This window comes from Glycine max, chromosome 5 (genome assembly GCF_000004515.6).
Source record: "Glycine max cultivar Williams 82 chromosome 5, Glycine_max_v4.0, whole genome shotgun sequence".
Classification (NCBI taxonomy): domain Eukaryota; kingdom Viridiplantae; phylum Streptophyta; class Magnoliopsida; order Fabales; family Fabaceae; genus Glycine; species Glycine max.
This window is the reverse complement of record NC_038241.2, coordinates 13687419-13759507: the sequence shown is the minus strand read 5'-3', so window position 1 is coordinate 13759507 and position 72089 is coordinate 13687419. Positions and strand designations below refer to the sequence as shown.

The following is a 72089-nucleotide window of genomic DNA, read 5'->3' as shown; positions in this document are numbered from 1 at the left end:
TTTATGGTCATCTGACACTAGGGCTCAGGATTCATTTTCCCTATTTAAGTCAACCCAGTGTTTCCAAAATATGTTCTTTTATCAATTTGTGCATTCATTCAAGTCCATTTTGGGCGTCCGGGAAAATTTTCACAGCATTCACCCTTCAGGTGTATACACATTCTTTCAAAAACTAGTTATGATCAGCAAATTTTTTCAAAGAAAAGTTGGAAGTCATCTCTTTTCAAAAGCATGTTGTTTTTTAGCTAGACAACTTTTTATTATTATTTTCTCTTTTTTTTTTATCATTTGTTTATTTCTTTTTCTTGTTTGTTTTCCATGAGGTATTTGCTACCTAAACATATGTATATTTTTGTGAGACATTTTGCTATATACATGCGTGTCCAAGGTATCTTGCTACCTAAACATACATATATATGTTTCGTGAGATATTTTTGCTATATACATGCATATCCAAGGTATCTTGCTACCTAAACATACATATATATACTTTGTGAGATATCTTTTTACTACATACATGCATATCTAAACATACATATATATATTTTGTGAAGTATTTTTGTTTACATATATGCATATCTTAGGTATTTTCACTACCTAATCATACATATATATATTTTGTGAGGTATGACTACCTTCCGAGCTTGTGCTTGTTTTATTTAAATTCCTAGGATCATGAGCAACTAGGTGTGTCCTACTATGACTTGAGAAACAAAAGTGATCAAATAACAAGCAGAGATTTAAAAGGTACTAGGTTGCCTCCTAGTAGCGCTTCTTTAACGTCTTGAGCTGGACGCCTGATGGCTTGTCGATCACGAACCTAGTACTTTGCTTACTTTTTGGCTTTGGACTTGGTCGCCTATTGGTCGGCCATGGGTCGTAAGCAACACTCTAAACTTTTTGTGGATGAGCTGAGGTGAACTCTAGAGGTGATGGCGGTGCGTCTGTTGCCCGCTGCCGACCATCCCCAGGCTGCTGTGGTATTTCGCCCTGTGCCTGCCTGGGGACGCAATACTTCTTGATGAAAGCTCGATTAGTAGGGGGCCTGATGCCCTTGCTGGAGGTGACAGGCACTCCGTAGAACTAACAGAGACCCGTAATTAGAGCTTGACAACTCCAAGACCCTGTTGGACTTCTTCGGGTCCACTGGGTGTCTTGTAGGCGCGATCCCTGCAAACAATAGATGAAATCAGAAATCAGTTGAGCGATGTGCATACTTACCTATGATGACGTGACCTTGCCGGGGGGAACGGGCACCCTGTAGGACTACAGAGGCCCGTAACCAGAGCTGGAAACCCCAGGGCCCTGTTGGACTTCTCCGGGTCCACTGGGTGTCTTTGTGGGTGCCATTCTTGCAAACAATAGATGGTATCAGAAATCAGTTGAACCATATGTATACTTACCTATGTCACGATGGCATGACCTTGCTGGGGGAACGGGCACCCGGTAGGACTGACAGAGGCCCGTAACCAGAGTTGGAAACCCCAGGGCCCTGTTGGACTTCTTCGGGTCCACTGGGTGTCTTGTGGGCGCGATCCCAACTGATACATCTGCAGGGGGAGATTGACATTGTGGTCGCTGGGCAGAATGTTGGTAAATAGCAACGTCATCCATGTAAGGGTGGTCATGTTGGTGCGCATGGTCCGCACTCGTCTTTTTGCAGCGGCACGGGGGAAATCTTGCCCCGGTATGCATAGTAGATGCGTGATAGCCTCCCTCTCTGGATGTGCTCGCACAGTTGGTCGCCGTCCAATATTAGGGGGGTAGCCCAGGAACCATTGAAAGGAAACCGTGGCCCCCGTAACTGGGAGCGCAAGTCTTGGTTAAGCATCTAAGGGCAAAGGACCTTATATTCTTCTAAGGTGTGGATATGGAGCACACTGAAAATGAGGACGCGTAGCCCTCTAAAGGCGAGGGCGTGCAGCCCTCTACAGGCGAGGATGTGCAGTCCTCTGATGGCGAGGACATATGGTCCTCTAAAGGTGATAGGTACTAGTACCCAAGGGTCCACCTTTATGAGAAAACAAGAGATCGGCCCATCGAGAAGGCCGGTCATCCAACAAGATTGGACACGAGATGTAGGAAATCTATGCACTTAACATGATTTTTAGGGATGCAGACGCATGCAACCTTTGTTGTGAAATTTGGTAATGCTGACCGCACATGAAACAATGCAATGCAATGGAAAGTTGTACAATGTTCAGGACATTCTTTCCCTATTTTGTGATTTTGATTTTGATTTAATTTTTTTGGAAAACACAGATTGACTGTCCTTTTGAAAAAGGTGATAATTCATGCAACCTTATCCTATCTTTTGCAAATCTCTCCGGGAACTCCCTCAGAGTGTATGTTCTGTTTGATTTAGTCACTTGACCATTTTGGAGTGACGGCAATGGAGCCGTTTGACGTTTAATCAATCTATTGAAATTCCAGGGTTTGTCTCCCCCCCTTTTTTTTCTTGTTTAAAAACATCGACGGGTGAGGACTTTTGATCTGCCCCTATGTTCACTTGAGGCTCATGCACGATGCCCCTTATTGCCCTAGTGTAAGGCTTTGAGGTACCAATTGTTATCTTTCATCATGACCTTGTAGCTGGGAACCTATTGGGTGAGAACTTCTAATCTGCCCCTAGGTTCGCTTGAGGTTTTTTGCATGGTGCCTTTCATTGCCCCAGTGTAAGGCTTTGAGGTACAATCGTTGTCTTTCGTCATGACCTTGTAGCAAGGAACCTATTGGGTGAGAACTTCTAATCTGCTCCTAGGTTCGTTTGAGGTTTATGCATGGTGCCTTTCATTGCCCCAGTGTAGGGCTTAGAGGTACCAATTGTTGTCTTGTTTTCACAACCTTGTCGTGAGGAAGAATGAAAGAAGCAGTTGATTCTTGCAAAAAGAATTTTCCAAGGACGAGAAATAGTTGAAGGATTTTTCAGTTGATGGATTTAAGTCAAATGACTCCTATGTAGAAGCAAGATGTTTTGATGTCTTGATGATGCTAAAGGATCAAGTGCTTCTAAGTTTTATTCAAGACAAGAATCCAAGAAAATCAAGATATATGATCAAGTTGATTTCTAGAATCTTTAGGAAGAAGTTTCCAAATTGAAAAAACAAAAGGTTTGACCAAAGAATTCTATCATTTCAAATTGAGATTTGCTCTCTGGTAATCGATTACCAGCAGCTGACAAATGTTTATAACAGTCACTAGAAATTTGAATTCAAAATTTATAACGTGTAATTGATTACACATGGACGGTAATTGATTACCAGCAGTTTATTGAACGTTTTAATTCAAATTTTTAAAACCAGTAATCAATTACACAAGTCTTGTAATTGATTACCAGAGGGGATTTTCAGAATATAATTTCCAAGAGTCACATCTGTTCAAATGGTTTATGAATGGCCATCAAAGGTCTATTTATATGTGACTTGGAAACACGAATTTAAAGAGAGCTTTTATTGCCCAAAAAGTTTCATCCTCTCAAAAGATTAAGAGAGTTTTTCTGAACTGAAATGTCTTATCCCCTCAAAAAGATTCCTTGGTCAACCACTTGCATATTTAATAAGGAACTTTGATTGATCTTCATTTTACAATCCATCTCTTTTAAGAGAGATTTCTTCTTCTCTTCTTCTTATTTCTGAAAAGGGATTAAGAGACCGTGGGTCTCTTGTTGTAGGGGATTCTTGAACACAAGGGAAGGGTTGTCCCTGTGTGCGTTGTTAATCCGTAAAGAGAGAGTGAAAGTTTAATTGGGGAATAATCTTCGTATCTTAATTCAACCCCCTTTTTTTTCTTAAGGTAACTGAGGCCATTTGTCCAACATCCTATTCTTGATAACTCACTTCTCTCTAAAAAGACAAACTTTCTGGAATGATAAAATGAGGTCACATGAACGTCTTGAAAACACAGTCAATCAAATGCTTTTTTTTCTTTTTCTTTTTGAACCCTCTTTTTTTATTTTGGAACTTATTTGTTTTGAACTTTACTCATTGTTTTACGGCACCCCCACCAATGTGCAAGACGAGTAATCTATGATTGAACGGTCTTGGAAGTCCAAACTCAGGAGCACAGGTCGCTTGAGCAAACTGACCAATGGCTTGCACTTGAAAATCCTGATGAGTCATTAGAGACATCTAACAACAGCTTTCAAAATTGCCCCATGTGTGGCATCTCTTGTCAATGTCAGGATTTACACGCGATTCTCCTCAAATTTCAGCCAGCCCGCATCAATTAGACCTTGCACCTTACGCTTTAGGGCCCTACAATGCTCAATGGAACGCCCCGAGGCTTCTTCATGACGAGCACACGTTGCGTTTGAGTCGTATCCTCGAAAAAATGGAGATTGAGGAAACCTAGCAGGGTTTATGGCTACCACTGCATTATCGAGTGGACATGGGAGCAAGTCAACATAGGACACCGGAATTTGGGTGAATTCTACAGGTTTTTTTTTGGCTGCAAAACTCATTTCTTGGCGGGTGTTTTTGGATTGTGCTAAAGGTGATGTTCGTCATTGGAAGTGCGGTAGACATACTTTGTGGTTTATTTAAGGATGGCCTTTGTCGATAATTGGGCGGTGGGTAAGGAGAAGGTTTGTTTATTGGCTGAGTAATGACATTGTTGGGTTGGTGGGAAACTTGGCTGTATAGGAATGGCAGTCACAGCATGGGCTTCTCTCTCATTCTCACCCTCTTCATTTGCCCTAGTTTTTTTTTTTTGCATTTATCAAAGCATGATGATCAAATTTGCCTCTTTTTAGACCCACTTTGATCCTTTCTTCGGTGAAGACCATATCATCAAAGCTTGAAGGTGTGTAGCCCACCATCTTTTCATAGTAGAATACTGGTAATGTGTATACTATCATTGTCATCATTTTTTTCTCCGTCATTGAGGTGCCACTTGAGCTGCCAGGTCTTTCCACCTTTGGGCGCATTCTTTTGAAAGATCCGTGCCCCCTTTTTGCACATGTTCTGTAGTTGCATCCTATCCGAAGACATTATACTGACACTGCCTAATGAAGGCAACCACTAGGTCCTTCCAAGAATGGACTCGGGAAGGTTCCAAGTTAGTGTACCAGGTAACAGCTACCCCAGTAAGACTTTCTTGGAAGGAATGTATCAGCAATTCCTCATCTTTTGCGTATGCCCCCATCTTCCGATAATACATCTTTAGATGGTTCTTGGGGCAAGTAGTCCCCTTGTACTTGTCAAAGTCCAGCACCTTGAACTTGGGAGGGGTGATGATATTGGGTACTAGGAACAACTCTCCTAGGTTAGCAAAGGCATAATCTTCACCTCCTTCAATGGCCCTGAGCCTTTCCTCTAGATGATCCAACTTTCCCATTTATGCCATAGCATGAGGGTTTTTCCTTGTTGTGGAATGCAAGAGGTGTAGCTGGGGGTGATACTGAGGGCTTTCCGAAGTGTTTTCAAGGGGTATACCACCAACTGCTTGCCCTTCAGTGGCATATTCAAGCCAAGGGTCGAAGTCGGCTAGATTGTGATGGGGAATTTCATGTGTCTCCCCCACGGTTTAAGAGACATGTGCATGATCAGTTCGGGGTTGTTGGCTCTCAATGGGTATAGGAGTGGAGTTATTGACATTCTTATTGGGAGTGTACACCACATTGGGTGGCGTATAGTTGAGAGGCAAGCCATATGGCGGGAAGGCGTGCTCGTTTTGAATTTGCACATCATGGGGGCCGCCCGTACTTCCCAAATCTTTGTCTACCATATCTAAGGTTGGATGATTCATTTGGTTGATGTCGAATGGGGACATCAGGTTCACCTTAGCAACAACGCTGGTAGCGGCAATTGCAACCGCATTGGCTTCCATTATCTTCTTCACGCTCATCATGGCCTCCATCATTGCGGCCATTTGCTCTTTCATGGCCTCCATGTCAGCCTCCATCTACTCTTGTACCTCCTCCGCTTTACCCATTACTCTAGCTCTAGCACGGGTTCGGTAAGGGCACCGTAAAGCATGTTTTTTTTTATAACAATGATTAAGTTCTTTTTTTTATTTTATTTTTCAAGGAAAGAATGTAATGAGCAATGCAACCAATGAAAAGTATGGATGTACACGAATGATGCATAGTTGAAGTATTGCGAATTTTTACGCAGGACATGGGGTTGAATCAATTTAGATTTTCAACATGGTCCATGACATCTTTGTCAAGGTGAAGCTGGAAGTAACAAGGATATCAACAATCCTAAACGTGTTTGGCAGTAGACGAAGCAATGATGTAAAACGATCCATCTTTTGCCCCAATTTTTGCAAGATGGTTACTTCCATGCTTCAACTTGACTCGATGAACCTTTTCGTAAAAGCGCGAGCTTGGTTCAACCCCATAACCCAGGGAATGGTAATTTTGATCACCAATACTTCAACAACATTTCATAGGGATGAAAGACTCGAGAATACGCATGCTATGCATGGAAAATGTAATTATGAGATTGAGATGCCCGAAGAGACATCCTTTCTTAATTAACCATGCATTAGGTACCATTCTCAATCATTTTGTTTTGTTGTTTGCGTTTTTTTTTAATTTTAGAAATGGGTTTATGATCCCAACATGGTTGGCTCATGGTACCTAACACATGCAACTAAGAATGCATCATGAATTTTCATGCTTCCCTTTTTTTTGTTTTTGTTTTGTAGAGGAAAATACAAGGATCATGTATGAGCAAACATGTAGAACAAAAAGTATGTTGAACGCATATGCATGATGATGCAATGACTCATGCAAAATGGGAATGTGATAACGGACAAATTCAGGAACGATATGTTCATTATGATGCCGAAGAGATGTTTATGCGGTGCATGATATGAATGCATTTACGGACACGAGGGCCCGGAAAATCATCTCTCCTTACTGCGCATTTGGGGGCGCAATGCCCCATGTGTGCAGTTAAGAAGACAATATGGATCTTTCGACTTCCCACGACAAAAGACGAGACCCACATACAACGCATGATTGACGGCATGATGCAGATGCGCAAAAGCGCAACAAGGGGATGCACAGAGTACGACAATATCCATAAATAATTACAAGCAAAGGCGTATATGACATTTAGGACTACATGCATGGCAGTGTTTAAAACGGCACGCAGTGTGTTTGCTCCGTGCCCCTATTTTAGGGACCTACAGGATAGTATCTAGGGGTCTCTAATAACTACTCCCAAAGATTCATAACTCACACGGTTGTTTTCTAGAGGTATCATCACTCAAGATAATAATATTGTGGCGGTATGGAATACCAGCGACAGCATATTATAAAGAGAGAAAGCTCTAGACGAGGTTTCACTATTATCAAGCAAGTCGAAGACCTAGCATGATCATAGATTCACCTCCACTCCTTAAATTCCCATGAACCCGGGTATAGGGCCCCCTTTTTTACTCAAACCCATGGGTGCTTAGTGTAAAAATGTGAAAAAAGACAGCAGTTATTTACACTTTACACAGTTCAATAAATGCACACACAAGGTTTCACAATTCCACAATTCCTTAGAATAGGCCTAACTCACAAAAAGGTTCCCAGTGGAGTCGCCAACTGTCGCAACATGCCCTTTTGCGGGCGAGCGAAGGCGAGGCTCACGGGGGCGCTTTCCAAAGGAGGAAAGATGCGCGGAGTCGCCACCAACGTTTATTTGTGGAAAACGTCGGAAAAACCGAAGGAAACCGGTCGAAACGAAAAATTCTAAGTTCGGGAGTTGTATTTACGTTTGAGGAAGGTATTAGCACCTCTCACGTTTGTCTCAAAGGACAACAACCTATTTTCTAGAATTGTGGAAATTGTGTTACCTTAACTTTTATTTCTTTTTATTTTTTGAGGTCGACAAAAGCGGGGCTCTTGCTCCTACGTACCCTCCATCAAAGAGGAAATCAGACCTACGTAGTTCTTCTTATGTGTGAATCAAGTGATTCTTTTTACTTGAAAGGTGATCATTTTAAGGCGTTGGACCTTAAAAAATGATCCATTTACTTGATAAGGAAAACTGAGATGATAAACTTTCAAACCCTTTTTTAGTGACTTTTTTGTGGACGAGCTTGACTAGGCGAGTTGATTTTAGCCTTAGTTTCACTTTAGTTATTAGTCAATTCGATTAAGAATGAAAAATCCCAAAGAGAAAACGTCCGATTGATTTTTTCGCTTCATTTTACTAAAAGGTATTTTTTGGATTATTATATTATTATTTTACCTCTTTTTTGATTTCCAACGTGGTTACGGCACGACCGAACGGTCGAAATTCATTTTAACCGAAATTAACGGATGATACAATTCAAATGATCGGTGGAAATTTATTTTATTTTTAGATTAGGCGAGAAAACGACTTAAATAAACGGTTAAAGCACGTTAAAAACGGAAGAAAAGAAAACTGAAAGTAAACGAAATTAAAGTGAAAGTACACAAAAAAAGAAATGAATTGAAAGTCTCGGATTCGAAAACTTACCCGTTGAAGAACGAAGAACGGATGAAGAACGGTGAAGAACGACGAAGAACGATGAAGAATTTCCATAGAATCGCTTACGGAAGCGTTACAGAAGCACTTCGACTCGATTTTTCTTCACGAAAACATGTTTTTTGCCCAAAATAGTCGAAATGCATAGCCAAAGGGGTCTTGAACCTTTTGAAACAGCTCCCCCCTCCCCTATTTATAGAAAAAAAGGGAGGTGCTTGCCGCCCAGAGACTTAATGAAGAAGATTTCTAAGCGCACCCGAATTACTAAGTTTACCCCCCCTTTTCGTAATTTACGGAAAAGTTACGGAAGCCTTACGAAAGTGTTTTTGAATTTGATTTTCATCTTTTTTCTCTTCCCTTTCACCAATGTTAAGGGGAATATGCTTACCCAAGGTTTTCGGAAATTTTACGGAAGTATTACGGAAGCCGCGGAAGCCCCGGAAACCATTTTTCAAAAACGTGGAGGAGATTGCCGCCCAATTGCTTCCTCCTTAAGCAACCCAACTTCCATAATGTTCCAGAAGGGCCTAGACTCGAATTGCTATTTACACCCTTATCTTGATAAGTTCACCCCACCTTCTTTCGTAATTTACGGAAAAGTTACAGAAGCCTTACGGAAGCATATATGACTTAACTTTCATCTTTTTTCTCTTCCCTTTCACCAATGTTAAGTGGAATATGCTTACCCAAGGTTTTCGAAAATTTTACGGAAGTATTACGGAAGCTGCGGAAGCCCCGGAAACCATTTTTCAAAAACGTGGAGGAGCTTGCCGCCCAATTGCTTCCTCCTTAAGCAACCCAACTTTCAAAATGTTCCGGAAGAGCCTAGATTTGAATTGCTATTTACACCCCTATCTTGATAAGTTCACCCCCTTTACCTCTTTTGGTGATTCTTTTTCCGTAACGTTACAAAACTTTACGAATTTCGTAACGATACTTATTTTCTTTCCGTAAGGTTACGGATCCTTATGGATCATGTATTTACTATTTTTTAGCTTTTGAAGAAGTTACGGAAACTCACGGATTGCGTAACAACACCTCCTTTTGTTTTCCGCCACATTACAGAATTTCACGGATCGCGTAAGCCTGCTTCCTTTTGATTTCTGGCATGTCTCGGGACTTCACATATTGTGAAACAAAGGATGCCAAGTATCTCAAAGCGGCCGATCAAAGGTTGCATATTATCAAGTAATAATCCCCGGACGAAATTAGGGTATGACAAAATGAAAAGAGAAAAATATGCCTCCTATAGTAGTCATGACTCTTGCAAGAGTTTAAGTGAAGAACTTAGTGACTATTATAGAGGGCGACATAGGTCACATACTAAACATCACTCCCAAAGAAGAGAAAAGGATAGAAGGCCTCAAGAGGTTAACATTAGCCTCCCATATTTCCATGGAAAAGATCATGTTGAGGCCTACTGATGTGTCATTATTTTCTCCTATTTCTTAACCTTTTTTGTCACCATTTTAATTAATGATTAGCCTTAATTGTCAAATTAATTATGCAGTTTTATCATTTGAGCCTACTTGACTAATTTTGTGTTTTTAATTTAATTTCAAGAGAATTATAAGAAATTGGGCTTGAATCTGGAATTGGGCTTGGACTTGAAGAGAGCAGACAATTTTATTTTATCAAACCTTATCTTATCTAGATTTTATTTCATCTAGATTTTGTTTCATCCAGATTTTATTCCATCCAATCGTATCTTATCTTGTCTAGATTTTATTCCATCCAATCTTATCTTATCTTGTCCATATTTATTTTATTTATGGGCTTGGACTTAAAACAGATTTGTAAGCTTTGGGGCTGAGGACCTATATAACAACACCAGGGTTTTAGTTTAGGGAGTTTTGGAGAGAGGAGAATAATTCTAGGATTTTAGAATTCCAGTTTTTACTGTTCATGCGCACTGTTCACGTAGAATAAAATTCGTTTTCTGAAATTTCGTTTCTGCTTCAATCTACAATTTTGTTTTCTGCTGATTAATGGAAGGCTAAGTCTCCAGCGTTGTTTTCTCTTGAGGATCAAGCATAGCTGTCTTTGAGGTTTTGTTATTACTATTGAATACTCATAAGTTTTTCCTCTTCACCAATTACTCTGTATTTGTTGCTATTAATCCATTCATTCTTAGTGCTTGATTAATTGTCTCTGCGCTTAATTTACGTTCATGCTTGATTAATTGTCTCTGCTAAAGGTTCATAATAGTATTTAGTTGTTTTGAGTCTAGCTCTATTGTTTAGTGTGTGTGTGTGTGTTGTTTTGTTTTGTGTAGTGTTTTGTTTCACATTTCAGTCGCGTCCCCTGTTTAGCGCTTCCCTGTTTTAGTTGCTCACAAAATTGTGACTGATTTTGTGTAATGCTGATTTTTTTATGTAATGCTGTGAACAGTGTTTTGCGACTGAACTAGCGACTGATTTTGCAATTTAATTGGCGATTTTTGTTTTGATAGTTAGATTTGTTATTTTTGGCTGATTTTTTTGTGTGGTAATTTCTTTTGGTCCATATTTTGTGTGAAAAATACCAGAAGCACTTGGTGTGGCTGAATTTGAGAGAGGAAAAAATTTTGGGGACTTGTTTTTAGCAAAACTTAAAACGGCCATAACTTTTGTTCCGGTTATCAAAATGACTATTATTATATATGCATTTGGAAAACTTGAAAAACGGCCATAACTTTTGCTCCGGTTATCAGAATAACTTTTGCTCCGTTGCCGTTTTAAACTTGAAAAATCAGTCGTTTACTAAGTTTTTTTTTTAGTATTATTGTCTTATTTTTCTAAACTTTCCTTAGGCAGTTTTCATAGTTAGACTTTTAATTTTTGTCTAGAAATTTTTGTGCTATCTTTTCATGATTTTAGGATGTTGCTCACAAAATTTCAGCTCATCTAGATATCGTTTGACTATAGTTGTAGTTTTAACCCTCCCCTGGTGTTTGTTTAAGAAACACATGATTAGCCGCATATAGTGCATGACTAGGGGCAATCTAGGTGATTTACAACCCTTTGATCCTGAAATAGATAGAACCTTTCATAGATTAGTTAGGCATAGTGTACATCCTGGTCATTCTGAGTATTCTGTTGCTGGTGATTTTGAATATTTTGATTTTGAGCATTCGACTACTAATTTTCATACTGAGAACATGGCTCAACCTCCACCTCATGAGAGGACTCTTAGGGAGATGGCTGCACCTGATTTCACTTATGAAAGCTTGTGCATTCAATATCCTGATGGGGGTATTCCGTATGTTCTCAAGACTGGACTAATACATTTGCTGCCCAAGTTTCATGGTCTTGCAGGTGAAGATCCTCATAAGCATCTTAAGGAGTTCCATATTGTTTGTTCCACCATGAAGCCCCCTGATGTCCAAGAAGATCATATCTTTCTAAAGGCTTTTCCTCATTCTCTGGAGGGAGTGGCAAAAGATTGGCTATACTACCTTGCTGCCAGATCCATTTTCAGCTGGGATGACCTTAAGAGGGTGTTCTTGGAGAAATTCTTCCCTGCATCTAGGACCACTACCATCAGAAAAGACATTTCAGGCATCAGGCAACTTAGTGGAGAGAGCTTGTATGAGTACTAGGAAAGATTCAAGAAATTGTGTGCAAGCTATCCTCACCACCAGATTTTTGAGCAACCCCTTCTTCAATATTTCTATAAGGGACTTAGCAACATGGAGAAGAGTATGATTGATGCTGCCAGTGGTGGAGCTCTTGGTGATATGACCCCTATTGAGGCTAGGAATTTGATTAAGAAGATGGCTTCCAACTCCCAACAATTCTGTGCAAGAAATGATGCTATTGTCCTTAAAGGAGTCCATGAGGTGGCCACAGATTCATCTTCATCTACTGAAAATAAAAAGCTTGAGGGAAAACTTGATGCCTTGGTCAACCTAGTAACTCAGCTTGCCATGAATCAGAAATCTACACCTGTTGCAAGAGTCCATGGTCTATGTTCTTCTGCAGATCACCATACAGATCTTTGTCTTTCTTTGCAACAATCTGGAATCAATGAGCAACCTGAAGCTTATGCTGCAAACATTTATAATAGACCCCCTAAGCAGCAAAACCAACGACAGTAGAATAATTATGATCTTTCAAGCAATAGATACAATCCAGGTTGGAGGAATCATCCAAATCTGAGATGGGCAAGTCCTCCACAACAACAATAGCCTTCCCTTCTTTCCAGAATGTTGCTGGTCCAAGCAAGCAATATGTTCCTCCTCCAATACAGTAGCAGTCACAACAAAGACAACAAGCAACTGAGGCTTCTCCTCAACCATCCTTAGAAGAGTTAGTGAGGCAAATGACCATCCAGAATATGCAATTTCAGCAAGAGACAAGAGCCTCCATTCAGAGTCTGACAAATCAGATGGGGCAGATGGCTACTCAGTTGAACCAAGCTCAGTCCCAAAATTTTTGACAAATTGCCTTCACAAATTGTGCAGAATCCGAAAAATGTGAGTGCTATCACCTAGAGGTTTGGCAACCAAATTCAAGTGCCTCCACCAGTAGCAGCACCTGCACCTGAACCTGTCAAGCTTCATTCTACGCCTGAAAAAGAGGATGAGATAGTTGCACAAAAGAGAAAGCTTGCTAACAAAAATTTTCATTCAGGTGGACCTTCCTCTAGTAATTCTGACTTACCACAGCCTCTTATCCCTCTTCCATTCCCACCTAGAGCAATTCCAAACAAAAAAATGGAAGAAGCGGAAAAGGAGATCTTGGAGACCTTTAGGAAAGTAAAGGTGAGCATACCTCTACTAGATGCCATCAAGCAAATTCCAAGATATGCCAAGTTTCTAAAGGAGTTGTGCACCCACAAAAGGAAGCTCAAAGGCAATGAAAGGATTAGCATGGGCAGAAATGTATTAGCATTGATAGGTAAATCTGTTCCTCACATTCCTGAGAAATGTAAGGACCCAGGTACTTTCTGTATACCTTGCATTATTGGGAACAATAAATTTGAGAATGCCATGCTAGATCTAGGAGCATCAGTTAGTGTCATGCCTCTGTCCATTTCAATTCTTTATCTCTTGGACCTTTGCAATCTACAGATGTGGTGATTCATTTGGCAAATAGAAGTGTTGCTTACCTCGCAGGTTTCATAGAGGATGTGTTGGTTGGGGTTGGTGAACTTATTTTTCCTGTTGATTTTTATGTTCTTAATATGGAAGAGGGATTTTCCCATGGTTCAGTTCCAATTATTTTAGGCAGGCCATTTATGAAAACAACCCGAACCAAGATAGATGTTTATGTTGGCACATTGTCTATGGAATTTGGTGATATTGTTGTTCATTTTAACATTCTTGATGCCATGAAACATCCATCTTAGGATCATTCTATTTTCCGTGCTGAGATAATTGATCAGATTGTTGATGATTATATGGTTGATTTTGATTCTGTTCTTCATGGTAGGAAACATCCATTTTTATCTGATCTGCATACTTGACATTCCTTATGCATTGAATCTGAATCTGAGTTTGAATTTGATCATGTATCTAATTTTTATGCTGAGAATGAATCTGAATTTGAGTATGGTTCTGATTTTCTGGGTGTAGTACCTCTTGATGTTGATTTTTTAGAGTCAGAATGCACTAACCATGTTGCAGGAAGTACATATACTTCTGGCTTGCTTTATGAGGTACAACCTGAGGAACCTTCTTCTTCTACTACCCTGGTTCCTCCCATTGCTTAGCCACCACCCACACCAGAGTTGAAGCCCTTACCAACATCCCTCAAATATGCTTACTTGGAGGACAAGGAAAAATTTCCAGTGATCATCTCTGCCTCCTTTGCTGCTGAGCAAGAGGAGAAGTTGTTGCTAGTTCTCAAGAAGCACAAGAAAGCCATTGAATGGACTTTAGCAGACATTAATGGTATTAGCCCATCTACCTGCATGCATAGGATACGTTTAGAGGATGGAGCTAAGCCAGTGAGGCAGCCACATCGGTGACTCAACCCCGTCATTCTAGATGTGGTGAAAAAGGAGGTGACCAAGCTCTTACAAGCTGGAATCATCTACCCCATTTCTGACAGCAAGTGGGTGAGTCCAGTCCAAGTGGTTCCTAAGAAGACAAGCCTCATAGTAATTAAGAATGAAAGGGATGAGCTTATCCCCACAAGAGTGTAGAACAGTTGGCGAGTCTGCATTGATTATAGGAGGATGAACCAGGTAACTAGAAAAGATCATTTTCCCCTGCCTTTTATTGATCAAATGCTTGAGCGCTTGGCAGGTAAGTCTCATTACTGTTTTCTTGATGGTTTTTCTGGTTATTTACACATTCATATTGCTCTTGAGGATCAAGAAAAGACCACATTCACCTGTCCCTTTGACACTTTTGCCTATAGGAGGATACCCTTTGGCCTATGCAACGCCCCTGGTACCTTCCAGCGGTGTACGCTTAGCATTTTCGGTGACTTTTTAGAGAGTTGCATAGAGGTGTTTATGGATGATTTTACTATTTATGGATCCTCTTATGATGCATGTTTGGATAGTCTAGATAGAGTTCTTAATAGATGCATTGAAACTAACCTCGTGCTGAATTTTGAAAAATGTCACTTCATGGTAAAACAAGGTATAGTTTTAGGGCATATCATTTCCAGTAGGGGCATAGAGGTAGACCCTGCAAAAATAAATGTTATTTCTCAATTGCCTTACTCTTCTTGCGTGCAAGAGGTTCATTCTTTTCTTGGTCATGCAGGGTTTTATAGGCGCTTTATCAAGGATTTTAGCAAAGTGGCCCTTCCACTATCCTATCTGCTGCAAAAGGAGGTGGAGTTTGATTTTGATGACCGGTGCAAAAAGGCTTTTGATTGCCTCAAGCATGCGGTGACTACCACCCCTATCATTCAGGCACATGATTGGACAACCCCATTTGAGCTAATGTGCGATGCATCCAATTACGCATTGGGGGCTGTCCTTGCTCAAAAGATTGATAAGCTCCCTCGGGTGATCTACTACGCTTCCAAAACTTTGGATGCTGCCCAAGAAAATTACACTACCACAGAGAAAGAGCTATTAGCGATTATTTTTGCTCTTGAGAAATTTCATTCATATTTACTTGGTACTCATGTTATTGTTTATACTGACCATGCAACTATGAAGTACCTGTTGAAGAAGGCTGAATCAAAGCCTAGATTGATCAGGTGGATGCTTTGGCTCAAAGAGTTTGATTTGGAAATCCGTGATCGGAGTGGTGCACAAAACCTCGTGGCTGACCACTTGAGTAGGATTGAGCGTGTGTTTGAGGACTCACCCATTCGGGATGATTTTCCGGATCACCACTTGTACATTCTGTATAGTATTTCTAATTCTTTCCCCACTCCTTGGTTTGCTAGTATTATGAATTATTTGGTTGCTTCTGTTTTTCCTCCCTTAGCATCTAAAGCTCAAAATGATAAAATTAAGAGCGATGCTAAGCATTATATTTGGGATGAACCCTATTTGTGGAAGTTGTGCAGTGACCAGGTTATTAGGAGATGCATTCCAGACCATGAGATCGACTCGGTCCTGTAATTCTATCATTCTTCTGCACCAGGTGGCCATCTTTGCATACAGAGGACAGCTCGCAAGGTTCTTGACTATGGTTTCTATTGGCCCACTATCTTCAAGGATGCGTGGAGAATCTGTAGCACTTGTGAGCCTTGTCAAAGAGCAGGTGGCTCACTTTCATGGAGACAACAAATGCCTCAACAACCCATGTTATTTTGTGAGGTATTTGATGTCTGGGGTGTAGATTTTATGAGGCCTTTCCCTGTCTCTTTTGGTTTTGTTTATATTCTCCTTGGTGTTGATTATGTTTCAAAATGGGTGGAAGCCAAACCCTCCCGAACTAACGATGCTAAGGTTGTTGTGGATTTTGTTAGATCTAATCTATTTTGCAGGTTTGGAGTCCCTAGATCCATTGTCAGTGATCAAGGCACCCATTTTTGTAACAGATCCATGTATGCCTTGCTTAAAAAGTATGGGGTCGTACACAAAATTTCCACACCTTACCACCCCAAACTAATGGGCAGGCAGAGATTTCAAATAGGGAGATAAAAAGGATCTTGGTGAAGATTGTGCAGCCGAACAAAAAGGATTGGAGCACCAGGTTGGATGATGCTCTTTGGGCGCATAGGACTGCCTACAAAGCACCCATAGAAATGTCTCCTTATTGGGTTGTCTTTGGCAAGGCATGTCATCTTCCTGTAGAGATAGAGCACAGAGCCTATTGGGCTGTAAAGACCTGCAACTTCTCTATTGATTAGGCTGGAGAGGAAAGGAAGTTGCAACTAAGTGAGCTAGATGAGATCCGTTTAGAAGCCTATGAGAATTCCAAATTCTACAAGGAGAAGACCAAGAAGTTCCATGACAACCTGATAACTAAGAAGAACCTCATGGTTAGACATAAAGTTTTATTGTATAACTCTAGGCTCGGACTCATGAGTGGTAAGTTGAGGTCAAAGTGGATTGGTCCTTTTGTGGTGACTAATGTTTTTCCTTATGGTTCAGTTGAGATCAAAAGTGAATCCATAGATAAGAGCTTCAAGGTCAATGGACACCGGCTGAAACGATTCCTCATAAATCCCTCCTTAGTGGATGTAGTGGTGGAGGAGACCTCCTTACTTCACCCTACTTCTCTTCCGCCATGACTTAGGGAGTTTTCTTTTTCTGTCTCCTTCTTTGCTTTTATTGCACTTGTCCAAATTTATTGATTGTTTTGATCCCTCTTGATCTTGTGATTGTGCTACATACAGGACAATGTGTTGTTTAAGTGTGTGTGTGGGGGGGGGGGGGGAGATTGTTCTTTAATTTTGTTAGGTTTTCTAGTTTAATTTTGTTATTTTGGTTTTATAATTTTGTTATTTTGGTTTTATGTTTTGTGTACAAAATTGCATGTTTCTCTTTGAATTATAGGTTATGTACAGGTAATGGGTAATTGTTTTTGAAATAAGAGTTTCTTAGCATTTTGTGAATTGAAATCCTTGTTTTTCTCTACATGTCAAGTTAGTTTTGAAAGTTCGAATTGAAAGTGATAGATTTACCCTTGGTGAGAATTTGAGCCATCATCATCTATTTTATTCGGTGTGTTTTGCCCCATTGATTGCTTGCATAGTAGCCTTGGCTTGACTCTTGTTGATACTTCTTGCTTCGCATGCATGTTGGGAGATGATTTAGGCATTTTGTTCTTATAAGCCTCTAGCCAAATGAGCCTACCTTGAATTAATTCCTTTGATAGCCCCTTTGAGCTTATGTTCCCCTTTCTTTGTTTTTAAGCTCATTACAAGCCTTAAGTGAAAAACCATGATCTCACCCTACCCTTAAGGAATTTTGGAGTTTTGGAATTGTTTTGGGAATAAGTGTGGGGGTGGATGCTTCATTGGATGATATGTTTTTGTTGGCCATGCTTGATGATGTATTTAGGCCATGCTTGATGTATATACATATATTGCCTAATTGTTGCTTTATTTTTCAAATGCTTTCAAATGCTACTGTTCACGTTAAAAAAAAAAAACAGAAAAAATAGAAAGAAAAGAGAATGAAGTTTAATAAATGAGGTCTTGGTTTGAAGACTTGGATTGGTTTAAGGACTTGGTTGATTTTATTTTGGGTTACTTTTTATGCTTAATTTATAATTTTGGTTTTGGGGTTTACTACTTTTACTTAGTTTCCACTTATTCCTCATTGCTCCTCTATTCCTTTGGGGTTTTAGCTACTTATCCCATAATTTCCTCTACCTTGTCCTTGGCCCCATTACAACCTTAAAAGACCTTTTGATCCTCATATGCATGTGTTTGTGGTGTGGTTGTCAATTTTAGAGTCTTGCCAAGTCTATGTGGTGTTTATTTTCATGGGTGCTCTGAGAGTAAACAGTAGCCTAGGCACTTGAGAGATAGAGTGCATATCTTATGAGGCTTTATCACTTTTCATTCTTGAGCTGATTGACTATCTTGCCATGTTTGAGATGCTTGGATGATTTTCATGACTGTCTTGATTCTTTAACTCTCCACGTGTTGGATGTTGCCCATTCCTTTCATTCCTTGAGATTCATTGAGAAATATGTAATTGTTTTTGTGTTTGTTTGTTTCTCTTTAATGTCTCTGGATTTGTTCCTTGCTTTGCTTTTTGATTTTGCCCAGGAGTGCAAAAGGCTAAGTGTAGGGGGATTTGATGTGTCATTATTTTCTCCTATTTCTTAACCCTTTTTGTCACCAATTTAATTACTGATTAACCTTAATTGTCAAATTAATTATGCAGTTTTATCATTTGGGCCTACTTGAGTAATTATGTGTTTTTAATTTAATTTTAGGAGAATTATAAGCAATTGGGCTTGAATCCAGAATTGGACTTGGACTTGAAGAGAGCAAACAATTTTATTTTATCTTATCTTATCCAGATTTTATTTCATCTAGATTTTATTTCGTCCAGATTTTATTCCATCCAATCTTATCTTATCTTGTCCAGATTTTATTTTATTTATGAGCTTGGACTTAAAATAGATTTGTAAGCTTTGGGGCTGAGGACCTATATAACAGCATCAGGGTTTTAGTTTAAGGAGTTTTTGGAGAGAGGAGAATAATTATAGGATTTTAGAATTCCAGTTTTTACTGTTAATGCACACTGTTCACGTAGAATAAAATTCATTTTCTGAAATTTAGTTTTTGCTTCAATCTACAATTTCATTTTCTGATAATTAATGGAAGGCTAAGTCTCCAGCGTTGTTTTCTCTTGAGGATCTAGCACAGCTCTCTTTGAGGTTTTATTATTACTATTGAATACTGATCAGTTTTTCCTCTTCACCAATTACTCTGTATTTGTTGCTATTAATCCATGCATGCTTAGTGCTTGATTAATTGTCTTTGCACTTAATTTACATTCATGCTTAATGATCAGTTTCATTCATGATTAATTGGTGTATGTGTTGCTTAATCACATAATGACAACCTTATGTTAATTTTTGCTTAGTAATTTAATTTAGGGTTGGATTAAGTGGTTGAACTGATTAAAGATAAATTCTCGTAACCTAGGATAAGAGACTTGCTTGTGAATCAAGGGGAAACAACGTGTTTTAAGTTTTCTATTTCTTTAATTCGAATTTGCTCGCTATTTAATTTACAAAAGCAAACAAACCCCCCTAATTCATTACTGATTTATTACTGTCTGTTATGAACGTTTGGTTGACCATTACTCGTTGGGAGACGACCTAGGATCACTTCCTAGATACTGCATTTTTAATGTTTATTTGATTCGGGTACGACCTCGATCAACTACCTAGATTGGGAAATGAAGGTTGAACAACTCTTTGCTTGCCATCATATTAGTGAAGAGAGAAAAGTTCCATTGGCTACCCATAGCTAATAAGGGTATGCCTTCTATTGGTGGACTTCCCTTGTTAAAGAAAGAAGGATTCATGGGGATCCTCCAGTAGAGTATTGAAATGATCTTAGGAGTGCCCTTAGGAAGAGGCACATTCCCTCCTACTATGAAAGAGAGCTTATGGACAAGCTCCAAAGGCTTAGACAAGGGAGTATGAGTGTTGAAGAATATAGACAACAAATGGAACTACTCCTTTTAAGAGTTGGACTTAAGGAGGAGGAAAGAACAAGCATAGCTAGGTTCCTTAGTGGGCTTAATATGGAAGTGAGGGACAAGATTGAACTTCTTCCATATAGGGACGTAGATGAGCTAGTCCAACTATGTATAAGAGTGGAACAACAACTTAAAAGGAAGCCTTCTTCCAAATCTTATGGCTTTCACTCTTATCCAAGGAAGGACCAAGCCCAAGGAAGTTTGGAGGCTGCACCTTCAAAACCCAAGGAAGATAAGGGTAAGACCATAGAGAAACCCACCCCTAAGACTTGTTCCCAAGCAAGGACTAGCAACATTAATTGCTTCAAATTTCTTGGGAGACGTCACATTGTCTCTTAATGCCAAAAAAAAAACCATGATTATGAGGGGTCAAGACATTTATAGTAGTCAAGAAGAGACTACTTCTTCCCTTTCCTCTATTGGAAGTAAAGAGGAAAGGAAGATAAAGTAAGAGGTGAAGAGTATAGTGAGGAAGTCTACCCTCATGAAGAAGGTGACCTCCTAATGGTTAGAAGGCTCCTTGGAGGTCAATCTTGTGATCTATCCCAATCCCAAAGAGAGAACATCTTTCATACAAGATGCAAAATTTTAGATAAAACTTGTTCTCTCATTATGGATAGTGGATCTTGTTGGACAAGTGGCCTCAATAACTTAAGAGGGGGGGGGGGGATGAATTAAGTTTCAAAATTTCCCACTAACAAACTTTTAATCCCCTTCTAAATGATAAGCTCAACATGCAAAAGAAGCAACAATCAATTTAATAATGTTCTTTAAACATGCAAGACAAAATTGATTGCAATAACATAAATGATATAAGGGAAGAGAGAAATGCAAACTCGATTTATACTAGTTCTGCCACTTCTCGTGCCTATGTCCAGTCCTCAAGCAATCCACTTGAGATTTTCCACTATCTCTATAAATCCTTTACAGACTTTGAACACACCTTGGAATCCCTCACCCTTGTGCTCAAAGATTCTCCAAGAGACAACCCGTCTCTTGATTACAATTCTCACAATCCAAGAGACAACTAGTCTCTTGATTACAACTGACTTTCTGAGATGAACATAAAGATTTCTCTCCTTTAGAGTGGATGATACAAATTGAAGTTCCTAGAGGAATTTCTCTCTTTTAGAGATGATAATACAATTTGAAGTTCTTGGATGAATTCTCAATAGATTTGCAAGCGTTTGCCCAAGAGTTGTTGAGAGAGAATTTGGAAAATATGTTCTCTTAGGATATCTCTCTCTTAATTTTTGAAGTCAGACACACATATACATAGGCCCACCGTGCCTTTTCAAAATGGTTCAAATTGAATTTCAGGAGTTCCGTTACTGGTAATCGATTACACATTAATGGTAATCGATTACAACTTTTAAATTAAAATTTCAAAACCCTTCTAAAAGCTGATTTTCAAAATTGTCTTCTGGTAATCGATTACACTGCCTGGTAATCGATTACAGAGCCTTGGATGTTGGAAACAATGTGTTTTGAGGCAAAAGCTTGATCAACCAATGAGATTGTTTGAGGCCTTATCTTTTTCTTGATCTTGTTTGCTTGACCTTGAATTAATCTTGAAGCAATGCTTAACCTTTGAATATTTGTTGAAGTAACTAACGTTGTCAGCTACTCCCTTCTCAGAGATGTCAGCGACTTTTGGCCGAGACTACGAAAAAGTCTCATTTGTTATCCGTAAGACTCAAAGCACGATAGCTAGCAGTGACTAACGTCGTCACCTGCACCCTTCCCGGAGATGTTAGCGTCTTCCGGCCAAGACTACGAAAAAGTCTCATTTGCTATCCGTAAGACTCAAAGCACGATAGCCAGCGGTGACTAACGTTGTCACCTGCACCCTTCCCGGAGATGTTAGTGTCTTCCGGTCGAGACTACGAAAAAGTCTCATTTGCTATCTGTAAGACTCAAAGCACGATAGCAAGCAGTGACTAACGTCATCACCGACACCCTTCCCAGAGATGACAGCGTCTTCCGGCTGAGACTACAAAAAAGTCTCATTTGCTATCCGTAAGACTCAAAGCACGATAGCAAGCAGTGACTAACGTCGTCACCTGCATCCTTCCCGGAGATGTCAATGTCTTTCGGCCAAGACTACGAAAATGTCTCATTTGCTATTCGTAAGACTCAAAGCACGATAGCAAGCAGTGACTAACATCGTCACCTACACCCTTCCCAGAGATGTCAGCGTCTTCCGGCCGAGACTACGAAAAAGTCTCATTTGCTATCCGTAAGACTCAAAGCACGATAGCAAGCAGTAACTAAGGTCGGCACCTGCACCCTTCCTGGAGATGTCAACGTCTTTCGGCCGAGACTACGAAAAAGTATCATTTGCTATTCGTAAGCCTCAAAGCACGATAGCAAGCAGTGACTAACGTCGCCACCTACACACTTCCCGGAGAAGTCAGCGTCTTCTGGCCGAGACTACGAAAAAGTCTCATTTGCTATCCGTAAGACTCAAAGCACGATAGCAAGCAGTGACTAACGTCGTCACCTACACCCTTCTCGGAGATGTCAGCGTCTTCCAGCCGAGACTACGAAAAAGTCTCATTTGCTATTCGTAAGACTCAAAGCACGATAGCAAGCAGTGACTAACATCGTCACCTGCACCATTCCCGGAGATGTCTGTGTCTTACGACCGAGACTATGAAAAAGTCTCATTTGCTATCCGTAAGACTCAAAGCTCGATAGCCAGCGGTGACTAACGTCGTCACCTGCACCTTTCCCGGAGATGTTAGCGTCTTCCGGTCGAGACTACAAAAAAGTCTTGTTTGCTATCCGAAGACTCAAAGCACGATAGCTAGCGGTGACTAACGTTGTCAGCTGCACCTTTCCTGGAGATGTCAGCGTCTTCTGGCCGAGACTACGAAAAAGTCTCATTTGCTACTCGTAAGACTCAAAGCACGATAGCAAGCAGTGACTAACGTCCTCACCTACACCCTTCCCGGAGATGTCAGCGTCTTCCAGTCGAGACTACAAAAAGTTTCATTTTCTATCCGTATGACTCAAAGCACGATAGCCAGCGATGACTAACGTTGTCACCTGCACCCTTCCCGGAGATGTCAGCGTCTTCCGGCAGAGACTATGAAAAAGTCTCATTGCTATCCATAAGACTCAAAGCACGATAGCAAGCAGTGACTAACGTCGTCAGCTGGACTTTTCCCAGAGATGTCAGCGTCTTACGGCCGAGAATACAAAAAAGTCTCATTCGCTATCCGTAAGACTCAAAGCACGATGGGAAGCAGTGACTAACGTCGTTTTCTGCACCTTTTGTCATCTTGACCCGTGAAGTCAGGTGACATGTGGGGGTACCGTATGGTTATCCGCATCTTTCGTCAACCAGGGGCGAACAAGCCCGTTGACACACCGAGACGTACATCGTCTTCTGCACATTTTGTTATCCCGGGGAAAACAAGCCTGATGACATGCGGGGGGTGTCGTATGGTTATCCGCATCTTTTGTCAATCAGGGCCAACAAACCCGTTGACACGTGGAGATTAACGTCATCTTCCACGCTTTTTATCATCCCAACCCGTGAAGTCAGGTGACGTGTGGAGATACACAGGTGATTATCCGCCCAAACGATTGTTGTTAACCTAGCCCGTGAAGTTAGGTGGCAAGCGGAGACACCCAAGTGGTTATCCGTACAAACGGTTTCTGTCATCTTGACCCATGAAGTCAGGTGACATGTGGGGGTACCATATGGGTATCCGCATCTTTCGTCAACCGAGGGGTTACGAATTCAACGGTATCAGGATGATGTTGGTCGTCTGATTTTGATTATTCTCAATAAATTTGCCGGTTTTTACTCTCGTCGTCCGGAGACATTCAAGCCAGACGACGCACGAGGTTCTTCTCTGCTGGGCTGGGGCAATCGAGTGCGATGGCATGGGGAAGTGTCATGGTTGTCCCATTTAAAACAAATTGAAGTTATATTTGCACACTTGATTAAAGACTGTTGTCCCTTGTGACGGACGCGTGGGGTGCTAATACCTTCCCCGTGCGTAAATACAACTCCCGAACCTTTCACACTTAAAGTTCATAGACCATACCTTTCTGGTTTTTCCGACGTTTTCCTCGAATAAACGTTGGTGGCGACTCTGCACATTTTCCTCCCTTAGAAGACGCACCCGTGAGTCCCGCGTCACCCTCCTACCGAAGGGTAGGTTGCAACAACTCTTAAGGTGGTTTTTTGCTTGCTTCTTGACTCAAATTCTTCAAGGGATGGTAGCAATCCTCCTTTCGAATTACCTATATGGCAACTCACAAACAAGGAAACAAAGAGACAAGCAATAACCAAAGACCCAAAAAATGAAATGAAAGCTAAACCAATAGAGTTTTAACAAGACAAATTTTCAGGGATTTTTCAACAATTAAAGCAATGAAAAGCAGATAAAAGCAAGCTGGGACTCAAAGAGAAACTTAGAATGGCTCTAGAGTAGAGTAAAAAAACTAAAATAAAAAGACTCGAGAAACCTCTAGTTTTGGAATTTTTTTTTCACACTAATTTTCAATTGAAATTTCAGAACTAGGATTGGTATAAAATAGGCACCAATTATGGAACAAATTTTGAGCCAAAACAACAAGCACACTTCCCTTTCACTTTTTTTTCTTGGACACTGATTTTTCTGCCAACTTGTGTAATTTTTCTTATTTTTTCCTTTAATCCAAATCACTTGGTTCTTTTTTCATAATTTTTTTCTAGATGTCTAGAAAATTCAGTAAAAATTTCAGCTCAGAACATGTAGTGACCAATTCCAGTAATTTATACAAGATTGTATGTTCAAGCTGCCAGCACCAGCGATTTCAACCTAGAAATCAAGAGTAGTGCTTATGTTGCTTAAGGCTTGGATAGTTTCAATTTGTGTTTGCTTATGCTCAATTATCTTGAATAACATAATTCAAGAGAGCTTAAGACTTATTTTGATTCACAAATCCAGCCACAACTCAGCACCACAACTCAACTTCATCATAGGCATCATGTAGGAAACTTAGAAAAAAAGAAGAGTTCAACAACAAGACTACTTCTAGGAATTGATTTAGAACATGATATGAACTAAATAACATGCATGAATTAGACTCAAAATTAAAAAGATAGGCTAAGAATGACAAGAATACATGAACAAATGCATCTAGAACTCAATCAACAAAATAAAAATTCAACACAAACTTAGAACATAATGTGACAATTACTATGACTAAACATGACTCTAAGACAACATGGATTAAGTGTTTACACTTAGAATTTTGTGTTTTTTTTTTCTAATCAATATTTTGGAAGAAAATTTAGATCTAAGGTTCAGCACAAGAATATTATGAATGAAAAATGATTGAACCTAAAATCAACACAAAAACAAGATTCAAGAGTAGATCTACAAAATTTGAACCATAGAAATGCAAGAACAAGTGTAGATCTAAGATTTAATCGATTTTTTTTGAATCTACTCTAAACAGCACCAAACCACAAGACAATAGAGGATATACATGGAGAATAAGATGAAGAACAAGGAATTAAAGAGAATTCACCGAAGAAAAAGATAAAGGAAGCAAAAGAACATCACCTAGATGAAGATGCTCTTGATACCACATGATGTTGCTCCATTGGAGCTTGTAGGCCTTGGATCCTCTTCATCAATGGAGTCCTTTGCTTCTTGAATTTTAATGGTAGTGTAATGGAGAAGAAGAGGAGTTGAGAGGAGACGCCACTTCAAGGAGAATATGAGTTAAGAAGAAGCTCACCACCATAGAAAGCCATTGATAAGAGCTTGGAGGTAGGAAAGAGGGAGCACGAAATTTGTGCCTCAAAAGAGGTCTGAACTTTGAAGTGTAATTCTCAAATGATCAAAGTTCAAAAAATGCACACACATGACTTCTATTTATAGCCTAAGTATCACACTAAAATGGAGGGAAATTTGAAATTCAATTCAAATTTCACTTGAATTTGAAATTGAATTTGTGGAGCCAAATTTTGGAGCCAAAATTTCTCTAATTATGATTAGTGAATTTCAGTTATGGTTCATCCCACTAATCCAAGATCAATTCCAAGATTCTCCACTAAGTGTGCTTAGATGTCATGACGCATGAAAGCATGAAGGACATGCACAAAGTGTGACTATATGATGTGGCAATGGGGTGTAGTAAGCAAATGCTCACCTCCCCCTCTAAAATTTAATTGGATTGGGCTTCTACCAATTCAATTAAATTTATTTCCTAAAACACACATTAAATATTCACTTAGTGCATGTGAAATTACAAAACTACCCCTAATACAAAAACAAGTCTAGGTGCCCTAAAATACAAGGGCTGAAAAATCCTATATTTCTAGGGTACCCTACCTACATTATGGAGCCCTAAATAAAAGGACCAAATATAATGACATCCTAATCTAATATGTACAAAGATAATTGGACCCAACCTTGGCCCATGGGCCCAGAAATCTACCCTGAGGTTCATGAGAACCTTAGGGCCTTCTTCAGCAGCTCTAGCCTAATCCTCTTGGAGCCTCTTGCTCATGGCGCTAGTGACTTGTCCCTTCCTAGGGAGGATTGCACCATTATTAAGCTATAGAGGGGACAACATCCACCAAGTAATAGCGAGTACAAATTCTCAACCAGAAGTCACAAAAACAAGTTAGAATACAAAATTAATAATACTTAGAAAGACAAAGCATGTCCATTCTTATTTGTTCTCGCCAACAAACACATTCAAAATGCAATATGAAAAGGAAAATTGGATATATATATATATATATATATATATATATATATATAGAAGGAGATACCTGAATCATAAATGCACACATAAAAGAATAACAAGAAATGTGAAAAAGAAGAATTTTTACTACAAAAGATTAATATAAATGTGTTATATTTTAAATTTAAAAACTCTACTATGTAATCATTATTTGAAGGTAAAAAAATCTTGTAACCAATATCTAAAACAAAATATTATTTAAAACTAAAAAATAATAAATGAGACAATCATGGATGACAACCATATAGATTGCATCTCTCTTTTACAAAGAAAAGAAAAAGTAGTGCAAAATTTCATTTTCTTATACCTGTAGCCACAAGACAAAGTCATTGCGGTTCAAATTCAAAGGCGTGCACATATGTAGATGAGAAGAGCAAACAATGGAAACCTTGATTTTCTAAATATTACATTGCAGTAAACAAAAAAATCAGAGTAGATATGATTCTTCTAGTGAGAATGAATTTACCTCAGCCAAATGAGATAAAAATGCCATAGCCTGGATGTTCTTTCCAAGTCTCATCTCAAAAATATACCATTTTAACCTTGAAAGACACCACATGCATTAAGATTAACAACCCATAATAGAAAAACAAAAAACAAAATAAAGCAAAACCAAAAATATCATGAGGAAGTTGTTTGAGATTGCTCAAGAAGCTGCATAACAATTAACTACCCACTAAAAATCTTTTGATTGATATTCTTTTATAGAACCTTTAAATATTACATGATATACCTCAAAGAATAAAGTTAACAGTTACTTCAAGATCATCACTTGTCAGTTGGCCGAGAGCTTCAGCTTGGAACTCCATTAAATGACACAGATGAGGATATCTACAATTGGCTGAAATCAAAATACAATGATACATTAAATAACAACAAAAGGCTTTATATTCTAAGAATAATTAAGAAGAAACAAAGATTTTTTGATATATTGTCATAGTGATCTAAGTTAACTTACCAAATTAAATGATGTGGATGAATAACCATGCCATCAATTCGGTATGTATGGAGAATTTCTCTAGCAACACCGGCATTTGATTGTAAAATGAAGAACTCAAATCCATTGATGGTAGATAATATCAAAATCATGAGGAATGACACAAATTATAATTGTGAAATGAATATATAACAATTAATCATACTTGTTGACTTTCCACCAACAAAAACTTTGTAAAGCTAATCAACATCCTCTTATCAACTTCAATGTAATCTGAGAAGACAATTACAATGTACATAGTAGAAATGAAATAAACCATAAGTTATGTCATACCCTCATTTCATTCGGGGACGATCATTCACCAACATTTGGATTCTTGCCAGCCGAATTGAGCTGCTTAACACTAATTGTCGTGCAATCCGTAAGGTTTTGTGACGTTTCGGAAGGAAATGTGAAAAATATTCAAAAGGAGGGCAAGAGGGTGCTGCAATCTAACCCCGCAAGGGCATTGGATAGAAGACTCCAAGTAGATTGGGCCAGAGATGCAAGAGAAGGTCCTAGGGTTCTCATGAGCCTTAGGGTAGATTTTGGGCCTATGGGCTATGTTTGAGCCCGCTTATTTTTGTACATATTAGATTAAGTTTGAGCCTTAGGGAGAAGCCCAATCCAATTAAATTTTAGAGGGGGAGGTGAGCATTTGCTTGCTACACCCCATTATTACATCATATAGTCACACTTTGTGCATATCCTTCATGCTTTACATGCCTCATGACACCTAAGCACATTTAGTGGAGAATCTTGGACTTGATCTTGGATTAGTGGACTGAACCATAGATAAAATTCACTAATTATAATTAGTGAAATTTTGGCTCCAAAATTTGGCTCCACAAATTCAATTTCAAATTCAAGTGAAATTTGAATAGAAATTCAAATTTCCCTCCATTTTTGTGTGACACTTAGGCTATAAATAGAGGTCATGTGTGTGCATTTTTTCAACTTGTATCATTTGAAAATTAAACTTCAGATTTCAGAGCTCTTTTAGAGCACAAAATTTCATTCTCTTCTCTTCATCTCCTTCTTCCTCCAAGCTCTTATCCATGGTCTCCTATGGTGGTGAGCTTCTTCTAGACTCATCTTCTCCTTGAAGTGGCATCTCCTCTCTCTCTTCCTTCTCCATTCTGCTGCCATTCATCTTCCAAGAAGCAAAGGAATCCATTGAAGAAGAAGATCCTAGGCCTACAAGCTCCAATGAAGCTTACATCTTGTGGTATCAAGAGCATCTTCATCTAGGTGATGTTCTTTTGCTTCCTTTATCTTTTTGTTCGGTGAATTCTCTTTAATTCCTTGTTCTTCATCTTTTTCTCCATGTATATCCTCCATTGTCTAGTCATTTGGTGCTATTTAGAGTAGATTAAAAAAAAAACGATTAAATCTTAGATCTACACTTGTTCTTGCATTTCAATGGTTCAAATTTTGTAGATCTACTCTTGAATCTTGTTTTTGTGTTGATTTTAGTTTCTTTCAATTTTCATTCATAATATTCTTGTGCTGAACCTTTAGATCTAAATTTTCTTCCAAAATATTTATTAGAAAAAAAACAAAAAATTCTAAGTGTAAATCACTTAATCCATGTTGTCTTAGAGTCATGCTTAGTCATAGTAATTGTCACATTATGTTCTAAGTTTGTGTTGAATTTTTATTTTGTTTTTTGAATTCTAGATACATTTGTTTATGTATTCTTGTCATTCTTAGCCTATCTTTTGAATTTTGAGTCTAATTCATGCATGTTATTTAGTTCATAACATGTTCTAAATCAATTCCTAGAAGTAGTCTTGTTGTTGAACTCTTTTTTTTTGTTTTCTAAGTTTCCTACATGATGCCTATGATGAAGTTGAGTTGTGGTGCTGAGTAGTGGCTGGATTTGTGAATAAAATAAGTCTTAAGCTCTCTTGAATTGTGTTATTCAAGATAATTGAGTATAAGCAAACACAAATTGTAACTATCCAAGCCTTAAGCAACATAAACACTACTCTTGATTTCTAGGTTGAAATCGCTGGTGTTGGCAGCTTGAACATACGAACTTGTATAAATTACTGGGAATTGGTAACTATGTTTTTTGAGCTGAAATGTTTACTGCTTTTGTGTGCTTTTCATTGCTTTAATTGTTGAATAATCCTTTAAAATTTGTCTTGTTAAAACTCTATTGGTTTAGCTTTCATTTCATATTTTTTGTTCTTTGGTTATTGCTTGTCTCTTTGTTTCCTTGCTTCTGAGTTGCCATATAGGGAATTGGAAAGGAGGATTGGTACCATACCTTGAAGAAATTGAGTCAAGAAGCAAGGGGCCAACCACCTTAAGAACTATTGGACTAAGAAGCACTCCAAATTGAGTGAAACACCAAAGAGAGAATACCCACCACAATTGAGGACTTTTTTTTGTAATTTTGTAATTGGCAATTTGCTTTGCTTTCAAATTTTGTAACAAAAGGCCTTTCATTGGAAGTAAGTTGGGAGCCTCCAATAGGTTACCCTACTTCCATTTGTGGGTAATAATTTTAGGCAATTTTCCCTTAGGATAGTGAGTGTTTTGTTGGGAACCTTAAATGAGGTCATCCAAACATTCTTAGGATTTGCCTAGTTTGCATTTCTTGCACTTTAATTTCTTGCTTACTTTTATAGCTTATTTCCTTTACCTTCCATTGTCAAACCGCCTAGATATCTTGCCTTTTACCAATTAGTTTTTACCTTATCTTTCACACCTCTTTTAGTGTTTATTTTGGCTAGTTTCAGCCATGGTTTCTTTTACCTTTTGTTTTCAAATCCCTAACAAGAAAGAACCACAACTTAGAAACCAACATGAGTCTTCATTCTTCATCTAGTGTTAATGGTGAGGGTTCTACTCCTAAGGACCCCTTGTGGAAAGAACAACAAGAGAGAAAAGAAAAAGGAAAAAAGAGTGGAAGAAATAAGTCAAGATGAAAGAAAGATAATAAGAGAGGAAGAAAGAAGAAAAATAATGAAAGAAATGAAAAGAGAAAAACTTGCCTCCTATAGTAGTCATAACTCTTGCAAGAGCCTAAGTGAAGAACTTTGTGACTATTATGAAGGAAGGCATAGGTCACATCTTAGACCTCACTCCCATAGGAGAGACAAGGAAAGAAAGCCTCAAGAGGCTAACATTAACCTCCCATACTTCCATAGGAAGGACAATGTAGAGGCTAACATAGATTGGGAAATAAGGGTAGAGCAATAACTTAAAAGGAACTCTACTTCAAAATCTTATGGCTCTAAATCTTACCCAAAGAAAGACCAAGGTCAAGGCATCTTAGGGGTGACTCCTTCTAAGCCCAAAGATGATAAGGGGAAGACAATAGAAAAACAACCCCTTAAGGCTAGTATGCAAGAGAAGACTAGCTCCATGAAGTGCTTTAAATGTCTTGGAAGAGGACACTTTACTTCTCAATGCCCCACCAAGAAAACCATGATTATGAGGGGCCAAGACATTTATAGTAGCGAAGATGAGGCTAGTACTTCACCTTCCTCTAGTGAAAGTGAAGAAGCAAAAGGGAAAGAATCTAGTGAAGAAATCTACCCCCAAGAAGAAGGGGGAGTGTAAGGAGGTAAGTGTCTCCTCCATGAGGTTAGCTAAGAAGGAAAGACATTTTGAAATAAAGACAAATATTAAAGAAATTTACCCTCTTAGACAACCTCCACATTTTCTCCTTTGTAAAATGACACTTGTTAGCATTGCCACACCTCTTGGGCTTGAGTTTATTCCTCAAGTAAACCCTTGTGCTTTGCTGGTGCCCAAAATAGGTATTATTAGACACCAAATCCCTATGATAGGTGGTATGATGAATGTGTTGAGTGGTGCAACCCTCTTTTGTAAAATCACTCATGCACCCAACATCTTCATGATTTGTGTACATAGGGACTCATTAGGTAGGTTTGTTCTTATTTTTTGTTTCAATACAAACTTAGGTGCTCATATGGGACACCTTAGGTTTGTCATAATTTTTTGTAGGAATAATGAACATGAAAATAAAGAAAAAGGTATGTTTTATTCCATTACTTTCCTTAACTTTTTAAATAGTGATCAAGGGCTTCCCATGGACCGTAAGAGAATAAAGGTCATTCCTGAGTGGCCTACTACACCATGTATAAGGGAAATTTGGGGCTTCAATGACTTAACAAACTTTTACAAAAGGTTTGTCCTATAGTTTTCTATACTTGTAGCACCACTCATTGAGTTGGTGAGGAACTATGTTCTCTCATGGGAAGATGGTCAGGAAAGGGGTTTTTAGTCCTTACCCTACTCTAACGAACCCAACATCACTAATACATATGTTTTTATTCTTTTTACAGGTGTTGAGGAAAAAAGCCCAGAGTTTCAAGAACCTCGGCATTTGAGGTCAAATCCTTTTCAAGGGGGAGGGAATGATGCAATCCTAACCCGCAAGGGCATTGGATAGAAGACTCCAAGTAGATTGGGCCAGAGATGCAAGAGAAGGCCCTAGGGTTCTGATCAGAGCCGTATCCGAATCAAATAAACATTAAAATGCAGTATCAAGGAAGTGATCCTAGGTCGTCTGCCAGTGAGTAATGATCAAACAAACGTTCATAACATATAATAATAAAACAGTAACGAAATGGGGGGGGGGGGGGGTTTGTTTTTTTTGTAATTTAAACAACAAGCAAACTTGAATTAAAAAAATAACAGAAATAAAACATGTTGTTTCCCTTTGATTCAAAAGCAAGTCTCTTATCCTAGGTTACGAGAATTTATCCCTAATCAGTTTAACCACTTAATCCAACCCGAAATTAATTTACTAAGCTAAAATTAACACAAGACTGTCATTATGTGATTAAGCAACACATACACCAGTTAATCCCTCTCACATGTCCATTAAGCATGAACGTTAATTAAGCACAGAGACAATTAATCAAGCATTAAGCATGCATGGATTAATATAAGCAACAAATACAGAATAATTGGTGAAGGGAAAAAACTGATCAGAATTTAATATTAATAACAAAACCTCAAAGAGAGCTATGCTTAATCCTCAAGAGAAAACAACACTAGAGATTCAGCCTTCCATTAACAGCAGAAACGAAACACAGCAACTGGAAACTAATTGCAACACAGAAATGAAAATGAATTTGCAATTGGAAATGAAATGTAGAAACAAATAGGAAATCAAAGGCAGAAAACAAACTGAAATTAGAAGACAAAAATGAAAATGAAACTGGAATTAAAAGCAGAAAATGAAACTGGAATTAAAAGCAGAAAACGAAACTGGAATTTGAAGCAGAAAACGAAAATGGAGTTGCTACGTGAACAGTACCATGCATGTGAACAGTAACATGAAAAACTGAAAATGAAACCCTACCACATCCCCCATGAACAGTAACTGGCCATCTAAAACCCTAGCAGCTGGGCTCACTAAAGGTCACAAGGCCCTAAAGCTTACAAATATGATTTTTGGGCCCAATAAGGTCTGGTGGCCCAATTGCAAATAATACAGCCCAAAAACGAAATAAAATAAAACTGGACGACAAATAAAATTGTCTGCTCTCTTCAAGTCCAAGCCGGTTCAACCCAATTCTGGATCCAAACCCAATTGCTTATAATTCTCCTGAAATTAAATTAAAACACAAAATTAGTCAAGTAGGCCCAAATGATAAAACTGCATAATTAATTTGACAATTAAGGCTAATCAGTAATTAAAATGGTGACAGAAATGGGTAAAAAATAGGAGAAAATAATGACACATCAAATTCCCCCACACTTAGCCTTTTGCACTACTGGGAAAAATCAAGAAGCAGAGCAAGGAACAAATCCAGAGACATTAAAGAGAGACAAACAAACACAAAAACATTTACATATTTCTCAATGAATCTCAAGGAATGAAAAGAATGGGAAACATCCAACATCTAAAGAGTTAAAGAATCAAGACAGTCATGAAAATCATCCAAGCACCTCGAACATGGCAAGATAGTCAATCAGCTCAAGAATTGAATGAAAAGTGATAAAGCGTCAGAAGATATGCACTATATCTCTCAAGTGTCTCGGCTACTGTTTACTCTCAAAGCACCCATGAAAACAAACACCACATAGACTTGGCAAGACTCTAAAATCGACAACCAAACACCACAAACACATGCACATGAGGATCAAAAGGTCTTTTAAGGTTGAAATGGGGCTAGGGACAAGGTAGAGGAAAGTATGGGATAAGTAGCTGAAACCCAGAGGAATAGAGGAGCAATGGGGAATAAGTGGAAATTAAGAAAAAGTAGTAAACCCAAAACCAAAATTAAAAATTAAGCATAAAAAGTAAACCCAAAACCTCCAATATCAACAAAACTAATCAAGTCCTCAAACCAGTCCAAGTCCTCAAAACAAGACCTCATGTATTCAACTTCATTATTTTTCTGTTTTTCTCTTCTTTTTTTTTTAAACAGTAGCATTTGAAAGCATTTTGAATATTTGAAAAATAAAGCAACAATTAGGCAATATATGTATATACATCAAGCATGGCCAAAAAAAACATATCATCCAATGAAACATACCTCCCCACACTTATTCCCAAAACAATTCCAAAGCTCCAAAATTCCTTAAGGGTAGGGTGAGATCATGGTTTTTCACTTAAGGCTTGTAATGAGCTTCAAAACAAAGAAAGGGGAGCATAGGCTCAAAGGGGCTATCAGAGGAATTAATTCAAGGTAGGCTCATTTGGCTAGAGGCTTATAAGAACAAAATGCCTAAATCATCTCCCAACATGCATGTGAACCAAGAAGTATCAACAAGAGTCAAGCCAAGGGTATTGTGCAAGCAATCAATGGGGCAAAACACATCGAATAAAATAGATGATGATGGCTCAAAATCTCACCAAGGGTAAATCTATCACTTTCAATTCAACCTTTGAAAACTAACTTGACATGTAGAGAAAAAAAAGGATTTCAATTCACAAAATGCCAAGAAATTCCTATTTCAAAAACAATTACCCATTACTTGTACATAACCTAGAATTCAAAGAGAAAAATGAAATGTTGTACACAAACATAAAACCAAAATAACAAAATGAACCTAGAAAACCCCAAACAAAGAACAATCTCCCCCCCCCCCTCCACACTTAAACAACACATTGTCCTCAATGTAGCATAATCATAAGATCAAGAGCAATCAAAACAATCAATAAATTTGGACAAGTGCAATAAAAGTAAAGAAGGAGACAAAAAAAGAAAACTCCCTAAGTCACGGCGGAAGAGAAGTAGGGTGAAGTAAGGAGGTCTCCTCCACCACTACATCCACCAAGGAAGGATTTGTGAGGAATGGTTTCAGCCGGTGTCCGTTGACCTTGAAGCTCTTATCTGTGGATTCACTTTTGATCTCAACTGTAACATAAGGAAAAACATTAGTCACCACAAAAGGACCAATCCACTTTGACCTCAACTTACCACTCATGAGTTTGAGCCTAAACTTATACAATAAAACTTTCAGTCCAACCACGAAGTCCTTCTTAGCTATCAAGCTGTCATGGAACTTCTTGGTCTTCTCCTTGTAGAATTTGGATTTCTCATAGGCTTATAAACGGATCTCATCTAGCTCACTTAGTTGCAACTTACTTTCCTCTCCAGCCTGATCAATAGAGAAGTTGCAGGTTTTTATAGCCTAGTAGGCTCTGTGCTCTATCTCTACAGTAAGATGACATGCCTTGCCAAAGACAACCCGATAGGGAGACATTCCTATGGGTGCTTTGTAGGCAGTCCTATGTGCCCAAAGAGCATCATCCAGCCTGGTGCTCCAATCCTTCTGTTTGGCTGCACAATCTTCTCCAAGATCCTTCTTATCTCCCTGTTTGAAATCTCAGCCTGCCCATTAGTTTGGGGGTGGTAAGGTGTGGAAATTTTGTGCACGAACCCATACTTTTTGAGCAAGGCATACATGGATCTGTTACAAAAATAGGTGCCTTGATCACTAACAATGGCTCTAGGGAAAAACAGATTAGATCTAACAAAATCCACAACAACCTTAGCATCGTTAGTTCTGGTGGCTTTGGCTTCCACCCATTTTGAAACATAATCAACAACAAGAAGAATATAAACAAAACCAAAAGAGACAGGGAAAGGCCTCATAAAGTCTATACCCCAGACATCAAACACCTCACAAAACAACATGGGTTGTTGAGGCATTTGCTGCCTCCATGAAAGTGAGTCGCCTGCTTTCTGACAAGGCTTACAAGTGCTACAGATTCTCCACGCATCCTTGAAGATGGTAGGCCAATAGAAACCGCAGTCAAGCACCTTGCAAGCTGTCCTCTGTATGCCAAGATGGCCACCTGGTGCGGAAGAATGACAAAATTGCAAGACCGAGTCAATCTTATGGTCTGGAATGCATCTCCTAATAACCTGGTCACTGCATAACTTCCATAAATAGGGGTCATGCCAAATATAATGCTTAGCATTGCTCTTAATTTTATCAGTTTAAGCTTTAGATGCTAAGGGAGGAAAAACAAAAGCAACCAAATAATTCACAATATTAGCAAACCAAGTAGTGGGGAAGGAATCAGAAATATTATACAAAATGTACAAATGGTCATCTGGAAAATCATCTCGAATGGGTGAGTCCTCGGACGCACGCTCAATCCTACTCAGGTGGTCAGCCACAAGGTTCTGTGCACCGCTCCGATCACGGATCTCCAAATCAAACTCTTGGAGCCAAAGCATCCACCTAATCAATCTAGGCTTTGATTAAGCCTTCTTCAACAGGTACTTCAAAGCTACATGGTCAGTATAAACAATAACACGAGTACCAAGCAAATATGAACAAAATTTCTTAAGAGCAAAAGCTATCGCTAATAGCTCCTTCTCTGTGGTAGTGTAATTTGCTTGGGCAACATCCAAAGTTCTAGAAGCGTAGTAGATCACCCGAGGCAGCTTGTCAATCTTTTGAGCAAGGACAACCCCCAATGCATAATTGGATGCATCGCACATCAGCTCAAACGGGGCTGTCCAATCAGGTGCCTGAATGATAGGGGTGGTAGTCAACGCACGCTTGAGGCAATCAAAAGCCTATTTGCACCGATCATCAAAATCAAACTCCACCTCCTTTTGCAGTAGATTGGATAGTGGAAGGGCCACTTTGCTAAAGTCCTTGATAAAGTGCCTATAAAACCCTGCATGGCCAAGAAAAGAATAAACCTCTCGCACGCAAGAGAGGTAAGGCAATTGTGAAATAACAAATATCTTTGTAGGGTCTACCTCTATGCCCCTACTGGAAATGATATGCCCTAAAACTATACCATGTTTTACCATGAAGTGACATTTTTCAAAATTCATCATAAGGTTAGTTTCAATGCATCTATTAAGAACTCTATCCACACTATCCAAGCATGCATCAAAAGAGGATCCATAAAAAGTAAAATCATCCATAAACACCTCTATGCAACTCTCTAAAAAGTCACTGAAAATGCTAAGCATACACCGCTGGAAGGTACTAGGGGTGTTGCATAGGCCAAAGGGCATCCTCCTATTGGCAAAAGTGGCAAAGGGACAGGTGAATGTGGTCTTTTATTGATCCTCAGGAGCAATATGAATTTGTAAATAACCAGAAAAACCATCAAGAAAACAGTAATAAGACTTACTTGCCAAGCGCTTAAGCATTTGATCAATGACTGGCAGGGGAAAATGATCTTTTCTGGTTGCCTGGTTCAGCCTCCTCTAATCAATGCAGACTCATAAGTTGTTCTGCACTCTTGTGGGGATAAGCTCATCCCTCTCATTCTTGATCACTGTGAGGCCTGTCTTCTTAGGAACCACTTGGATTGGACTCACCCACTGGCTGTTAGAAATGGTGCAGATGATTCCAGCTTGCAAGAGCTTGGTCACCTCCTTTTTCACCACATCTTGAATGATGGGGTTGAGTCACCGCTGTGGTTGCCTCACTAGCTTAGCTCTATCCTCTAAAAGTATCCTATGCATACAGGTAGATGGGTTAATACCAGGAATGTCTGCTAAAGTCCATCCAATGGCTTTCTTGTGCTTCTTGAGCACTAGCAACAACTTCTCCTCTTGCTCAGCAGCAAGGGAGGCAGAGATGATCACTGAAAATTTTTCCTTGTCCTCCAAGTAAGCATACTTAAGGTTTATTGGTAAGGGCTTCAACTCTGGTGTGGGTGGTGGCTGAACAGTGGGAGGAACCAGGGTAGGAGAAGAAGAAAAGGGTTCCTCAGCCTATACCTCATAAAGAAAGTCAGAAGTATATGTACTTCCTACAACATGGTTAGTGCATTCTGACTCTAAAAAATCAACATCAAGAGGTACAACACCCAAAAAATCAGAACCAGACTCAAATTCAAATTTACTCTCAACATAAAAATCAGATACAAGATCAAATTCAAACTCAGATTCAGATTCAATGCATGAGGAATGACAAGTATGCAAATCAGATAAAAATGAATGTTTCCTACCATGAAGAGAATTAAAATCAAACATATAATCATCAACAATCTGATCAAGTATCTCAACACGAAAAATAGAATGATCCTCAGTTGGATGTTTTATGTCATCAAGAATGTTAAAATGAACAATAATATCACCAAATTCCATAGACAATGTGCCAGCATAAACATCTATCTTGGTTCAGGTTGTTTTCATAAATGGTCTGCCTAAAAAAATTGGAACTGAACCATGGGAAAATCCCTCTTACATATCAAGAACATAAAAATCAGTAGGAAAAATAAGTTCACCAACTCGAACCAACACATCCTCTATGAAACCTGTGGGGTGAGCAACGCTTCTATTTGCCAATTGAATCACCACACCTGTAGGTTACAAAGGTCAAAGGGATAAAGAATTGAAAATGGACAGAGGCATGACACTAACTGATGCTCCTAGATCTAGCATGGCATTCTCAAATTTGATGTTCCCAATAATGCAAGGTATACAGAAAGTGCCTGGGTCCTTACATTTCTCAGGAATGTGAGGAACAAATTTACCTATCAATGTTGACACATTTCTGCCCATGCTAATCCTTTCATTGCCTTTAAGCCTCCTTTTGTGGGTGCACGGCTCCTTTAGAAACTTGGCAAATCTTGGAATTTGCTTAATGGCATCCAGCAGAGCTATGTTCACCTCTACTTTCCTGAAGGTCTCTAAGATCTCCTTATCCACTTCTTCCATCTTTTTATTTGGAATTGCTCTAGGTGGAAATGGAAGAGGAATAAAAGACTGCTGCAAGTCAGAACTACTAGGAGAAGGTCCACCTGCATGAAAATTTTCGTTAGCTCCCTCATGATCAGGAAGCTTTCTCTTTTTTGCAACTAGCTCATCCTCTTTTTCAGGTGTAGAATAAAGCTTGACAGGTTCAAGTGCAGGTGATGCTACAAGTGGAGACTTCAATTTGCTTGCCAGACCTCAAGGTGATGACACTCACCTTTTTTGGATTATGTACCGTTTGTGAAGGAAATTTGTTAGAATTTTGGGACTCAGCTTGGTTCAACTGAGTAGCCATATGCCCTATCTGATTTGTCAGACTCTGAATGGAGGCTCTTGTCTCTTGCTGAAATTGCATATTCTATATGGTCATTTGCCTCACTAACTCCTCTAGGGAAGGTTGAGAAGGGGCCTCAGTTGCTTGTTGTCTTTGTTTTTGCTGCTGCATTGGAGGAGGAACATATGGCCTGCTTGGACCAGCAACATTCTAGAAGGGAGGGGCAGGCTGTTGTTGCTACTGTTGTTGTTGTTGTGGAGGATTTGCCCATCTCAGATTTGAATGATTCCTCCAACCTGGATTGTATCTGTTGCTTGAAAGATCATAATTATTCTGCAGTCGTTGGTTTTGCTGTTGAGGGTGTCTATTATAAATGTTTACAACATAGGCTTCAGGTTGCTCATTGACTCCAGATTGCTGCAAAGAAGGACAAAGATCTGTATGGTGATCAGCAGAAGAACATAGACCACAGACTCTTGCAACAATAACGAGTGCATTTGCATATTTCTGATTTATGGCAAGCTGAGTTACCAGGTTGCCCAAGGCATCAAGTTTTCCCTCAAGCTTCTTATTTTCAGAAGATGAAGATGAATCCGTGGCCACATCATGGACTTCTCTAAGGACAATAGCATCATTTCTTGCACTGAATTGTTGGGAGTTGGAAGCAATCTTCTCAATCAGATTCCTAGCCTCAACAGGAGTCATATCACCAAGAGCTCCACCATTGGCAGCATCAATCATACTCCTTTCCAAGTTGCTAAGTCCCTCATAGAAATATTGCAGAAGGAGTTGCTCAGAAATCTGGTGGTGAGGACAGCTTGCACACAATTTCTTGAATCTTTCCCAGTACTCATACAAGCTCTCTCCACTAAGTTGCCTGATGCCTGAAATGTCTTTTCTGATGGCAGTGGTCCTAGATGCAGGGAAGAATTTCTCCAAGAACACCCTCTTAAGGTCATCCCAGCTGGAAATGGACCTGGGAGCAAGGTAGTACAACCAATCCTTTGCCACTCCCTCCAGAGAATGAAGAAAAGTCTTTAGAAAGATATGATCTTCCTGGACATCAGGGAGCTTCATGGTGGAACAGACAATATGGAACTCCTTAAGATGCTTATGAGGATCTTCACCTACAAGACCATGAAACTTGGGCAGCAAATGTATTAGTCCAGTCTTGAGAACATATGGAACATCCTCATCAGGATATTGAATGCACAAGCTTTCATAAGTGAAGTCAGGTGCAGCCATCTCCCTAAGAGTCCTTTCACAAGGTGGAGGTTGAGCCATGTTCTCAGTATGAAAATTAGCAGCCGAATGGTCAAAATCAGAATGTTCAGAATCACCAGCAACAGAATGCTCAGAATACTCAGAATGCTCCAAATGATCAGGATGCACACTATGCCTAACTAATCTATGAAAGGTTCTATCTATTTCAGGATCAAAGGATTGTAAATCATCTGGATTGCCCCTAGTCATGCACTATATGCAGCAAATCATGTATTTCTCAAAAGCACCAGGGGTAAAAAGGGGGTAAAACTAGGGGTAAAACTACAACTATTTGTGATCAACACCCTAAAATCATGAAAAGAGAGCACAAAAATTTTCAGACAAAAATTCAAAGTCTAACTATGAAAACTGCCTAAGAAAAGTTTAGAAAAATAGGACAATAATACTTTAAAAATAAAAAAAAAAACTTAGTAAACAACTGATTTTTTAAGCATTGAGAACCACAACCGATGCTAGTAGGTTAGGGTTGCATGGGAAATTTTTTTCTACCCCAAATTCATATATAATAATAGTCATTTTGATAACCGGAGCAAAAGTTATGGCCGTTTTGAGTTTTGCTAAAAACAAGTTCCCAAATTTTTTGTATCTCTCAAATTCAGCCACACCAAGTGCTTCTGATATTTTTCACACAAAATATGGATCAAAAGAAACTACCACACAAAAAATCAGCCAAAAATAACAACTCTAGCTATAAAAAAAATCACCAATTAATTAGCAAAATCTAACACTATTCATAGCACTATTCACAACACTCTTCACCTCGGAACATCGGGGAACCACAAAATTTCGCCCCTAAACAGGGGACAAGACTGAAAAACAACAGAAAACACTACACAACACTATACACCTGAAACTCACAAACAACACTAAACAACAGAACTACACATAAAACAACTAAACACTGCAAATTAATCACATGACACAGATTTTATAAAAACACACAGAATGATCAAACAAACGTTCATAGCATATAATAATAAAACAGTAATGAAATGGGGGGGCGGTTTGTTGTTTTTGTAATTTAAGCAGCAAGCAAACTTGAATTAAAAAAATAACAGAACTAAAACATGTTGTTTCCCCTTGATTCAAAAGCAAGTCTCTTATCCTAGGTTACGAGAATTTATCCCTAATCAGTTCAACCACTTAATCCAACCCGAAATTAATTTACTAAGCGAAAATTAACACAAGACTGTCATTGTGTGATTAAGCAACACATACACCAATTAATCCCTCTCACATGTCCATTAAGCATGAATGTTAATTAAGCACAGAGACAATTAATCAAGCATTAAGCATGCATGGATTAATATCAGCAACAAATACAGAATAATTGGTGGAGGGGAAAAACTGATCAGAATTTAATATTAATAACAAAACCTTAAAGAGAGCTATGCTTAATCCTCAAGAGAAAACAACACTAGAGATTCAGCCTTCCATTAACAGCAGAAACGAAACACTGCAACTGGAAACTAATTGCAATTGGAAATGAAATGCAGAAATGAATAGGAAATCGAAGGCAGAAAACGAACTGAAATTAGAAGACAAAAATGAAAACAAAACTGGAATTAAAAGCAGAAAACGAAACTGGAATTTGAAGCAAAAAATGAAAAGGGAGTTGCTACGTGAACAGTACCATGCGCGTGAACAATAACACGAAAAACTGAAAATGAAACCCTACCACATCCCCCATGAACAGTAATCGGCCACCTAAAACCCTAGCAGCTGGGCTCACTAAAGGTCACTAGTCCCCAAAGCTTACAAATATGATTTTTGGGCCCAATAAGGTATGGTGGCCCAATTATAAAAATACAGCCCAAAAATGAAATATAATAAAACTGGACGACAAATAAAATTGTCTGCTATCTTCAAGTCCAAGCCGGTTCAGCCTAATTCTGGATCCAAACCCAATTTCTTATAATTCTCCTGAAATTAAATTAAAACATAGAATTAGTCAAGTAGGCCCATATGATAAAAGTGCATAATTAATTTGACAATTAAGGCTAATCAGTAATTAAAATGGTGACAAAAAGGGGTAAGAAATAGGAGAAAATAATGACACATCAGATTCTGATGAGTCTTAGGGTAGATTTCGGGCCCATGAGCTAAGTTTGAGACCGCTTATCTTTGTACATATTAGATTAAGGTTTTATTATTTTTGGGCCTTGTATTTAGGGCTCCATAAAATAGGTAAGGTACCCTAGAAATGTAGGATTTTTCAGCCCTTGTATTTTAGGACACCTAGACTACTTTTTGTATTAAGGGTAGTTTTGTAATTTCACATGCATTAAGTGAATATTTGATGTGTGTGTTGAGAAATAAATTTAATTGAATTGGGAGAATCTTGGACACCTAAGCACTTTGTGCATGTCCTTCATGCTTTACATGCCTCATGACACCTAAGCACAGTTAGTGGGGAATCTTGGACTTGATCTTGGATTAGTGGGCTGAACCATAGATAAAATTCACTAATCATAATTAGTGAAATTTTGGCTCCAAAATTTGGCTCCACAAATTCAATTTCAAATTCAAGTGAAATTCAAATTTCCCTCCAATTTTGTGTGACGCTTAGGCTATAAATAGAGGTCATGTGTGTGCATTTTTTCAACTTGGATCATTTGAAAATTAAACTTTAGATTTCAGTGCTCTTTTAGAGCACAAAAATTCGTGCTCTTCTCTTCCTCTCCCTTCATTCATCTCCTTCTTCCTCCAAGCTCTTATCCATGGTCTCCTACGGTGGTGAGCTTCTTCTAGACTCATCTTCTCCTTGAAGTGGCGTTTCCTCTATCTCTTCCTTCTCCATTCCGATGCCATTCATCTTCCAAGAAGCAAAGGAATCCATTGATGAAGAAGATCCTAGGCCTACAAGCTCCAATGGAGCTTACATCTTGTGGTATCAAGAGCATCTTCATCTAGAGTCTTTCTCTTTGATGATACGTTGTCGCTGGTAGTCCCTACCGCCACAATGTTTGATATCAAAGGGGATGACATCTCTAGAAACCATTGAAAGTTATGTGCAACCACCTTGGGAATTATCACTAATTAGCAAAACCTTTAGTTCCCCACATTAGGTTCAGGGACACGGAGCAAACAGGCTACGTGTTGTTTCCTTGATATTGCCATCTTTAGGATGTCATGATAGTGTGTGTCTTTCCTATGCTTGTTATGTTGTTATTTCATTTCGGCATTAATTGATTGTGTTACCATGCTCGTTCATCTAGTATGTTTCTTTGGCGCTATCAACTACGTGCTCTCATGCATGTTTACCCATACTGTGTCGTCACTCGTGCATTGCACGTGTCTCGTCATGTTGTCACGAGAAGTCAGAAGGTCCACGTCATCTTTTTAAATGCATGCATGAGGCACCATGGTGATGACTGCGAATGAACCATGATGCCCAATGCGTTGTGAGTAAAAAAAGATGATCTTCCAGGCTCTTGTGTCTGTAAAATGCATTTGTGTCATGCATACCATAAACATTCCCTTATGCATTCATTGTATTTCCTCCATGATGGAGTGTCAAATTATTGATCAATAGAGTTTTTCATTCTAGCAAAACATGGGATCGAATCAAGAACCCTCTTTTAAAAAAAGATTCTATCATGTCAAAATCAAAAGCCTAGAAGTTGCCAGTTTGCAAAAAAGTTAGGCCAGTTGATGGATCAACTCCAACGTCAAGCTTTCCGTAAGACATATGGGAAGATTTAGGATCTGGCTATGATAGAAGTCTCTATTGAAGCCATTGCATCCCTCACTCAGTATTTTGATCAGCTGCAAAGGTGCTTCACGTTTGGGGACTTTCAGTTAGTATTGACCATGTAAGAATTTGAAGAAATCTTGGGATGCCCGATAGGAGGAAGAAAGCCATATCTCTTTTCTGGGATATACCCCTCCATGGCGAGAATAGTCAAAGTGGTCAAAATCTTGGCACAAGAATTCGACTGAGTAAAACAAAATAGGAATGGGGTAGTCAGAATACCGAGGAAGCACTTGGAGGAGAAAGCGAAGGCTTTGGCGGATCAAGGTGAATGGGCTTCATTCATTGATGTCTTAGCGTTATTAGTGTTTGGAGTCATCCTCTTTGATGTAAGCTTCCTTGTGAAGCTTCTACGGAGGCTGGATCTTTGAGCTTTAATGAGACCCTTCAATTGTGATTTTCCACCATGGAGATGCAGTAGAAGATAAAGGAGAAAAGGTGAGAGGAGGCGCCATCCACTAGGGAATAAGCCATGGTAGAAGGAGCTTCACCACCAAGAATGTGCCTTGGATAAGAAGCTTGGAGAGGATGTTTCAATGGAGGAAAAGAAAGAGAGAGGGGGGAGCACAAAATTGAAGGAGGAAAAGGGGGAGAGAAGTTGAACTTTGAGTTGTGTCTCACAAGACTCTAATTCATCAAAGTTACAACAAGCGTTACACAAGCTTCTATTTATAGCCTAGGTAGCTTCCTTAAGAAACTTCCTTGAGAAGCTTCCTTGCGAAGCTTGTTTGAGAAGCTTCCTTGAGAAGCTAGACCTTAGCTACAAACACCCCTCTAAGAACTAAGCTCACCTCCTTGAGAAGCTTCCTTGAGAAGCTTTCTTGAGAATATTCCTGGAGAAGCTAGAGCTTAGCTACACACACCCTTCTAATAGCTAAGCTCACCTCCTTGAGATGAGAAACTAGAAATCAACTACACACACCCCTATAATAGCTAAGCTCACCCTTATGCCAAAAATACATGACAATACAAAAAAGTCCCTACTACAAAGACTACTCAAAATGCCCTGAAATACAAGGCTAAACCCCTATACAACAAGAATGGCCAAAATACAAGGCCCAATAGAAGGAAAAACCTATTCTAATATTTACTAAAGAAGAGTGGACCCAACCTTGGCCCATGGGCTTAGAAATCTACCTTGAGGTTCATGAGAACCCTAGGGTCTTCTTTAGCAGCTCTAGCCTAATCTTCTTGGAGTCTTCTGTTCAATACCCTTGGGGGGTAGGATTGCATCATCCCCTCTACCTTAGAAAGGATTTGACCTTAAATCCCAAGGTTCTTCATACTTTGGACTCCTTCCCTCTATACCTGTAAAAAGAATAAAAACATATGTATTAGTGGTGTTGGGTATGTTAGAGTAGGGTAAGGTCTGAAAACCCCTTTCATGGACATCTTCCCATAAGGGAACATGGTTCCTCACCAACTCAATGAGTGGTGCTACAAGAATAGAAAAATATGGGATAAACCTTTTGTAAAAGTTTTTTAAGTCATGGCAGCCCCAAATTTCCCTTATACTTGGTGGAGTGGGCCAATCAGGAATGACCTTTATTCTCTTAGGGTCCGTTGGAACCCCTTGATCACTATTTAAAAAATTAAGGAAAGTAATGCAATAAAATGTACCTTTTCTTGTATTTTCATGTTGATTATTCCTACAAAAAAGTACGACAAACCTAAGGTGTCCCATATGAGCACCAAAGTTTGTATTAAAACCAAAAATAAGAACAAACCTACCAAATGAGTCCCTATGTACATGAATCATGAAGATGTTGGGTGCATGAGTGATTTTACAAAAGAGGGTAGCAACACTCAACATATTCATCATATCACTTATTTTAGGGATTTAGTGCCTAATAATACCCATTTTGGGCACAACGAAAGCACAAGGATTTAAGCTCTTATGAACCAAACCCTCATCTAACAACTTCTTTACTTGAGGAATAACCTCAAGACCAAGAGGTGTGGCAATGCTAACAAGTGTCTTTTTACAAAAAAGAAAATGTAGAGGTTTTCTAAGAGGGGAAGTTTCTTTAATGTTTGTCTTTATTGTAAAATGACTTTCCTTCTTAGCTAACCTCTTGGAGGAGACACTTACCTCCTTACACTCCTCCTTAACCATTAATGGTCGTCCTTCTTCTTGGGGGTAGATTTCTTCACTAGATTCTTCCCCTTTTGCTTCTTCACTTTCACTTGAGGAAGGTGAAGTAGTAGCCTCATCTTGTCTACTGTAAATATCTTGGCCCCTCATAATCATCGGTTTCTTGGTGGGGCATTGAGAAGTAATGTGTCCTCTTCCAAGACATTTAAAGCACTTTATGGAGCTAGTCTTCTCTTGCATACTAGCCTTAAAGGGTTGCTTTTCTATTGTCTTCCCCTTATCATCTTTGGGCTTAGAAGGTGTCACCCCTAAGATGCCTTGCCCTTGGTCTTTCTTTGGATAAGAGTGAGAGCCATAAGATTTTGAAGTAGACTTCCTTTTGAGTTGTTGCTCTACCCTTATTTCCCAATCTAAGTTAGCCTCTACATTTTCCTTCCTATGGAAGTATGGGAGGTTAATGTTAGCCTCTTGAGGCTTTCTTTCATTTTCTCTCCGATGGGAGTGAGGTCTAAGATGTGACCTATGCCTTCCTTCATAATAGTCACAAAGTTCTTCACTTAGGCTCTTGCAAGAGTTATGACTACTATAGGAGGCATGTTTTTCTTTTCTTAACTCTTTTAGTATTTTTCTTCTTTCTTCTTCCCTTATTTTCTCTTTTTCATCTTGACTTATTTCTTCCACTTTTTTTTCCTTTTTATTTCCTCTCTTATTTTTCTTTCCACAACTTAAGGGATCTCAACTAATCTAATATCTTATCCAAGGGGTCCTTAGGTGTAGAACCCTCACCATTAATACTAGATGAAGAATGAAGACTCATGTTGCTTTCTAATTCGTGGTTCTTTCTTGTTGGGGCTTTGAAAACAAAAAGTTAAAAGAAACTATGGTTGAAACTAGCCAAAATAAACACTAAAAGAGGTGTGAAAGATAAGGTAAAAACTAATTGGTAAAAGGCAAGCTATCTAGGTGATTTGACAATGGAAGGTAAAGGAAATAAGCTATGAAAGTAAGCAAGAAATGTAAACTAGGCGAATCCGAAGAGTGTTTGGATGACCACATTTATGGTTCCCAACAAAACACTCACAATCCTAAGAGAAAATTGCCTAAAATTATTATACACAAATGGAAGTAGGGTGTCCTATTGGAGGCTCCCAACTTACTTCCAATGAAAGGCCTTCTTGTTACAAAATTTGAAAGCAATGAAGGTAAGTAAATTGGCAGTTACAAAATTACACAAGGTCCTCAATTTTTGGTGGTTGTTCTCTCTTTGGTGATTCACTCAATTTGGACTGCTTCTTAGTCCAGTAGCTCTTAAGGTGGTTGGCCCCTTGCTTCTTGACTCAAATTCTTCAAGGGATGACACCAATGCTCCTTTCCAATTCCCTATATGGCAACTCACAAACAAGGAAACAAAGAGACAAGCAATAACCAAAGACCAAAAAATGAAATGAAAACTAAACCAATGGAGTTTTAACAAGACAATTTTTCAAGGATTATTCAACAATTGAAGCAATGAAAATGACATAGAAGCAAGCTAGGACTCAAAGAGAAACTTAGAATGGCTCTAGAGTAGAGTAGAAAAAAATAAAATAAAAAAGACTCAACAAACCTCTAGCTTTGGCACTTGTTTTCACACTAATTTTCAATTGAAATTTCGGAACTAAGATTGATATAAAATAGGCACCAATTATAGAATAATTTTTGAGCCAAAACAACAAGCACACTTCTTTTTCACCTTTTTTTTTCTTCATACTAATTTTTCTCCCAACTTGTGTGATTTTTTGTATTTTTTCCTTTTATCCAAATCACTTGTTTCTTTATTTATAACTTTTTTCCAGATGTCTTGAAAATTCAGTAAAAGTTTCAGCTCAAAATTTGCAGTGACCAATTCTCAGTAATTTTTACAAGTTCATATGTCCAAGTTGCCAGCACCAGTGATTTCAGACGTCGATTTTTTTTTTAGCATGGAATATTGATTGCCTTGGGCTTACTTTCAACCTTCCTATGTATGTTGAACTCACTAAGCTTGTTTACCACAGTTTTAGGAGTTCAGTATTCACTTAGGATCAAAATTTCAGCCAACAATTCATTCACCAAAACTCAAATCCACAATAGACACAATCATACGGAAACCTAAAAGTTCAAGAAAAGGTTCACAATCAAAGACTCTCTAAGAATTTTTCATGAACATGTTAAGGACTAATTAACATGCAAGATTTGACTCAAATCAAATAATAGGCTAAAATAATTTTATAGACTCATGAACAAATGAGTTAGACAAAGAAACAAGAAAAATAAAATTCAGCACAACATAAGAAATCTTATGTGACAAGTTTCATTACTAGACATGACTTCTATGACAAAACTACAATAGGTGAACAAGTCACTCTAGATTTTTGAGGTTTATTTCTACTTTAATTTTTTTTAAGAATTTTATGGTTTAGGTTTCAGCCACAAAAAATAGCAAGACAAAACTCAAAGGAACCTAAACTCAACACAACTCATGGTTCAAGAACATGAAGAAGAAATTTAAACCATAGAAAATCAAATCTAGCTTCTATAGCAAGATTAATTGGTGGAAACTCTAAATAATCATGTTAACAACATTTATAACAAGAAATGTGAGGAGATACCTGGAGAAAAATGAAGAAACAACAATGGAGGAGAAGGTAAAACTGAAAATTAATGGAGGTTTAAGGAGCACCAACTTGAAGCTCTTGTGATCTGATTTCCACTTGATGTAAGCTTGCTTGTGGAGCTTCTACAGAGGCTGGTTCTTTGAGCTTCAATGAGGTCCTTCAATGGTGATTTTACACCATGGAGATGCAGTAGAAGATAAAGGAGAAGAGGTGAGAGAAGGCGCTATCCACTAGGGAATAAGCCATGGAAAAAGGAGCTTCGCCACCAAGAATATGCCTTGGATAAAAAGCTTGGAGATGATGCTTCAATGGAGGAAAAGAAAGAGAGAGAGAAAGAGAGAGAGGGGAGGAGCACGAAATTGAAGGAGGAAAAGGGGGAGAGAAGTTAAACTTTGAGTTGTGTCTCACAAGACTCTAATTCATCAAAGTTACAACAAGTGTTACACATACTTCTATTTATAGCCTAGGTAGCTTCCTTAAGAAACTTCCTTGAAAAGCTTCCTTGGGAATCTTCCTTGACAAACTTCCTTGAGAAGCTTCTTTGAGAAGCTTCCTTGAGAAGCTTCCTTGAGAAGCTAGAGCTTAGCTACACTCACCCCCTATAATGGCTAAGCTCACCCTTATGCCAAAAATACATGAAAATACAAAAAAGTCCCTAGTACAAAGACTACTCAAAATGCCCTGAAATATAAGGCTAAAACCCTATACTACTAGAATGGCCAAAATACAAGGCCCAGAAGAAGGAAAAACCTATTCTAATATTTACAAAGAAGAGTGGACCCAACCTTGGCCCATGTGCTTAGAAATCTACCCTAAGGTTCATGAGAACCCTAGGGTCTTCTTTAGCAGCTCTAGCCCAATCTTCTTGGAGTCTTCTATCCAATACTTGTGGGGTAGGATTGCATCACTCTTTCCAAATTTGGATGGCCTAGTAGACCTAGCGTCTGTCAATGCCTTCCTTGCTTATCACCATGGTAAGGAAAGTCCGATTGTTGCTGTTTTGGCCAATGCCTATGACACATTTGACCGGCGGTGCGAGAAGAGCGGCACAAGGATTGTCTATTGCACAACCGCTCTTTATGTATAGCTGGTCTCTCACCTCTTTCATCATGAAAGTAGATTCATCTGTCCCTTACAAGGTCACCACTTGTGTGCCGAGAATGGAAAAGCAAATTGGGAGCAACTCTTGGCTGGCATGCATGGGACATCCATTAATTGGTTCCCTCGATGGAAGGAAAGAGGGGCCGGAGTTTTATCCTTATGTGAAGGGTTCTCAAACGTCACCTTGATGGGAACGAGGGGTTGTATCAATTATAATCCCATCCTTGCCATAAGACAACTTGGCTATCCGATGAGAGGAGCACCGTCAGAAGAAACTATCATGCCTTTCATTGCACGAGGTTTCAGTGACCCCAATGCAAGGATGTTTCAAAAGGTCCGAAAAGCGTGGAGTGTGGTGCAAAGGAAGGATAAGGAGCTTAGGGGAAGCATAAATGGGATCGTCGGCGGCTATCACAAGTGGCTGAAGGCTAGAACGCAAGAGATAACTTGGCTCCCGAAGCTAAAGATCTCAAGTGAGGAAGAGACTGAAACCCCTGAGGAGAGCGAGGAGGTACAAGCCATGAAGGTGGAACTTGAAAGAGTGCAAGCGGTCAAGGAAAAGTTCAAGAAGATGGCCATCAAGGTCCGAAAAGAGTGCGATGAGCTGAGGGACGTCAACATGGCCACGACCAAAGCATTGGAACAGAAAACGAAGAGGGCCCAAAAGGAAGAATGGGGCTGAAACAAGTTCTGAGGGGCTTTGTAGGGCAGCAACAGCGAGCTCAAGCTTTGAAGAGCCGAGAGAGACCAGTTAAGAGTCGAAGGTATGATATTAGAGGACAAGTTGAAGGCTTATCAAAGGTCAAAGAGGAGCTTGTCCGAATAGTTGAGTAGGACGAAAGAGAACATGTGGGCTATCATTGTTCAATACAAAGAGAAGCTAAATCTAGCTGTGACCCATGAACAAAGACTAGAGGACGAGTATACGAAAGTATTGGTCTTGCAAGCAGAAAGGGAAGCAAGGGAGAGGGTGATAGATTCATTGCACAAAGAAGCTATGATGTGGATGGATAGGTTCACTTTCATCTTGAATGGAAGCCAAGAGATCCCAAGACTGCTAGCCAAAGCCAAGGCGATGGCGAACGTGTACTCGGCTCTCGAGGAGGTTCATAGGCTCCTCGATTATTGTCAGCATATGATCGATGTGATGGCCCGCATAATTAGGAACCGCTAAGGTGTTTGTATTTTTGATTTAATTTTGACAAAATGAACAATTTTGTTCCTTAATGAAATGAGATTTGATTCAATCCTATGCCTTTGCTATAATTCTGCATGGGTCCAATACTTCGACAATTTATCTTTAGCATGCATTCATGTTTAGTTCTTTGTCGCATTACTCACTACATTTTGTTCTTTTAGCAGTAAACACCATAACTAAACACACTTTAAGGCACCCCTATCGAACCCATTCCAAAACTAGAGTCATGGGTGACATAGAAGAGGTGCAAGAACAAATGAAGGTCGATATGGAGCTTGTAGGCCTAGGATCTTCTTCATCAATGGATTCCTTTGCTTCTTGGAAGATGAATGGCAACGAAATGGAGAAGGAAGAGAGAGAGGAGACGCCACTTCCAAGAGAAGATGAGTCTAGAAGAAGCTCACCACCATAGGAGGTCGTGGATAAGAGCTTGGAGGAAGAAAGAGATGAATGAAGGGAAAGGGAGAGAAGAGCACGAAATTTTGTGCTCTAAGAGAGCTCTAAAATCTGAAGTTTAATTTTCAAATGATCAAAGTTAAAAAAATGCATACACATGACCTCTATTTATAGCCTAAGTGTCACACAAAATTGGAGGGAAATTTGAATTTCAATTCAAATTTCACTTGAATTTAAAATTGAATTTGTGGAGCCAAACTTTGGAGCCAAAATTTCACTAATTATGATTAGTGAATTTTAGTTATGGTTCAGCCCGCTAATCCAAGATCAAATCCAAGATTCTCCATTAAGTGTGCTTAGGTGTCATGAGGCATGTAAAGCATGAAGGACATGCACAAAATGTGACTATATGATGTGGCAATGGGGTGTGGTAAGCAAATGCTCACCTCCCCCTCCAAAATTTAATTGGATTGGGCTTCTACCAATTCAATTAAATTTATTTCCAACCACACACATCAAATATTCACTTAGTGAATGTAAAATTACAAAACTACCCCTAATACAAAAACTAGTCTAGGTGCCCTAAAAATACAAGGGCTGAAAAATCCTATATTTCTAGGGTACCCTACCTACATTATGGAGCCCTAAATACAAGGAACAAAATTAATGAAACCTTAATCTAATATGTACAAAGATAAGTGGGCTCATACTTAGCCCATGGGCCCGAAATCTACCCTAAGGCTCATGAGAACCTTAGGTCCTTCTTTTGCATCTTTGGCCCAATCTTCTTGGAGTCTTCTATCCAATGCCCTTGGGGGGTAGGATTGCATCATTCCTTCCCCCTTGAAAAGGATTTGACCTCAAATCCAGAGGTTCTTGAAACTCATGGATTCTTTCCTCAACACCTGTAAAAAGAATAAAAACATATGTATTAGTGATGTTGGGTATGTTAGAGTACGGTAAGGACAGAAAACCCCTTTCCTGGCCATCTTCCCATGAGAGAATATAGTTTCTCACCAGCTCAATGAGTGGTGCTACAAGTATAGAAAAATATGGGATAAACCTTTTGTAAAATTTTGTTAAAATATTGAAGCTCCAAATTTCCCTTATACTTGGTGGAGTAGGCCACTCAGGAATGACCTTTATTCTCTTAGGGTCCATGGGAAGCCCTTGATCACTATTTAAAAAGTTAGGGAAAGTAATGGAATAAAACATACCTTTTTCTTTATTTTCATGTTGATTATTCCTATAAAAAATTACGACAAACCTAAGGTGTCCCACATGAGCACCTAGGTTTGCATTCAAACAAAAAATAAGAACAAACCTACCTAATGAGTCCCTATGTACACAAATCATGAAGAAGTTAGGTGCATTAGTGATTTTACAAAAGATTGTTGCACCACTCAACACATTTATCATACTACCTATCATAGGGATTTGGTGCCTAATAATACCTATTTTAGGCACCAACAAAGCACAAGGATTTAAGCTCTTGCGAACCAAACCCTCATTCAACAACTCCTTTACTTCAGGAATAACCTCAAGCTCAAGAGGTATGGCGGTGCTAAGGGATGTTTCCCTTGATAGGAGAAGGTAGAAAGATTGTTTAAGAAGGAGCGCTCTTTTAATATCACCTTTGGTTGCAAAATGATTTTCCTTGTTAACAATCTTCTCTGAGGAATCCTTTTCCTCCTTTTCCTTCCCCTTGGCCTTTGAAGACAAGGCCTTACTATCCTTCTTTTTCTTTTGTTTTTCTAGTTTTTCTTCCTCATCCCTCTTATCTTTCATAGTTAGTTGATCTTTGGCCACCTGTGAAGGTGTTTGAGGATGCAACAAAAATTTAGTGCCAAGATGGGTGAGGGTAATTTCATTAGTTAGGCCATTGTAAATGATCTTCCTATCAAATTGCCATGGCCTTCCAAAAAGAATATATCCTGCGTCCTTGGGAACTGTCACAACCTACCCTTCGGCGGGAGGGCGACGCGTGATCGCTGGTGCGTGTTCCAAGAAAGGAATACGCGCGGAGTCGCCACCAACGTTTATTTGAGGAAAACGTCGGAAAAACCGGAAAAGACGTGATCTACGAATTTTAAGTGAAAGGTTCAGGAGTTGTATTTATGCACGGGGAAGGTATTAGCACCCCACACGTCCGTCATAAGGGATGACAGCCTTTAATTAAATGTGCAAGCATGACTTCAATTTTTATGCTCCCTCTTACGTCCTTATTTCTTTTTGTACTTTTTATTTTTTATCTTTTTGCGGTCGACGAGGGTGTTTCCCATGCTCCTACGTATTCCTTAATTTCGATAAGGAAATCAGACCTACGTAGTTCTTGTGAACAAAGTGTTAGGTTAAGTTGTTTTTATCCTTTTTGCAAAATATATTTTTATTGAATGAAAGGTCATTTAAGGCGTTGGACCATTAAACAATCTTTCGTTTCTTTTGAAAAGAGAGAAGACATTAAGACATTGGACCATTAATAATCTCTTTATTTTTGAAAGAGGTACTAAAGTTACATGTTGATTTTAGGCTTTTAGAAATCTACACTTAACCAATAAAAGCAGAAAAGACCTTTTCAAGGCGTTGGACCTTTGAAAATGGCTTTTTTAGGCGATGACAAAAGTTTGGTTTATGAATTGATTTTAGCCTTAGTTTCACTTTGGTTATTTAGTCGATTTGATTAAGAAAGAAAAATCCCAAAGAGAAACGTCCGATTGATTTTTATTTATTTATTTTACTAAAAGATATTTTTTTATTATTATATTATTATTTTACCTCTTTTTGGTTTCCAACGTGGTTACGGCATGACCGAACGGTCGGATTTCATTTTAACAGAAATTAACGGATGTTACAATTCAAATGATCGGTGGAAATTTATTTTATTTTTTATTTAGGCGAGAAAATGACTTAAGTAAATGACTAAAGCACGTCAAAAGGGGGTACAGAAAGTAAATGAAATGAAAATAAAAGCACGCGAAACAAATGAGGACCACTAAGGGTACATAGAATGAATTGAAAAGTTCGGTTTCGGGAACTTACCGGTTGAAGACCAAAGAACGACGAAGAACGAATGAAGAATGTCGAAGAACGGTTGAAAATCTTCGCGATATCACCCACGGAAACGTTACGGAAGCGCCTCAGCTTGGATTTTCTTCACGGAAACAATTTTTTTCACTAACTTCAAGTGATCTCGAATTACCAGAAGGGCTGAACCTTTTCTCCTTTCACTTCTCCCCCTATTTATAGGAAAATAGGGGAGAAGCTTGCCACCCAGCTCGCCCAGGCAAGCTAGGTTGCTTCCTCCAGAAGCAACTGCCTTCTGGAGGAATTTTCTGTAAGGCCAAGTAGGCCTGATTGCTATTTGCACCCCCATTTTTACTAAATACACCTCTTGCTCTTTTTTGGTGATTTTCTTCCGTAATATTACGAAACTTTACGAATTTCGTAACGATGCTTGTTTCTTTTCCGTAATGTTATGAAACCTTACAGATTACGTAATCATCCCTTTTTTGCCTTTCGGAATGTTACGGAACTTTACAGAGCACTAACACCTCCTTTTAATTTCTGGCATGTCACGGAACTTCACGGATTGTGCTACAATGCTTTATTTTGACTTCTGGCATGTCACAGAACTTCACGAATTGCCTAACGATGGGTGCCAAGTACCTCGAAGTGGTCAAACGAGGGTCGTATCCCAACAACAGATGGTCCCCGGATGAAATTAGGGTATCATAATTGCCCCTCTTTACTTGTCTTTTATTGGAGATAAAAGGGAAGTAAAGATAAGACACTAATTTCGTTCGAGCGAAACACCATTCGGCCAGTGAACCTCCCTGCCAGCGGAACCTGCAAAAATTTGAAAATGATCAGTACTGACACATCATCCTGATACTATCGAATTTGTTCCTCTCGATTGATACAAGGCGCAGAATGATCATAATTTGTCTCTGCATTTTCTTAGACATGATCGAGCCTGGGCGGCGAGACACAGAATGACCATAATTTGTCTTTGTGTGCCACCGGACACAATCGCCTCTGGATGGCGAAAAGGTGTGCGGAATGACCATAATTTGTCCCCGCCCACCTTTCAACTTGCTGTATTTGAATGACAAAGGGCGCAGAATTTGTCTCTGCGCGTTTATCACCCAACTTGTTGTTCCTGAATGATAAAGGGCACAGAATCTGTCTTTGCGCGTTTACCCACTCAGCTTGTTGTTCCCGAATGATAAAGGGCGCATAATCTGTCTCTGCGTGTTTACCCACTCAGCTTGTTGTTCCTGAATGATAAAGGGCGCAAAATGTATCTCTGCGTGTTTACCCACTCATGTTATTGTTCCTGAATGATAAAGGGCGCAGAATTCGTCTATGCGCATTTACCACCCAACTTGTTATCATGCTTTGAGTCTTATAGATAGTGTCATACCCTAATTTCGTCCGGGGACCTTTGCTTGATGACATGCAACTTTTTTTTGGTCCTTGTGAGGTGCTTGGCACCCATCATTAGGCAATTTGTGAAATTCCGGGACATGCCGGAAAACAAAAGAAAATATTGATGCACAATCCGTAAGGTTCCGTGACACATCGAAAATCAAATGGAAGCATCGTTGCACAATTAGTGAGGTTCCGTAACATTCCGTAAGTCAAAAAGGGGATGATTATGTAATCCGCAAGGTTCCATAACATTACGGAAATAAAACAAGTATCGTTACGAAATTCGTAAGTTTCCGTAACTTTACGAAAAAAGAATCACCAAAAAAAGGCAGGGGGTGTACTTAGCAAAAATGGGGGTGCAAATAGCAACCAGGCCCACTTGGGCCCTCCAGAAGATTCCTCCAGAAGGTTGTTGCTTCTGGAGGAAGCAACCCTGCTCGCCTGGGCGAGCTGGGTGGCAAGCTTCTCCCCCAATTTTCTATAAATAGGGGGAGAAGTGAAGTGAAAAAGAGTTCAGCCCCTTAGGCACTTCTCTCTCTTTCGAATTTGCTTAGAAAAATTGTTTCCGTGAAGAAAATCCAAGCCGAGGCGCTTCCGTAACATTTCCATAACGTTTCCGTGAGGAATTTCGCGAAGGTTTTCGACCGTTCTTCGACGTTCTTCATTCGTTCTTCATCATTCTTCAGTCTTCAACGGGTAAGTACTTTAAACCAAGCTTTTCAATTCATTCTATGTACCCGTGGTGGTCCACACTTGGTTTCATGTATCTTTATTCTCGTTTCATTCACTTTTTATACCCCCTTTTGACGTGCTTAAGCCATTTTATTTAAGTCATTTGTCGTTTAACCTAAAAATAAAATAAATTTCCACTGATCGTTTGAATTGTATTATCCGTTAACTTCGGTTAAAATGAATTCCGACCGTTCGGTCGTGCCGTAACCACATTGGAAATCAAAAAAGAGGTAAAATAATAATATAATAATCAAAAAAAGTCTTTTAGTAAAATAAAGCGGAAAATCAATCGGACGTTTTTTCTTTGGGATTTCTCATTCTTGATTGAATTGACTAATAACTAAGGTGAAACTAAGGCTAAAATCAACTCGCCTAGTCAAGCTCGTCCACAAAAATAGGTTTTTGAAAGTTTATCACTTCAATTTCTTATTAAGTAAAATGGGTCATTTTTAAGGTCCAACGCCTTAAAATGATCACCTTTCAAGTAAAAAGAATCACCTTATTCACGCATAAGAAAGAACTACGTAGGTCTGATTTTCTCATCCCTATTGAGGAATACGTAGGAGCAAAGGGAAACACCCTTGTCGACCACAAAAAGAGAAAAATATAAAAAAAGGTATAAAGACATAAAAAGGGAACGTAAAAATCAAGGTCATGTTTGCACATTCGATTAAAGGCTGCCGTCCCTTGGGACGGACGTGTGGGGTGCTAATACCTTCCCCGTGCATAAATACAACTCCCGAACCTTTCACTTAAAAGTTCGTAGATCGCGTCTTTTCCGGTTTTTCCGACGTTTTCCTCACATAAACGTTGGTGGCGACTCCGCGCGTATTCCTTTCGTGGAACACGCATCCCGCGAGTCACGCCTTGCCCTCCCGCCGAAGGGTAGGTTGTGACAGATAGCAAAGGAAAGTTTTAAACGGATAACCACTTGGGTATCTCCGCATGTCACGTGACTCCAGTGTCAGTATGACAGAAATTGTCTGCGCGGAAGATGACGTAAATCTCCGCATGTCAACGGGCTTTTTGGCCGCGATTGACAAAGGATGCAGAAGATGACGTTAGTCTCTACGTGCTATCATGCTTTGAGTGCTAGAGATAGCAAAAGAAAGTTTAAACGGATAACCACTCGAGTATCTCTGCATGTCACGTGACTCCAGAGTCAGTATGAAAGAAATTGTCTGCGCGAAAGATGACGTAAATCTCCGCGTGTCAACGGGCTTGTTGGCCGCGATTGACAAAGGGTGCAGAAGACGACGTCAGTGTCTACGTGCTATCATGCTTTGAGTCTTAGAGATAGCAAAAGAAAGTTTAAACGGATAACCACTCGGGTATCTCCGCATGTCATGTGACTCCAGTGTCAGTATGACAGAAATTGTGGGGTCGGCCGACAAAAGCGAGGCTCTTGCTCCTACGTATCCTCAATGAGGAACTTAGACCTACGTAGTTCTGGATAACTTGTGAGACTAAAAATAGTCTCGATGTTTTCTTCACTAAAATGCGAACATGCTTAAGTAAAGAGAGAAAACTTCCAACTAATCAGAGCAACATATGCTTTTCGGATGAAAAACAATGTGTCTACCGGGGAAGGGGAGTATGCTGATGAAATCTTCTCATAACAACAAATGAGATTTTGGATGTTAGCATTTCATTTCTAAATGACCATTTAGAGGAAACACCGGGTTCAACAAAAATAGAAGAAAATCACTCAAAGTGTATCAATCTCACATAGGTAAGTGTCTCATCCTAATTCCGAACCATAGGTATGTCATGACTTGATTTTGCAAATCATTTCCTATCAAATCAAAGATTACATGCGTGATCATGGATCAATAAGACTTTTTCTCGGGAATGGGTTCATTTTGGTGGGAAATTTGACTTTGAGTGTTTTTGGCCTTTTTCTTTTATGTTTTTGTTTAGCGCGAGGCGAACAAGTCACTGACGCACAGGATTTTGGTTGGTAATCAAAGGGAGAAGACCACTTTAGGTTGTGGTTTCCTTTCTTTTCATATTTACTTTGGTGATAACTCTGTATTTGTTCAGATGTCGTCTGGTCCAAAGACCTTTCTGTATATTTCTTCTGTTTTCTTTCGATCTTTGATCGGGAATTTTCTTTCCTTTTTTTGCTTTCTCCCACTCTTCAATTGAGAATTTTTCTTTTTTGCTTTCTCCCTTCCTTTGATTGGGAATTTTCTCTTCTTGTTTTCTTTTGAGGGCAAAGATTGACATTCTCACCCTGGGTCAAGGTTTGGGATTTTGGCTCAAGGCTTGTAGCACGGCTGGACATAATATATGTCAGAGTTTGGTTTGGTTCAATGGTTCAGGGATAAAGGGGATGTCCCACATTATTTCCATGACACAAATGCAACAATGATGATTTGGAAATTTTATGCAAAACTAGTCATGCATGCACCTATGCGGAAACTCAAGCATCAAACTTTTATGGTCATGTGATGCTAGGGCTCATAATTCATTCTCTCTACTTTAGTCAACCCAGTGTTTCCAAAATATGTTCTTTTATCGATTCATGCATTCATCGGAGCCTATTTTGGGTGTTCGAAAAACTTTCACAGCATTTACCCTTCAGGTGTATACACATTTTTTTCAAAAACTGGTTATGATCAGTGAATTCTTTCAAAGAAAAGTTGGAAGTTATCTCTTTTCACAAGCATGTTGTTTTTTAGCCAGACAACTTTTTATTTTTATTATTTTTTCCTTCCTTCTTTTTCTTTTCTTACTTGCTCTCTTTTCCTTTTCCTCCTTTTCCTTTTTTAAGTTATTTATCATTTGTTCATTTCCTCTCTCTTCTTTCTTTTCTCTCTTTTTCTCTTAGAAAAGGTCGTGCGGACGAAGGCGCACACTACCTACTTATGTCTAACCACAAGGTGAACGAAAAACGCACGAAAATGGTAAGTCGCAAAAATGGTGGCGAAATAACTGAGAGCCATAACGCCAAAAATTTCTAACAGAAACGAACAATAATGATAGTAATGTTAGTAACCATATGAACAAAACAGAAAATAGTAATGTCAACAACAATATGGGCAATACAGAAAATGTTAATAGCAAACTAAACAAAACAAAAAACAGATATGTCAAAAAATTATGGTGACCTCGGTCACGTGGCTCCGCTTCCTCCCAAGAAATCGAGTAAATCTGTCATCTCCTCGTCCATGCGGGCATCCTCTACACCGTCGGGAGCTCCTGCAGGTGCCTCCTCTGTCTGGTCCTCGGGCCAATCTCCGGGCCATGTGACCTCAGCCCTAAACTGATCTGGAGTAGGGCACACAAAAAGAGTGAAACCCTGGCTCTGCTGACTGAGGCTGAGCTGGTAGAGACACTCATGGATCTGCACCTGCCCCCTGTGGTTGGCCGCTTGCTGGTGAACCAAGTGCTGGAAATACCGCTCCATGCCGAATGACCCAGCTGGATCAGCCTGATGAGGTGGTGGCGGAGAGCCAGCGGCCTGCGGTGCATCACCCTGTGCCTGTCTAGGCGTGCAATACTTCTCAATGAAGGCCCGAGTGATCGGTGGTCAAATCACCTTGCTAGGTGTGACGGGAACCTCGAACGACTGGCAGAGACCCGTGATCAACGCTGGAAACCCCAGGGCCCTGTTAGACTTATCTAGGTCTAGAGGGTGCCTTGTAGGTGGCATACCTGCAAATAAATAAATGGCGTCAGCGATCAACTGAGCCACATGGATGCTCATCCGTGCCAGGATGGCATACACCAGCTGACACTTCCGCACACATTTCCTGCATCATCTTGTTATTCAGGTTGGTGCCATTGTTAATAATGATCTTCCTAGGGAGTCCGTACCGACAAATCAACTCCCTCTTTATGAATCTGACCACTACACTCCTTGTGACATTGGTGTAGGAAGCCGCCTCGACCCACTTGGTGAAATAATCTATCACCACGAGAATGAAGCGATGACCGTTCGAAGCCTTGGGCTCAATGGCCCCGATGACATCTATTCCCCACATGGAAAAAGGCCAAGGGGCGGACATGACATTCAGAGGATGTGGCGGAGCATTGACATTGTCCGCGAACGCTTGACACTTGTGGCATTTCCTCACATGGACGCAGCAATCACCTTCCATGGTGAGCCAGTAATAACCTGCCCTCAGGATCTTCCTGGCCATAGCATGCCCATTGGCGTGCATTCCAAACGAACCCTCGTGGACTTCCTCGATCATGTGGTTCGCCTCTTTGGCATCCACACATCGGAGGAGAGTCATGTTGTGGTTTCTTTTATATAGTATGCTCCCGCTCATGAAGAAACCGGCCGCTAATCTCCTCAATGTCCTTTTATCATTGTCGAAAGTCTCTGGTGGGTACTCTTTGCTTTCGACATATCGCTTGATATCAAAATACCAAGGCTTACCGTCCCGTTCCTCTTCCACCTGGCAACAATGTGTGGGTTTGCCACGACACCAGAACTCAATGTATGGTAGATTCCCATGCGGTGTTAGCTGGAACATGGACGCCAAAGTGGCAAGCGCATCACCCATTTGATTTTCCTCTCGGGGAACATGATGGAAGGAGATCTCATCAAAGGAATTAGCCATCTCCTTGATATAGGCTTTGTAGGGTATCAGCTTGGGGTCTCTAGTTTCCCATTCCCCTCTCAGCTGATGGATCACCAACGCTGAGTCCCCGTACACCTTGCGTAGCTTGACATTGGAGTCAATCACTGCCTGGACGGCCAGGGCACATGCTTCATACTCAGCCATATTGTTGGTGTAGTCGAACCCCAGCCTGGCTGTGAAAGGTATACATTGATTGTCTGGAGTGACCAATATTGCTCCAATACCATGGCCTATAATGTTTGACGCTCCATCAAACCACACAGTCCATTTGTTCCAGTCCTCGTCTAGTTTTTCCTCAAACAAGGCCATGATGTCCTCATCCGAGAACTCGGGATGCATGGGCTGATAGTCGTTGAGAGGCTGCTGAGCCAAATAATCTGCTAAGGTGCTTCCTTTTATCGCCTTTTGGGTGACGTAAACTATATCAAACTCGGATAGCAAGACTTGCCACCGGGTGATCCGTCCCATAAGAGCTGGCTTTTGAAAGATGTACTTAACCGGGTTAATCTTGGATATCAACCAGGTGGTATGGCTCAACATGTATTGTCTTAGGTGATGGGACGCGTAGACTAAAGCACAACACGTTCTTTTGAGCAGGGAGTAATTCATTTCACAGGCTGTGAACTTCTTACTCAAGTAGTAGACAACGCGCTCTTTCTTTCCGGACTCGTCATGTTGCCCCAGCATACATCCCATCGACTCGTCCAAAATCGTCATATACAAGATGAGAGGCCTTCCGGGTACCGGTGGCATAAGCACAGGAGGATTCATGAGACACTTTTTGATCCTCCCAAATGCCTCTTGACAATCCTTATTCCAACGGTCGGTTTGGTTTTTGCGTAAGAGTTTGAACAACGGATCACAAATAGTAGTGAGCTGTGATATGAATCTGGCAATATAATTCAAACGTCCCAGGAAACCTCGGACTTGCCTCTCGGTACGGGGTTCCGGCATCTCAAGGATGGCCTTCACCTTTTCGGGGTCTACCTTTATCCCTTTCTTGCTTACGATGAAACCTAGCAATTTCCCTGATTTGACCCCAAAAGTGCACTTAGCGAGGTTCAACCTCAATTGATACTTCCTAAGCCTTTCGAACAACTTCCACAGGTTGACAAGGTGTTCCTCCTCGGATTTAGATTTGGCAATTATGTCGTCCACATAGACCTCGATCTCTTGGTGCATCATATCATGGAACAAAGCTACCATAGCCCGTTGATAAGTTGCCCCGACATTCTTGAGTCCAAAGGACATCACCTTGTAACAGAACGTTCCCCACAGGGTGATGAAGGTAGTCTTTTCCATATCCTCTGGCGCCATCTTTATCTGATTGTAACCATAGAACCCATCCATGAAGGAAAATAAAGCGAAATTGGTCGTATTATCCACAAGGATATAGATGTGCGGCAAAGGAAAGTTGTCTTTGGGACTGGCCCGATTCAAGTCCCGATAATCCATACACATTCGCACCTTCCCATCCTTCTTAGGGACTGGTACAATGTTGGCAACCCATTCTGGGTACCGAGCGATAGCCAAAAACCCAGCGTCAAATTGTTTCTTTACCTCTTATTTTATCTTCAGGGATGTCCCGGGCTTCATCCTTCTCAGTTTTTGTTTTACTGGGGGACACTAGGGATTTAGGGGTAATCGGTGTTGTACAATGTCAGAACTCAAACCGGGTATATCTTGGTACGACCAAGCAAAAATGTCTGGGTAGACTCTTAGTAGGGCTGTTAATTCTTCACGGATGGGTGCGGTCATACCCGTGCCTATCTTTACTTCCCTTTTTCCACTGCCAGTTCCCAAGTCTACTAGTTCTGTCTCTTCTTGATGAGGCCCCATTTCTTGGTCCTCATGGGCGACTATCCTTTCCAACTCCGGGGGAAGTCCCACATCCTCGTTCTCTTCATCTTCTGTTTGATTCGTTTCTTGCTCGAAGTCGATGGGCGGGTCCCAGGTATTAGTACCTTCGAGGGACTCGTCGTCGGATCTGGCGTTTTAAACATAAAGAAGTAAACATGCAAATACATGAGAATGGGTAGAGACGCAGGAACAGATGAAGAAAGATGTTTGTATTATAGATTCAGGAACAAAAGACACAAAGCCTTAACAAAAGGAAACTCTAAAGCCTAGGCCCAACTGTAGAGCTTTTAAAGCCATAAAAAGGTTTACATTATGCTTGTCGCGTAAATGTCTGGGCGCTCCTCCACTCGCCAATTTCCTAGTCGGAAATCAGGAGGGCATGGTCGTACCAAATCCGACCCACTCGGAGCATCATCTTCGCATATTGCAACGACTTGGCCTTCATCCCCTAGACCCGCGCTTATAAAGCTCCTACTTATGTGGCAGGGTGGGCTTCCTTCGTCTTCTTGTCTTAATCGCGAGCCTTGACTTCCACTTTTCCTTCCCACAATGCTTTTCCTTATATCAGCCTGTGTGGGTTTGTAGCTTAACCCAAACTTCCCACGATTTCCTTTGGTGCTTATCAGGCTAGTTATGCCGCCGTTGTCCTTGCCTAAACCCATTTCGGACTCGTAACCATTCCCCAACATTACCCGGGCCACCATTACTGCCGTATCTGACAGGCAAGGTTGCCCAGAGAAGGAATCCACGGAGGAAATGCTTACCACCTCAAAAGACTGGAAAGCGGTTTCTAATGACTCCACCGCGGCCTCCACATATGGCATCGAGGATGGGCAACTCACCAAGATGTCTTCCTCGCCCGATACGATAACCAAATGCCCTTCCACTATGAACTTCAATTTCTGGTGGAGCATAGAGGGAACGACTCCCATTAAATGGATCCACGGGCGTCCCAACAGGCAGTTGTAAGGGGGGTTAATATCCATTATTTGAAAGGTAACCTGACAAGTGTGAGGGCCTATCTGTACCGGGAGGTCGATCTCTCCCCTAACCTCTCGGTGGGTGTCGTAGAAGGCACGAACTACCATGAAACTTGGCTTTAGATGGGAAGCATTAAACGTTAATTTCTCCAAAGTGCTTTTGGGCATCACGTTTAAGTTGGCACCATTATCGATTAGCACCTTGGCTACAACGTGGTCCATACACTTGACTGATACATGCAAAGCCTTGTTATGCCCTCTTCCCTCGGCAGAGATTTCTTCTTTGGCGAAGGCGAGATAGTTGTTGGCGGTGATATTATTGACGAGCCCTCCAAAGCCTACTACAGAGATATCTTAGGCTACATGGGCTTCGTTCAAAACCTTTACTAGCAAAGCCCGATGAGGCTCCGAGCTCATGAGTAATTCCAACAGCGAGACCCTGGCCGGGGTTTTGTTGAGCTGCTCAATAACCTTGAACTCGCTCTGCTGAATTATGCAGAGAAACTCGCTGGCTTCCTCTAGCGACACCTCCTTCTTACCATAATCATCCCTTTTCTTCGGAAGACCTTTCACTGGAATATCCTTATTTGGAGTGAGGGGCGTTTTATCATCTTGTTCTTCCACTACCTTTGCCTTCCCCTTGACGTTCGTGGGCTGAATTGGTAGGTCGGGGGGCGCAAACACGCGACCGCTGCGGGTCACATTGCTCAGCCCCGTGATATTAGTTACCTTGGCCGACATCGAACTGATGTCGGTGGCTTCTTTTTCCTTTTTGTTCGGAGGTGTGTACCTCCATGGGACTGCGTGGCTGTTTTGGTATGGGAAAGGGACAAGTTTAGCTGCCGAGGGGTGTCGGGGCTTTTACGAAGCTGTGCCCTTGGTGAAATATATCACCAAAGGTTTAGGCCTTCCAAAACTTCTCTCATCCACGGACTCCATACATATATGCTGCTCTTCCCTCCCCTCATCATCGACTTCCAGTCGGCTTTGATCTATCATTTGCTGCAATAATTCCTCTACTGCCAAACATGTTTCCATGCTATGTAGCTCGCCGGGATGCAACAAACAAGAATCCTCTTTATGCCCACCGTGGGGAATGACACCTCCCTTTTGTAGGGCCTCAAAGATAAACCTCCTAGGGGTTGCCACGTCCTTTAAAGGTTTAGACCTGCGCGGCTTATCTGACTCAATGGAATTAACCGCTCCCCCTCCATGATTGGCGAGCGGGTTGGTTTTCACATTGGGCCGATCCTCTTGGAATGTCAGCCATCCAGCATCTATCAAATGTTGGACCTTGTATTTAAGGGCCAAGCATTTTTCGATGGAATGCCCCGGGGTATTCCCATGGTACGTGCAAGTTGCGTTAGGATCATACCACTTTGGGAAAGGGGGTTGGAAGATCTTCCCGGGAGTTATTACGGCCAGTTGGTTGGCGATGAGGGACAACAAGAGGTCTTCATACGTCATTGGGAGTGGGGTGAATTCTGGAATTGGCCTCGGGGGAAAGTTCCTCATTGCGTTGGAATTGCCGACAGGGTGAGTCGTGGTTGGAGTTGGAACTTGGGGGGCCTCCCTCTAGATGGGTGCCTTAGGCTACACGGGTGCTGAATTAGAGGAGTTCCCGGCGTGAGCTGAGAAGCTCGGATGATGTTGCGCGTACTGATGTGTACCATGAGATGTCACGGAACTTCACGGATTGTGCTACATTGCTTTCTTTTGACTTCCGGCATGTCACGGAACATCACAAATTGCCTAACGATGGGTGCCAAGTACCTCGAAGTGGTCAGACGAGGGTCGTATCCCAACAACAGATGGTCCCCGGACGAAATTAGGGTATGACAGGAACTATATCACAACTAACTTCATCCTTATATGTCCCAATGGAGAAAGGGTCCTTCACTTGTTGGTTAACTATCATTTCCCCTTGCTTATTGAGCCATTGAAGTTTATAAGGTTTTGGGTGGGGAATGATAGTGAGGTTTAACTTGGAAACTAATCTTGTGCTACAACAATTGCAACAAGATCCACTATCCACAATGAGAGAACAAGTTTTATCTTAAATTTTGTATCTTGTATGAAAGATGTGCTCTCTTTGGGATTGAGATAGATCACAAGATTGACCTCCAAGGAGCCTTCTAACCATTAAGAGGTCACCTTCTTCATGGGGGTAGACTTCCTCACTAGACTCTTCACCCCTTACTTCATCTTCACTTCCACTAGAGGAAGGGCAAGAAGTAGTCTCCTCTTGACTACTATAAATGTCTTGACCCCTCATGATCATGGTTTTCTTTGTGGGGCATTGAGAGGCAATGTGACCTCTCCCAAGACATTTAAAGCATTTAATGTTGCTAGTCCTTTCTTGGGAACTAGTCTTAGGGGTGTATTTCTCTATGGTCTTACCCTTATCTTCCTTGGGTTTTGAAGGTGCAGCCCCCAAAATTCCATGGGCTTGGTCCTTCCTTGGATAAGAGTGAGCCCACCCTCATGGCTCTCTTTTTCCCACAACTCTCGTAAATGGGAGAGAAATGTTCATCTAAAGCATACAAGTCCCTAATATTATCAAATCCTAAAATTTGAGCTCCTAGGGAGCAAACCAATGTGTGTCTCCTAGAGAGGGCATCAGCTACCACATTTGTTTTTCCCTTTTTGTATTTGATAACATATGGAAATTGATCTAGTTACTCTACCCATTTTGCATGCCTTTTGTTTAACTTGCTTTGCCCTCTAATGTACTTAAGTGATTGATGATCACTATGAATGACAAATTCCTTGGAAACAAGGTAATGTTCCCAAGTTTGGAGGGCTCTTATTAAGGCATAAAGCTCTTTATCATAGGTGGGGTAGTTGAGGGTGGCACTATGAATTTTTTCACTAAAATAAGCAATAGGGTGCCCACCTTGTAACAATACAGCTCCAACTTCCACTCCAAAGGCATCACATTCTAGCTCAAAACTTTTAGAAATGCCAGGAAGAGCTAGAATAGGTGCCTTAGTAAGCTTTTCTTTGAGCAAAGCAAATGTTTGCTCTTTGATTTTCACCCTAAGTAAATGCCACATTCTTCTTCACTAGCTCATTGAGAGGTGATGCAATTGTAGAGAAATTAGGAACGAACCTTCTATAGAAGCTTGCTAACCCATGGAAGCTCCTAATATCTCCCACACTTTTTGGGGTGGGCCATTCTTGGATGGCCTTGATTTTCTCAGGGTCCACTTGGACCCCATTTCTGCTAACTACAAACCCTAAGAAAACTATATTATCTACATAAAAAGTACACTTCTCTATATTTGCATAGAGTGTGTTTTTCCTAAGGACTAAAAGAACTTGCCTGAGATGTCCTAAGTGATCATCTAGGCTTCTAATGTACACTAAAATATCATCAAAATAAACAACTACAAATCTACCTATGAAATACCTTAAGACATGATGCATAAGCCTCATAAAGGTGCTTGGTGCATTAGTGAGCCCAAAAGGCATCACTAGCCATTCATACAAACCAAACTTGGTCTTGAAAGCGTACCTTGTATGTCCCAATGGAGAAAGGTACCTTCACTTGTTGGTTAACTATCATTTCCCCTTGCTCATGGAGCCATTGAATTTTATAAGGTTTTGGGTGGGGAATGATAGTGAGGTTCAACTTGGAAACTAATCATGTGCTACAACAATTGCAACAAGATCCACTATCCACAATGAGAGAACAAGTTTTATCTTAAATTTTGCATCTTGTATGAAAGATGTTCTCTCTTTGGGATTAAGATAGATCACAAGATTGACCTCCAAGGAGCCTTATAACCATTAAGAGATCACCTTTTTCATGGGGGTAGACTTCATCACTAGACTCTTCACCCCTTACTTCATCTTCACTTCCACTAGAGGAAGGGCAAGAAGTAGTCTCCTTTTGACTACTATAAATGTCTTGACCCCTCATAATCATGGTTTTCTTTGTGGGGCATTGAGAGGCAATGTGACCTCTCCTAAGATTTTTGAAGCATTTAATGTTGCTAGTCCTTTCTAGGGAACTAGTCTTAGGGGTGTATTTCTCTATGATCTTACCCTTATCTTCCATTGGTTTTGAAGGTGCAGCCCCCAAAATTCATTGGGCTTGGTCCTTCCTTGGATAAGAGTGAAAGCCATAAGATTTTGAAGAAGGCTTTCTTTTAAGTTGTTCCTCCACTCTTATACAAAGTTGGACTAGCTCATCTAGGTCGCTATATGGAAGGAGTTCAACCTTGTCCCTAACTTCCATATTAACCCCACTGAGGAACCTAGCTATGCTTGTTCTATCCTCCTCCCTAACTCTATCTCTTAAAAAGAGTAGTTCCATTTGTTGTCTATATTCTTTAACACTCATACTCCCTTGTATAAGGCTTTGGAGCTTGCCCATAAGCTCTCTTTCATAGTAGGAGGGAATGTGCCTCATCCTAAGGGCACTCTTAAGATCATTCCAATACTCTATTAGAGGATCCCCATGAATCCTTCGTTCCCTAACAAGGGTAAGGGTAGCCAATGGAACTTTTCTCTCTTCGCTAATATGATGGCAAACAAAGAGTGTTTCAACCTTCATTTCCCAATCTAAGTAGGCCTCAACTTTATATTTTCCATGCAAATATGGGAGGCTAATGTTAACCTCTTGAGGCCTTCTATCCTTTTATCTTCTTTGGGAGTGATGTTTAGTATGTGAACTATGGCGCCCTCTATAATAGTCGCTAAGTTCTTCACTTAAACTCTTGCAAGAGTCATGACTACTATAGGAGGCATGTTTTTCTCTTTTCATTTATTTCATTATTTTTCTTCTTTCTTCCTCTCTTATTTTCTCTCTTTCATCTTGACTTATTTCTTCCAGTCTTTTTTTCCTTTTTCTTTTCTCTCTTGTTTTTCTTTCAACAACTTAAGGGATCTCAACTCATTTAATATCTTATACAAGAGGTCCTTAGGAGTAGAACCCTCACCATTAACACTAGATGAAAAATGAAGACTCATGTTGGTTCCTAAGTTGTGGTTCTTTCTTGTTGGGGGTTTGAAAACAAAAGGTAAAAGAAACTATGGTTGAAACTAGCCAAAATAAACACTAAAGGAGGTGTGAAAGATAAGGTAAAAACTAATTGGTAAAAGGCAAGCTATCTAGGTGGTTTGACAATGGAAGGTAAAGGAAATAAGCTATGAAAGTAAGCATGAAATGTAACCTAGGCGAATTCTAAGAGTGTTTGGATGACCACATTTAAGGTTCCCAACAAAACACTCACAATCCTAAGGAAAAATTGCCTAAAATTATTACACTCAAATGGAAGTAGGGTGACCTATTGGAGGTTCCCAACTTACTTCCAATGAAAGGCCTTTTTGTTACAAAATTTTGAAAGCAATGAAAGTAAGTAAATTATCAATTACAAAATTACAAAAAGGTCCTCAATTTGGTGGTTGTTCTCTCTTTCGTGATTCACTCAATTTGGAGTCCTTCTTAGTCCAATAGCTCTTGTCATACCCTAATTTCGTCCGGGGACCATTGTTTGGTGGCATTCAACCTTCGCTTGACCGCCCTAAGGTACTTAACACCCATCGTTAGGCAATCTGTGAAGTTCCGCAACATGCCGAAAGTCGAAAGGAAGCATTGTTGCGCAATCCGTAAAGTTTTGCAACATTCCAAAAGTCAAAAAGGGCATTGTCGCGTAAAACGTAAAGTTTCATGACATTCTAGAAAGAAAATAGGTGTCGTTACGTAATCCATAAAGTTTCGTTATATTTCGGAAAAGGAATCAGCAAAAAAAAAAAAGCAAAAGGGGGTTTATTTAGTAAAAAGGGGCGTGCAAATAGCAACTAGGCCCACTTGGGCCTTCTAGGGGGTTCCAACAGAAGGTGGTGCCTTCTGGTGAAAGCAACCCAGCTTGCCTGGGCGAGCTAGGCGGCAACCACCTCCCTCTTTTCTCCTATAAATAGGGGAAAGAGGGCAGAGTAAAAATGTTTAGCCCTTTTGGTATTTAGGATTCTCTCGAAATTAGTGAGGAAAATTGTTTCCCTGAGCGATTTCGTGAAGATTCATCACCGTTCTTCATCGTTCTTCGTTCGTTCTTTTAAGGTCCAACGCCTTAAACAGTCCTCTTTGTTTTTTATTGGTTTAAAATGGACTTTCAAAAGCATAAAATCAACATGTAACTTTGTCGCTACTTTCAAAAAACCAAGAGATCGTTAATGGTCCAACACCTTAATGTTTCTCTCCTTTCAAAAAAATCAAAAGATCATTTAAATGGTCCAACGCCTTAAACGACTTTTGTTCGGTCAAAATATATCTTGCAAACAAGATAACAACAACTTAACCAACATTCAGTTCTCAAAGAACTACGTAGGTCTAATTTCCTCATCGCAATTGAGGATATGTAGGAGCGAGGGAAACACCCTTGTCGACCACAAAAAGATAAAAAATACAAAAAACATAAAAACATAAAAAAGGGAAAATAAAACAAATTGAAGTCATATTTGCACACTTGATTAAAGGTTGTCGTCCCTTGTGACGGACGCGTGGGGTGCTAATACCTTCCCCATGCGTAAATACAACTCCCGAACCTTTCACACTTAAAGTTCGTTGATCACACCTTTCCGATTTTTCCGACGTTTTCCTCGAATAAACATTGGTGGCGACTCCGCGCATTATCCTCCTTTGGAAGATGCACCCGTGAGCCCCGCGTCGTCCTCCTACTGAAGGGTAGGTTGCGACAGTTGGAGACTCCATTGGGGACTGTTTTTAGAGAGTTAGGCCAATCAATCAATGTGCATTCCTTACCATAAACTTTTTTCATGCTTTTAGTGTGTTTTCAAAATGTATGCATGAGATAGATATTTATTCATTTGATGCACACAAACACCAACACTATTTGTACACACGGTGAGTTGAAAAGGGGCCCTATACCCGGGTCCATGGGAACATAAGGAGTGGAGGTGAATCTGTGGTCATGCTAGGTCTCCGACTTGCTTGATAACAGTGAACCCTCATCTAGAGTTTTTCTCTTTGATAACAAATTGTTGCTGGTAGTCCCTACTGCCACAATATGTTTTTTGAAGGGGATGATACCTCTAGAAACCGTCAAGAGAGATATGACCACCTTGGGAATTATAACTAAAAGCCTTTTAGTTCCTCCCGTTTAGGTTCCTAAAATAGGGGCACAAAGCGAACACGATGTGTGCCTTTTTAAACACTGCCATGCATATAACCTAAATGTCATGTACGCCTTTGCTATGTGATTATTTGAGGATATTGCCATGCTCTGTACATCCCACTGTTGCACTTTTGCGCATCTGCAACATGTCGTCACGCATGCGTTGTATGTTGGTCTCGTCTTTTGTCACGGGAAGCTGGAAGGTCCATATCACCTTCTTAACTGCACACATGGGGCACTGTGCCCCCAAATGCGCAAGCAAGAAGAAATGATTTTTCGGGCTCTCGTGTCTGTAAATGCATTCGTATCATGCACCACATAAGCATCTCTTCATGGCATCGTAATGGACATATCGTTCCTGCATTTGTCACTTACCATATTCATGCATTGCATTTTGCATAAGTCATTTCATCACCATGCATATGCATCTAATAGGTTTTTGCATACCATTTGTCTTCATGTTTACTCATGCATGATCCTGGCATTTTTCTCTGCTAAACAAAAACAAAAAAAGGAAGCATGAAAATTCATGCTGCATTCTTAGTTGCATATGTTCGGTACCGTGAGCCAACCATGTTGGGATCATAAACATGTTTCACTTAAAAACAAAATGATTGAACATGGTACCTAATGCATGGCTAACTAAGAAAAGATGTTTCTTCGGGCATCTCA

At 39.9% G+C, this 72089-nt stretch overlaps 1 non-coding gene across 1 annotated transcript; it reads left to right on the top strand.

Moving 5' to 3' along the window:
• Positions 1–40012: 40012 nt before the first annotated feature.
• Positions 40013–40119, top strand: LOC113001728 (small nucleolar RNA R71). Its single transcript, XR_003267216.1, has one exon. It is a non-coding gene; the product is annotated as a small nucleolar RNA R71 (small nucleolar RNA).
• The last annotated feature ends 31970 nt before the right edge of the window (positions 40120–72089 follow it).